The following is a 72,089-nucleotide window of genomic DNA, read 5'->3' on the forward strand; positions in this document are numbered from 1 at the left end:
AAGTTCAACGCACATGTAACCTGTCCATACAATATTGTGCAAAACAATTATTGAGATCGAGTCTTTGAATTTCAGCGGGGTTCTCTACGCAGTAACCTTTGCACAAGATTGATGGATCTCCCAGGGAAATTGCATAAATGGCTGCTTTTAGCTGCAGATGACATTTCCCCAAGGGTTTTTCTGAATTCCCTCTAGAGAACTCTTTCAACCAGGACTCGCATGTCTGAGCAGCACTGGTAGGTTAAACATATCTTTAAATTAGGCACTGCAAGAAGCACATTTTCCTCATGATTCGTTCCTTGTGAAGGGGAAATTTTGCTAACTCACTGTTTCAGTGCTTTCGTTGGACAAAGGAAATTGGGGAGCAACTTTGTACCATCCCGACAGCTTTATAAAACAGAATTACATTCTTATTAATACAGTTAATACAATGAGGAGGAACCTCATTGAAACCTACTGAATAGTGAAAGGCCTGGATAGAGTGGATGTGGAGTAAAAGTTTCCACTAGTGGGAGAGTCCAGGACCAGGGGTCATAGCCTCAGAATAAAAAGACGTACCTTCAGAAAGAAGTTAAGATGGAATTTCTTTAGTCAGAGGGTGGTGAATCTGTGGAATTCATTGCCACTGACGGCTGTGGAAGTCAGATCAATGGATATTTTGAAGGCGGATATTGACAGATTCCTGATTAGTGAAGGCGTAAGGGGCAATGGGGAGAAAGCAGGAGAATGGGGTTGAGAGGGAAAGATAGATCAGCTATGATTGATTGGCTGAGTAGACTTGATGGGCCAAATGGCCTAATTCTGCTCCTATAACTTATAAACATGAATTAAGAGTATTAGTGGAGACACGAGGAGCTGCAGCTGCTGGAATCTTGAACAAACCACAAAATGCTGAAGGAACCTGTGGCACGGTGGCGCAACGGTAGAGTTGCTGCCTTACAGCTCCAGAGACCCGGGTTGTATCCTGACTAAGAGTACTGTCTGTGCAGAGATTTATGTTATCCCCATGACCATGCGGGTTTTCTCCAGGTGCTCCGGTTTCCTCCCACACTCCAAAGACGTGCAGCTTTGTAGGTTAATTGGCTTCTGTAAAATGTCCCGAGAATGTGGGATAAAACTAGTATATGGTGATTGTTGGTCGGTGTGGACTCAGTGGGCCGAAGGGCCAGTTTCTACACAGTATCTCTGAAACTAAAACTAAACTAAACTAATAGATTTTTATGATGCATTAGATTTCTGTAAATTTAATAGATATTTAAATCCTGAGGTGCATATTTAAGGTGGACAGCCACAGTCCTTTTCCCCAATATAGGAGAGTTAAAAACTAGAGGGCACAGGTTTAAGGTGAGAGGGGAAAAATGTAATAGTGAGTTAAGGGCAACGTTTTCACACACATACACGGAAGAAGTTGCCAGAGGAAGTTGTATACGCAGGTGCAATAACAATGTTTAAAGATACTCAGAGAGGCATGCGGAAAGAAAAGGTTTGGAGGGGTATGGGCCAGGTGCAGGCAAATGTTCAGCAATTTGGATGGCATGCACGTGTCGGGCCAAAGGGCCTGTTTCCTTGCTCTATGACTCCTTCACTTAAAAATAAATACTCTGAAACGTAAATAGCTTTGTTGGTGTGTGCTTGTTAGCATCCTAGTAAATTAAATACTATTTGAGATATAAAATATGGCCACTTACAGCTTTGCATTCAATAGAAGGGCTCAGGGTGAAGAGCCCTCCAAGTCAATGCATTCTCGTAATTTGATTAGGGACCCGTTTTATGGGCAGTGCGTGAATCCACAACTGCTTTGGTTGATCCCAACCTAATTGTGCTGTTATTACAGAAAAGAAAAGTAGGACCCTACATTGTTTTACTTGTTAAAGGGAAGGCACCGTTTTAGCTCTTCTCTGTTCCCTCGTCTGAAGGAACTGCATTTTTTAATTGTATGTTTAATCTTAGTTTTTGGTTTTAGAGATACTACTAGAAAAGAGGGCCCGTTGGGCCCGTCCCCACACCCCCCATTCTCTCCTCCCCCAGCCCCACTCTTACTCTCCAAGTGTGCCCGTTGGGCCCGTCCTCCTGATCTGTGTATGTCAAGTGACCACTATAGCCTTCATTTTTTTTTTTTTTTCCTAATCAGATGTCTTTTTTTTTTTTCCTAATCAGATGTGCAGTACTTTGGTGAACGTGGGTTGTTTTTAAATGTGCTATACAAATAAAACTGACTTGACTTGACTTGACTTGACTTGCAATAACAAAAAAGATTTCTTGGAAGCTTTTCGAAACAATGTAGCCGTCACAAGCTGAAAACTAAATCCTTGCTGAAAACTAAATCCTTTTCTGGAAACTTTTGGAAACAAATGTAGCCCCTTCAAGAAAAGGGTTAGAAATGAAAATTTAAACTTTAATATCTCTCTAGCTTTAAAAAGGCAGCTTCAATTTGAACGAAAGTACTTACAATAGTTGCCCAGGTTAATGGTGAATACGGCGGTACAAAAATCGTAGCGCTTTGGTGTACCGTCTTGGAGGAGTAGGGTTTGTAAGTTAAACTTCGGAATCTTCCGTACATACACACATACATACATACATACGAACGCATGCCCTTTGGCCAACCGAGTTCGCAGTGACCAACGATCACCTGTACACTAGTTCTATCCTACCTATACTAGGGGCAATTTTACAGATTTACAGAAGCCGATTAACCTTCAATCTGCTCTTCTTTGTAGTGGGGGAGGAAACTGGAGAATCCGGAAAAAATCCACGTGGTCACAGGGATAACGTCCAAACTCCAAGCAGACAGCACCCGTAGTCAGGATCAGACCCTGGTCTGTAAGGCAGCAATTCTACCGCTGCTCCACAATTATGTGCTATAGACAATAGACAATGGACAATAGGTGCAGAAGGAGGCCATTCGGCCCTTCGAGCCAGCACCGCCATTCAATGTGATCATGGCTGATCATTCTCAATCAGTACCCCGTTCCTGCCTTCTCCCCATACCCCCTGACTCCGCTATCCTTAAGAGCTCTATCTAGCTCTCTCTTGAATGCATTCAGAGAATTGGCCTCCACTGCCTTCTGAGGCAGAGAATTCCACAGATTCACAACTCTCTGTGCTGTCTTAGATAATTGTCATATATACCGACCAACGGAGCAATGAAATTATTAGTTGCAGCAGCATAACAGGCCTGTAAACACAATACATATAGATAATGTCTGAAGAAGGGTCCCGACCCAAAACGTCACCTATCCATGTTCTCTGGGGATGCCGCCTGACCCGTTGAGTTACTCCAGCACTTTGTGTCCTACACCTAGATAATATATAATAAACAATAATTCACTCAATTAATAACCCAAATACTAGTGCAAACAAACATTAGAGCAACAAAACACATTCCATTGTTCATTGTTGAGGTTAATATCATGTTCAAGAGCCTGATGGTCATTGGTTGGAAAAAGCTGTGTCTAGGGGTGGCACAGTGGGACAGCGGTCGAGAGGGGTCTTTACCCGAAATGTCCATCACCCTTTCCTCTCCAGAGATGCTGCCTGTCCCGCTGAATTACTCCAGCATTTTGTGTCTAGCAGTGGTAGAATTACTACCTTACAGCACCAAAGACCGGGGTTCTGTCCATACTACAGACTCTGTCTGCACAGAGTTTATACATTCTCCCTGTGACCGTGTGGGTTTTCTCCCAGATCTCTGGTTTCCTCACATGCTCCAAAGATGTACAGGTTTGTAGGTTAATTTGGTAAAATGGTCCCCAGTGTGTAGGATAGTGCTAGTGTAGTACTAGCAGGATCGCTGGTCATCGCTGACTCAGTGGGCCGAAGTGCCTGTTTCTGCGCTGTATCTCTAAAGTCCAAGGCTCATCTTGAACCTGGTGGTCACGGTTTCCAGACTCCTGCACCTTCTTCCCAATGACAGCAGTGAAATGAGAGCATGGCCAGGGTGGTGTGGGTCTCTGATGATGCTGCCTGCCCTTTTGAGGCAGCGCCTCCTATAGATCCCTGCGATGGTGAGGAGGTCAGTACCTGTACAATGATTCTACAAAGAACATGCTTTTCTTTTAACAACAGGTGCAGGAGGAGGCCATTCGGCCCTTCGAGCCAGCATCGCCATTCAATGTGATCATGGCTGATCATCCACAATCAGTACCCCATTCCTGCCTTCTCCCCATACCCCTTTATTCTGCCAGTCCTAAGAGCTCTATCTAACTCTCTTGGATCACTTGTTGGCGAAAGGATTCACGCGTGGACTTATAGATGTAAACATGCAAAATCGAATATTCAAACAAGAATGCAAAATACACCTCTGTCCTCCAAAAAGATAGAAGTGTTTTGACTAGCGCAGCATGCTAGCATTAATGCAGTATGTAGACAAATGGCACAGAAAGTGGCAGGAGCTCTAAGGCCGACTTTGAGTCATGCGAGTACAAGTAGTGCCAGAAATGGTTACGGCAGGAGAGTCTACATCCACTGCCATGTTTCTCAGTTTAGAGCTGCAAAATGTTTTAATCCTCAGAAGCAATGACACCTAACTTCTATATCAACGCTAGACAGAAAGTAAATCATTGTGCATTCTAATAATACTGATTGGAATAAAATAATTCTTAAAATAGACAATATGATACAAAGACATTTCGACCATTGCACCTTTGCAGATCAATGATGAGTTAAATAACTCAATAATGGTTAAAGAACACAGGCAGTTCCGCCTCTACCACTCTTGCAGGCAGTTTTGGATTCCACCATATTATGGGTAAAGATATTTTTGTCAATTCTCCTTTAATTAATGATCCCTTATTTTTTACCCTTCTGAAGAATGGCTTCAGGTTGTCTGCCCTTTTAATTCACCATCCCTCTCCCACGCTCCCACAGTGGCCCCTCCACTGTTAAATAAGATTCACCGTAAGCTCAAGGAACAACACTTCATTTTTCATCTGGGCAGGCTGCAACATGCCCCGACCTAAAATGGTTCAATATTAATTCTCGCACTTCAGATAATTTTCCTCTTCTTTTTATTGACGAGCTGGAGTACAAGAAGATGATTAAGAATTTAGTTGCATGGAGTCAGGACAATAAACTCTCCCTTAACATCAGCAAGACAAAGGAGCTAGCTATAGACCTCAAGAAGCATGATGGAGTTCATGCCCCCAATCAGCATCATTTGTGAGGAAGTGGAAATAGTTGAGAACTTCAGGTTCCTTGGCATTAATATCGCCATTGATATGTTGTGGACCAACCACAATTGATGTGATAGCCAAGAAGGAACACCCACACCTCTGCTTCCACAGTATGTCTCCATTGACTCTTACAAACTTCCACAGATGCACTATAGAGAGTTTACAGTTGGGTTGCATCACAGCTTGGTTTTGGAACAGCTCTGCCCAAGACTGTAAGAAATTTCAGAGAGTTATGGATGTATCACAGTCCATCACAGTGACCAGACGTACATTGACTCCATCTACACTTCACTATCTCAGAGAAGCAGCCAACATAATCAAAAACCTGTTCCATCCCAGTCATTCCTTCTTCTCTGGTCTTGTCTGGTAGGAGATGCACAAGCTTGAAAGCTGCATCACCAGACTCAGGAACAGCTTCTTCCCCACTGTTATCAGGCTTCTGAATGGTCCTTCCATTATTTATGGTCTTTGGAGCAGGTGCACTACAATGCTGCAAATTATATTCTGCACTCTGTATCTTCCCCTTTGTTCTATCTATTGTACTTGAGTTTGATTTGATTGTATTTATACATGGTATATCTGATTTGTTTGGATAGCTTGCAAAAAAAAGTTTTTCACTTTAGCTTGGTACACATGACAATAAACATTAAAACACGCAAGTAAGTGGGACTAGCTTAGATTGGGCATCTTGGTGAGCATGGATGAGTTGGCCAAAGGGTCTGTTTTCATGCTGCATGGCTCTAAGTGAAATAACATGCATAAATCACGAAAGAAGCATAAAAACGACGATTTCACAATTTCTTGCAGGGAAATATGTGAATATGAGTTACTGTTCATAAAACTGCTAGCCTAACTGGGTCTAAAATCTGCCATTTCTTTTGTGGATGTAAAGATAAACTGTACAACTCATGTAGGAAGGAACTACAGATGCTGTTTTAAACCGAAGTTAGACACAAAATGCTGGAATAACTCAGCGGGACAGGCAGCATCTCTGGAGAGAAGGAATGAGTCTGAAGAAGGGCCTCGACCCGAAAAATCACCCATTCCTTCTCTCCAGAGATGCTGCCTGTCCCGCTGAGCTACTCCAGCACTTTGTGTCTGGACTGTACTAGTCCATCAATACCATTCTGATAGCTTGCGTCGAGCACCATACAAAATGCTATATTAGATGTCTTGTCGAGATGACTGTAGGAAGAAGTAACAATGTACAAAGACCTAATTTTTTTGTGGTAGACAATGAGTGAATTGTCACAACAGTGGAAAGAGCCAGTAGTACACAAGAAGTCTAAATTTTGACAGTTGTATAAGGGCAAACTGATTGGCTAGATTGATTCGGACATAGATCTACATGAAGACAAAAAACCATTGCATCAAAGGCAATATGAATAATTTGCCAACCAAAGTTCTGATAAATGCAGACACAGGATTGCGATCCTGAAAGCATTGCAGAAAATTATCAAAGAACTCTATTGCAACAAATGGTACGGCAAATATGATGGACCTGGCAAATAAGTTGTTTATTGTCTGGCATTGACAAAGACATTGACGATTGAGCAACTAATGTATAGCATGTCAGGACTGACAAACACAATTTAAATCACAACTTTAGGAGTGAAACTAGCCAGCAAGACCATTACAACAAATTCATATTAACTATTGTAAGAAAGCCAGATATGAACTTTGGGGCTAATTGATAGGCATTTTAAATAGATTGATGTCAAATATGTAGGCTCATGCATTGTAGTAGTCTGTACAATTGAAGAATTAAGATCTCTCTTTGATAATTATGATTTGCTTGATAAAAGTTTGACAAAAAATGTTTGACTTGTTTGACAAAAGTTCAAAATTCTGATTCATTTCCCTTGACCTTCCCAGCTCCCAATGGGAAAAGAGAGTTTGCATGGTAAAAGAAAATAACTGCAGATGCTGGTACAAATCGAAGGTACTTATTCACAAAATGCTGGAGTAACTCAGCAGGTCAGGCAGCATCTCAGGAGAGAAGGAATGGGTGACGTTTCGGGTCGAGACCCTTCAGTCTGAAGAAGGGTCTCGACCCGAAACGTCACCCATTCCTTCTCTCCTGAGATGCTGCCTGACCTGCTGAGTTACTCCAGCATTTTGTGAATAAATACCATCGATTTGCATGGTAAAGTTGGAATTGAAGAAACAGAGACGATGGAGAATTTGTTGATCCTGAACATGAAACATCTTGGAGCATTCAAATCAAACCTTAATCAACAACTGGATATATTTCTTCTGAAATGTTAATGAATGGTAGAGTCAAGATGAGATGTATGGCACACAGGTATGTAGATAGTTCGGGAGGGTAGATGTGTCACAGTCAGAGTTACAATGGGTTGAATTGCCACCTGTCAACCATTAACATATATTTCAGAGATGTTAGACACAAAATTCTGGAGGAACTCAGTGTCTCTGGAGAAAAGGAATAGGTGACGTTTCAGGTCGAGACCCTTCTTCAGACAGAGTCGGGGAGGGGGAAAATGGAGGTATGAAAAGGTACAGAACAAATCAGAACCGGCACCCATGTTTCAAGAAAGGTGGAGCCCACAATGGTCCATTGTTGGCTGTGGAGAAGGTGATGACGAAGGGATTTGTTCTGAACCTTTTCCTAAAGAAGGATTCCGACCTATTCCTTTTCTCCAGAGATGCTGCCTAACCAACTGAGTTACTCCAGCATTTTGTGTTCTGAACCTTTTCCTAAAGAAGGGTTCTTCAGTGTAAACGAGCATCTGCAGTTCCTTCCTACATATTTCAGAGACACTCATAATCGGCACTTTGCCTGCCCTGACCTGTGAATTAATCTGTTTTCTTTTGGGCAGCTGCCAACAGGAGGAGAGCGTCTTCTATTTATTCTTCTGTGGCTGGAATCTGCCTGCACGGAAGAACAGATTGTTATTATGCATCCATATGCATCCCTGATCCAAATTCAATGAATTTTCTTAAACTTGGCAAACCGCATCAATTAAAATATATTATATATTCACGTCCCCACTTTCTCATGATTTCTTCATCCAGATCAGTTAAACGGAAGTGCAAGTGTTACTTACAGACCTAGAAAACTTATTACATGATGACTGGGTGATCAAAGTATTTACATTGTATTACATTTATAACCCCAGAGACTAAATTTTTGTCGACACTTTTTGTGCTATGTTTAGTAACTTATTAACTTTATTTATATGCTGTAACTGTAATTCTTTTTGTGCACAACCCGCAGGCATTGCCACTTTCATTTCACTGCACATCGAGTATGTGTATGTGACAAATAAATTTGACTTGACGACTTGACTTGACATGACCACAAGACATTGCAATGAGTCGAGGATGTAGCCCAGTCTATCACACAGACCAGACTCCCCACCATCAATTCCATCTCCATTGCCTTAGGAAAGCAACCAGCATGATCAAAGACTTGTCCCACCCTGGTCATTCCTTCTTCTCCCAGCTTTCATCAGGCAGAAGGTACAGAAACTTGATAGCAAGCATCACCAGACTCAGGAACAGCTTCTTCCCCTCTGTTATCAGACTACTGAATGGTCCTTCCATAAGTTAGGGTACTGTCCGATTCATCTCTACTCCATTGCGGATGTTGGACCTTGTCTCTGGAACTGATGCGCTACAATGTTGTGAAGTATAGTCTGCATCCTGTATCTTCCTCTTTGCTCTACCTATTGTACGGGTCCACCACCGATTTTCCAGCAACTGGTGGCCGACACCTCCTTTAATCCGGACAAAATGCTGAGAGTGCACTTGACATCCACATCATAAGTCCCCTGAAAATGTAGGGCAACGGCCGGGTGAGGCGGCCGATCTCGACCTCATCGGGACTTCCACGCCGATCGGCAGGTTGAATTTGCCCCCTGCGGCCAGGGCTCTGGAAATCCGTCCCGGCCGGAGCCGGCAGATCCATTCCCATAACCAACTTCCGAGGCCATCATTGTGGGCCGGTATCTTGGCCCCTCCGGCAGCCTAGGTGGATCGTTCCGATATTGTTGGACTGCTCTCAGAGGCTGTAACCTCTGTTGGTCCAGCAAAATGGATATTCCAGAAAGGCTCTGGAACCAAGGGTGCTGGAAAATCACAAAGTGCTGGAGTAATTTAGCGGGTCAGGCAGTATCTCTGGAGAACATGGACAGGTAACGGTTCAGGTCAGGACCTTTCAGTCTGAAGAAGCACTTCAGCACTTTGTATCGGTTTAAAAGAGATGTGCAGGGCAAGTTTTTTTTACACAGACAGTGGTGGGTACCAGGAACATACTAACAGATAAGTGGTGTCTAAGAGGTTTTTAGATAGCCACCTGGAGATGCTGGGAATGTAGGGATGTGGATCATGTGCAGGAAGAGGAGATCTGTTTAATTTTGCATCATGTGTCGGAGGGAACTGCAGATGCTGGTTTATACCAAAGATTGACACAAAATGCGGGAGTGAGTCAGCGTGTCAAGCAGCCCCTCTGGAGAAAAGAAATAAGTGACTTTTCCAGTCGGAACTCTTCTTTCGTCTGAAGAAGGGTCCCGACCTGAAACGTCACCTATCCATGTTCTCCAGAGATGCTGCCTGACCTGCTGAGTTACTCCAGCACTTGGCATCTAACTTTGCATCATGTACGGCACGGACATTTTGGGCCGAAGGGCTTTTACTGTGGTTTACTATTCTACAATGAAAGGATGCACAGTGTTGATGCTGCTGAGTTACTCCAACACTTTGACTTTTTTTTTAAACCATCATCTGCAGTTCCTTGTTTTTCCTGTCATGTTCTATATACTATACAATGCACAATCCACAGTGGAACATTTTCTGCTCTATATGGCCCAAAACTGTTCTATTTACTATACCATTAACATTGCAAAGAGAAGATTTGCTGCTTTATATAGCCTGAAACAAATGATGTTAACATATGATGAGCGTTTGACCGCACTGGTCATGTACTCACTGGAGTTTAGAAGGATGAGAGGGGACCTCATTGAAACTGGACGAATAGTGAAAGGCCTGCATAGAGTGGATGTGGAGAGAATGTTTCCATGAGTGGGAGAGAATAGAACCTGAGGCCATTGCCTCAGAATAAAAGGATGTACCTTTGGAAAAGAGATGAGGAGAAATTTCTTTAGCCAGAGGTGAATCTGTGGAATTTATTGCCACAGGCGGCTGTAGCGGCCAAGTCGTTGGGTATTTTTAAAGTGGAGATTGCCAGATTATTGATTAGTAAGGGTGTCAGGGGTTATGGGGAAAAGGCAGGAGAATGGGGTTGAGAGGGAGAGATAGATCAACCATGTTTGAACGACAGAGTAGACTTGATGGGCCGAATGGCCTAATTCTGCTCCTAGAATTTATGAACATGAAACTATTCTATGTACTATATCATGCACTTTGTTCAGGGACGATGTTCTGCTTTATATGGCCTGCAATTGTTCTCTATGCTATATAATGTACATTGCACAAATACCATTTTCTGCTTTATATGACCTGCAACTGTGTATTATATAATACCTTATATTTGCAATATAATACAATAATATGTTTGAATATATAATATATTTGGATTCTCAATCTGAAGAAAGGTCTCGACCGGTAACGTCACCTATTCCTTTTCTCCAGAGAAGCTGCCTGACCCATTGAGTTATTCCAGCACTTTGTGTCTATCTAACATCTGCAGTTCCTTCCCACATATTTTCTCATGCACATTGCGCAGGGAAGATGCCCAGCTTAATATGTCCAGCAATTGTTTGGTGTATTATATGATGCACATTGCAGAAAGAGCATTTTCTGCTTTATATGTCTGCAATTATGGACTATGCCGTGCACATTACACAGGGAAGATTTCCTGCTTTATAATGCCTGCAACTGTTCAATATCCAATACATTACACAGGGCAGGCGCTTTTGGTGCTTTACACAGTTTGCAGGCGCCTCTTTCTATGCATCGGTGGTTCAGTGGTAGAATTCTCGCCTGCCACGCGGGAGGCCCGGGTTCGATTCCCGGCCGATGCAACAACGTTTTTTATTTTCCTTTCTGGAAATATTAAATGCTGTGTTTCGTTTTTGAGAACGGTCCCATTTTTGCAAACCTTTTGTTGCATATTGCTGCAGCCTGAATGGAAACACCAGGAAACAAGAAAAATAAAATTGTCAGCCACTAAGCAGAGAGTGAAGAAGGGGTGCATTGGATTTGTGGCAGGGACACATGCTGCGGGGAATGTTTAATGCAATTGCAAACCTCCATCAAAGGTATAGACACACTGAAAGGTTAACAGGTGATTCCAGTTAATTTAAGCAGTTATTCAGCGGCAGGATTCGTGCTTGGGGATGTAGCTCAGTGGTAGAGCGCGCGCTTCGCATGTGTGAGGTCCCGGGTTCAATCCCCGGCATCTCCAGGGTTACTTTTTATCATCTTTTCCAAGGACTTGATTTCTTTTTGTCCTTTAATGTACTATCTGCAATTATTATGATAAGGTTAAAACGTAATTTTAGGATTGAGGGGTTACATGCGAACTGAAATGAATTTCAACAAGCAATTAAAGAAAGGGATATTTTTTTTTGAGTATTGACTCCTGCAGATAACCTAATCAGGGGACACAAGCAAAAAACACAAAAGTCGCTGAAGGAATTCAGTGGGTCAGGCAGCATCTGTGGAGGGGAATGAGATATTCGATTACTCCAAAACTTTGTGCTTTGCTCAAGACTTTTGCATCTGCAGTTCTTTGGGCAAGAGGTACAGAAGGGTGAAAACCCACACCTCCTGATTCAGAAGAAGGGTCTGAAGAAGGATCTTGACCTGAAACGTCACCTATTCCTTTTTCTCCACAGATGCTGCCTGACCACTCTGAGTTACTCCAGTGCTTTGTGTTTTAAGTGATCGGTGGATACAGGTTGGGGCAGGGCCGTTTTTACAGCATTATGGCCCCCGGGCAAAGCAGTGTACTGGGGCCCCTACCGTTACTCTCCCCCACCCCCCTTTCCCTACCAGCCCCCCACTGTCGTGCCGGCGAAAAGCACTTACCGAAAAGCACTTACCGAAAAGCACTTAACGATGGACTTAGGGTGCTACATTGTTGCGAAAAGCACTTACAGATCGCTGTGAGAAGCACTTAGGGACCGAAAATGTTGCGAAAAAATCGCTTATTGAACCTACATTTTTAAAGTAGTATTTATTTATTGCAAGTCACTTAACATACACAGATCAGCATGGGGCCCCTATGCTCGTGGGGCCCCGGACAAGTGCCCATCAGGCCCATGCATTAACACGGCCCTGGGTTGGGTGGAGAGGCAGGAGGGTTGACTGGCAGGTGGATAGAGTAAGTGAGAAAGTATTGAGGTGTAAGGGGAGCCAAAAGGGTGTCAAATAAGGAGAGAAGATGAATGACAGAGAGATTACTCTGTTAATGAATTATGTTCCACTCTACAGAGTTCCAGGGTATTGTCCTGACTTGCCTCTACAATGAGTCAGCTCACCAGCACCCTTCTCTGTTCTAAATCGTATTGTCATCAAATTCCTGGAATTTTTGCCCCTACATTTTGGCAATACAAAGGAGATTAAAGGTTCTGCATTTCTGTTCACGTAATGTTTTAGACTTTCGGATCAACCCACTCGTTTCCAGTCTTTTATCAAGAATCTGGAATTAATGTCCCCCAGTTCAAAGGGCTCTCTGGTCTCCAAGGATGTCCACGCATGCTTTTTTAAAAATGGAAGAGTGCCAGTCTTGTCTGTCATAGATTTGGCCCACACCATGAGAAATGACAAACATCGGTTCAGTAAAATAGCTGCAGCACTTGCAAAGAACACAACCTATTAATCCCTAAAATAGACACAACATGCTGGAGTAACTCAGTGGATCAGGCAGTCTGATGAAGGGTCCCGACCTGAAAATTCACCCATCCCTTTTCTCCAGAGATGCTGCCTGACCTGTTGAATTACACCAGCACTTTGTGTCTATCTTTGGTATAAACCAGCAACTGCGTTTTTTGTTTATACTATTAATCCCTACATATTTTGGCTCAGTGCCACCAAGGTGGAGCTGCTGCTTCACAGCGCCAGAGACAGGTTCAATCCCGACCTTGAGTCCTGTCTGTATGGAGTTTGCATACTTTCTCCCTGTGACCACGTGGGTTTTCTCCGGGTGTCCCGGTTTCCTCCTACATCCCAAAGACGATTGTAGATTAATGGACCGGTTTTTTTGTTTCTCTTTTCTACTAATGAATTATTGTTATTATTTTTTTAAATAATCTGTATGCATTGTGTTTCTGGAGGACATGAATGGGGGATATTTTGTGTCGAGACACTTTTTCAACCTTTTATAGGTGTCCCGACCTGAAACCTCACCTACCCATGTTCTTCAGGGATGCTGCTTGACCCGCTGAGCCTTTCTTGGTGGATAAGGTGACTGTGAAGATCGGGTGACGTTGGTTCTGGAAAGTAGCTTCCATAGGGTGAGCAATGTCCCATTTGATCCGAAAATTGGCTCAACTCCAATGGGAAGTTTGATTCTCATTACTCATGCATACTATGATCTGATTTAATTGAAAAGCTTTTGATTTTATCTTGGTACACGTGACAATAATAAACCAATACCAATTACGTTTAATTGAAGCAATCTAACATTAATGAATCATCAATGACACATTTAGGTATGTTTTATTAATTGTTCACTCATTGGTAGTTCTTTACTAAACAACTATGCAGAGATGGGAGGGATATGGATCATGTGCAGGCAGATGAGATTTGTTCATCTTGGCATCATGTTCAGCACAGTTTAGTTTATAGTGACGTGTACCGAGGTGCAGTGAAAAGCTATTGTTTTCTTTTTAGTCAATGAAAAGACAATAAATAATTACAATCGAGCCATCCACAGTACACAGATTAAGGATAAAAGGTACAACATTTAGTGCAAAGATATAACACTGAAGTCCTATAAAGTCCATTTAAGATGGTTTGTAGGTCACCAATGTGGTAGATGGGAGGTCCTGTCCACACTCTAGCTGATGAGACTGCCGTTCTGTTGCCTGATAACAGCTGGGAAGAAACTGTCTCTGAATCAGGAGGTGTGCATTTTCAAACTTCTCCACCATTAGACATCAGAGAAACAGTGTAGAAACAGGCTTTTTGGCCCACCAAGTCAGTGCCAACCAGCGATCATCCCGTACATTAGCACTATCCTACACACGGGAGACAATGTACAATTTTACCAAAACCAATTAACATACAAACCTTTGGAGTTTGGGGGGAAACCAGAGCACCCGGAGAAAACCCACACGGCCACAGGGAGAATGTACAAAGTCCGTACAGACAGCACCTGTAGTCAGGATTGAACCCGTGTCTCTGGCACTGTTAGACAGCAACTCTACCACTGTGTCACCCACATTGCCTCTTGCCTGATGGGAGAGGGGAGAAGAGGGAATGACCGGGATGAGACTGGTCCTCGATTATGCTGGCGGCCTTACCGAGGCAGTGAAGTGTGGATGGAGTCAATGGAAAAGAGGTTGGTTTGTGTGATGATCTGGGCTACATCCACAACTGTTTGACATTGTGGGCTGAAGGACCTGTTCCTGTGTTGTAATTTTTCAACCAGCTGTTCTTTCAAAATAAATATCAGGTTGCAAAGAACAAAGCAATTTTTAAATAATTCTTAAATTGTAGAGACGTTGAGAAGTCTTTGACCATAAATAACATTTGAAATTCATCTATATTTAACTAACATGTAAATCGTTTCACAGTTTGTAGCAAACACTTGTAATTGCTTCTGACAGGCGTAGGCAGACATTGCTAGTGTACGCAATTGCGAGCAATAATTTTCAGCATGATATCTAGCGCTGAAGTGTAAATAGTTCGCAAACAGGTGACTGCTTAGATTTTATGTCAGCGACAAGATAAGATGTGGTACTTTGTTACAGATAAGGCAAATGACTGCGTTCAAATCTCAGGAACCTTGGCACTTATGTAAGCCACTGCAAACATTGTATACCAACATGTGGTTCCTAGCTTGGCTTAGCAAATCAGCTATTGAAGATTATGATCTCACAGAAGACTCAATGACCTGACAACATTAAATGGAAAATTAATGCAAGATGTTGCAGGGAGTTGTGGACGCAGCCCAGAACACCCCCCAAAACAACCTTTCCCTTCTGTTGACCCCATCTACACTCCACGCTGCCTCAGCAAGGCCACCAGCATAATCAAGGTTGAATCTCTTTTCCCCACTCCCATCAGGGAAGAAGTACAGAAGTGTGAAAACACATACCTCCAAATTCAGCAACGGTTTCATAAGTTCATAGGAGAAGCATCAGGCCATTTGGCCCATCAAGTCTACTCTGCCATTCAATCATGGCTTATCTATCTTTCCCTCTCTTCCCCATTCTCCTGCCTTCTCCACATAACCCCTGACACCCTTACGAATCGTTTCTTCCCAGTTTCTTCCCAGAATCAAGAACCAGAGGATATGGGTTTAAGGAAGAGGGGAAAGATTTTAATAGGAACCTGAGGGGCAACTTTTTATGGGAGGTAAAGCTTGGGTGGTGGGAAAGGGGGAATCTCACCATCATAATGGTGAAGAATGTTTCTAGAAAACAGCAGTTTGTGGAGGTTAGGGCAAATGTTTCCATGAGAGAGTGAAAGAGTGCCTTTATGCTGATGGAAGAATCTTTGTGAAAGAGTCTCACTGTTGAAGGGATAATGGTATCTCTGTTTAACAGTGCGGGCTTTGTTCATAAATGATTCTCCATGCACTAGCTACTGATGTCAGTTTCCATAATGCTTGTGAGCTGATAGGATCATGAAGAATTGGATCATAAGGGCTGTACGTTACTGTTCTTGGCTAAGTGTAGTCTCATTTATAAATGGGGCATATGACGTGTGAACTATTGAAGGCTCATGCTCCATTTCACAGCGTGGAGGATTCTAAAACCAGAGGGCAAAACATGATGTTATAGAGCCATACAGTCATTGGCCCAGTTTGCCCATGCCAACCAAGGTCCCCTTCTACACTAGTCTCATCATATCCCATATTCCTCTAAACATATCCTATCCATGTACCCGTCTGTAGATCAGTCATTATATTCCTGATCCATGTCGGGTATTCGTTTAGACTGTTTTTTTAATGTTGTTATAGTTTCTGCCTCAACTACCTCCTCTGGCAGCTCGTTCCATGCACCCACCACCCTTTGTGTGAAATAGTTGCCCCTCAGGTTTTCTATTAAATCTATTTCCTCTCACCTTAAACCTCTGTCCTCTGGTTCTAGATTCTGAGTAAAAGACTACCCGATCTATTCCCCCGATGATTTTATACACCTCTATAAGATCACCCCTCATCCTCCTATGTTCCAAGGAAAACAGTCCCGTCCAATCTCTCCCTATAGCTCAGGCCCTCAAATTCTGGCAACATCCTCATAAATCCTCTCTGCACTCTTTCCAGCTTAACCACATCTTTCCTATAGTAGGGTGACTAAAACTGAACACAATACTACAACTGTGGCTTCACCAGCGCCTTGTGCGGCTGCAACATAACATCCGAAATTCTATACTAAATACCTTGACTGATGAAAGCCCACGTGCCAAAACCTTCTTGACCACATTATCTATCTGTGATGCCACTTTCATGAACTATGCACCTACATATCCCTCTGTTCTACAATACTCCCCAGAGCACTGTCATTTGCTGTGAAGGTCCTGCCCTGGTTAGACTTTCCAAAATACAACAGCGCACATTTATGTGCATTAAACTCCATCAACCATCCCTCTGCCCACTTGCCCAACTGACCAAAATCCTGCTGTAACCTTTGAAAACCATCTTCGCCATCTACAAAACCACCCACTTCAGTATTATCTGCAAACTTACTGATCTTACCTTGTACGTTCTCATGCAAATCGTTGATATAAACCACAAATAGCAATGGGCCCAGCACCGATCTTTGAGGCAAACCACTAGTCAGTCACATCACTGTCTGCTTCTTTCCATGAAGTCGGTTATCTATCCAGTCGGCTATCTCTCCTTGGATCCCATGCCATCTAATCTATCGGAGCAGCCTACCATGCAGAACACTGTCAAATGCCTTTCTGATATCCATGTAGGCAATATCTGCGGCTTTGCTCTCATCAACCTTTTTGGTCACATCTTTAAAAAAAATCAATCAGATGCGTGAGACTCGATCTCCCATGTATAAAATCGTGCAGACTAACCCTAATCGACCCGTGTCTATCAAAATGCTTGTACATCTCATCTATCAGAATGTTCTCTAGTAACTTTCCAACCACAGATGTTAGGCTCCCTGGTCCGTAGTTCCCAGCCTTTTCCTTGCAGCCCTTCTTAAATAGAGGCACAACATTTGCCACTCTCCAGTCTTCCTTTACCTCACCTGTAACTAATGATGACATAAATCTCAGCCAGGGCACCTGCAATTTCTTCTCTAGAGGGGAAAGATGTATGGGACAACTCAGGGGCTAATTTTTCTCTCAAAAGGTCGTCTGTACATGGAATGCGCTGCCAGAGGAAGCTATAGAAGTGGATGCAATTATAACTTTTAAAAGACATTTGGACAGTTATGTGGTTGTGAAGAGTTTAGAGGGTGATGGATCAAATGCAGGAAAACAGGACCAGCCCAGTATGCACGTTGGCATGGGCAAGGTGGGCAGAAGGACCTGCTTCTGTACTGTACAGCTCGAATTAATTGTCGAGGGTGTTTAATTGTCATATTACCAAAAATGAAGTTCTTACTTGCAGCAGCTTAACAAGTCTGTAAGCACAGCACTCAATAGTTCAATTGTGCTCATAGATAGCACAATAAACAAAAGAAAGTTCAAAGTATTAAAAATATATATTAGTGCAATACAAAACCCAAATGCCCCTAGTGCAACCAAAACAGTTTATAGTTCAGAGTTTAGTAGGTATTGTAGTGTTCAAGAACCTGATGGCTGTAGGGAAGAAGCTGCTCCTGGACCTGGATGTTACAGTTTTCAGACTTCTCTAATTATCATTTACTAATTCTAAGTAACTTCTGCTAACACTCCCATTCCCTCCCCCCTTGTCCCCTTCCTCCACCCTAGTCATTTAACCAGTTCCACAGTTCACCATATTGTATCCCCCTTGAGATCACACCTTCCCCAGCCAACAACAGGCCTACCAGGGCACACCTTGCCTGTGGTCATTTGCAGCCGGCCCTGAATGGCCGTGGTCTGTTCTCACCTCCATCTCTTCACCCCAACCCCTACTTTCAGTCTGAAGTAGGGTCACGACCCAAAACGTCACCCATCCTTTTTCTCCAGAGATGTTGCCTGACCTGCTGAGTTACTTCAGCACATTGTGTCTATCTTTCCTGTACCTTTTTCCCAATGGCAGGAGTGAAATGTGGGTGTGGCCAGGATGGTGTGGATCCTTGATGATACTGGCTCCCATTTTGAGGCGTGGCCTCTTGTAGATCCCTTCGATGACTCGAAGAAATGGTACATATGCAAAGAAGTGGAAGGTACAGATTGGTGGATTTAATTCTGTGTGATTCACTGAAGATGCAATGACTATTTTGAGCTTTTGAATTCAGTACGAGATTTTTAATTCAATGAGTAGGGCAGTACAATGGCACAGCGGTAGAGTTGCTGCCTCACAGCACCAGTGACCCGGGTGCCATCCTGGCTACAGGTCCTGTCTGTAAAAAAGTTTGGACATTCTCCCTGTGACTGCGTGGGTTTTTTGCCGGGTGCTCCAATTTCCTCCCGCACTCCAAAGGCATACAGATTTGTAAGTTAATTGGCTTTGGTTAAAAAAATTGTAAATTGTCCCTAGAGTATAGGATAGTGCTACTGATCGGCGAGGACTAGGTGGGCTGAAGGGCCTGAATCCTCGCTGTATTTTAGAACCAAACTAAATAATAAATTTATGACAAAAAAAACACACAAAGTGCTGGAGTAACTCAGCGAGTCAGGCAACGTCTCTTGAGAACTCATCCATTTTCTGCAAATATGCTGCTTAACCCGCCGAGTTACTCCAGCACTTTATGTCTTCTTCGGTAAACCAGCAACTGCAGTTCCTTATACCTCATAAATTGATGACGCGCATTTCTCTTGTGGGACTATAATGCACACTTTTTATATTTTTATATTTTTAAATAAAGAAAAATAACAATACCAATTTAAAAATATGCATGTAAGTATATTACAATCGGGTCTAAGTTTGCAAGCTAGGAACAAGTTGAGAATTATTTTTTTTCAATGTTGTGTTTCAACTTTGCAATTACATGATATAACGTTTCTAATTTTAGATAGCATTGAGCATGATGACAAATGCATCAGCACTGACGCACTGCAAACAAAAATAACAAGACACATTAATTTAAAATACGCATGCATCAATCAGTCTGAAGAAGAGTCCCGACCCGAAACGTCACCAATCCATATTCTCCAGTAATGCTACCTGACCCACTGAGTTACTCCATCACTTTCTGTCCTTTTTTTGTAAACCAACATGTGCCTTCCCTTGTTTATACATCAAGGACATGTATGCAAGGTAGGAACAAGAATGGGAAATTATTTTTTTCATAAATCTTCTGTTTAATCTTTGCAACTGCATTATATCATATAATGTAATGTTTAGGTTCAGAAACAGCCTATCCCCTCCAACCATCAGGCTATTAAACACAATAACCTCAAAATAAGCTCGGAACTACATAGACTTAAGGGCATTGGTTTTGTCTTTTGCACTCTTATTGTTCGTTTGTTTTTATATTTATGTATGTGGGTATATATAGTATGAAATGAAAGCTTTATATATATAGTATGAAATGAAAGCTTTATAGATATAAAGCTTTCATTTCATACTATATATACCCACATACATAAATATAAAAACAAACGAACAATAAGAGTGCAAAAGACAAAACCAATGCCCTTAAGTCTATGTAGGTCCGAGCTTATTTTGAGGTTATTGTGTTTAATAGCGTGATGGTTGGAGGGGATAGGCTGTGTCTTATATATATATATAATATATATATATGAACATTTTTTGGTTTATTAAATGGTTTACAGAGTACTAAGTTTACATATTCTGTTGTGCTGCTGCAAGTAAAAAATTTCATTGTTCTATCTGGGACATATGACAATAAAACAATCTTGACTTGACTCGACTCTGGACTCTTGATCTAATTTCGGACAGCATTGTGCATTATGACAAACGGAACCGGTCTGACATCCTGCAAACAACAATAACAAGACACATCAATTTTAAATATGTGTACAATATGGACAGGTTTGCAAGGTAGGTTGTTTAGTTGTCTTTTGTACGTGTACCGAGGAACAGTGAAAGGCTTTGCTTGCTAACCAGTTAGTGGAAAGACTATACATGATTACAAATCAGGTGTACAGATGCAGGATAAAGGGTATAACATTTAGTACAACATAAAGTCCAATAAAGTCCGATTAAAGATCTTCTGAGAGTCTCCAATGAGGTAGATGGTAGCTCAGGACCCCTCTCTGGTTGTAGAAAACAGATGGGAAGAAACTGATCCTGAATCTGAATCTGAAATGAAAGCTTTTCCCTGTACTTTAATACACGTGACAGTAAACTAAACTAAGGTGGGAAACAAGATGAGAAATCAATATGAAATATGCTTGCATTAAAATATAATAAGGATAGGTTTGCAAGGTAGGAGACAGAATGAGAAATCAACATAAAATATGTATGCACCTGTAATTAAGGACAGTTTTGTAGGTAGGAAACAAGATGGGAAATCATGTTTTTAATCTTGTGTTTAATCTCTGAAACTACATGATCTGGTATTAATTTCGGACAGCATTTTGTATTTTGACGAATGCAACAGTCTGAAGCATTACAAATAAAAAAACAAGACACAGCAATATAAAAATGCACGCATCTATATACAATAAGGATAGGTAGGAAATAAGATGAGAAATCATGTTTTTTCTAAATGTTTAAACTTTGCAACTGCCTGATATAATGTTTCTAATTGTGCATGATGACAAATGCAACAGGTCTGACACAGTGCAAACATTGTTTCCATTGTGCAGCGGCTGGTGAGGCCTCTCCTCGCTTTCTTTCCCACTGCATTGCCGTCAATGGAAACAAACAGCCATCAGTCAGGCGCCGCCAACGCCGCTTCATTCATACAGACTGGGAAAGGCTATTTTTAGAATGACGCAGGCGGCCCCCGCGCGCGTCATCGGGCGCGGGTTCCATTGACGTCAGGAGTGACGCGCGCGCGCGCGGGGTTGGTTGGCGGAGCCGGGGCGCGAGCGGCGTAGTGCGGACCGGATCGTCACAATGGAGCCTTTTATCCGCAGCATTCCGCTGGAGCCCGGACCCGGACCGCGCGCTGCCCCTGGCCCGGCATCCGTGCTCCTGCTCCGACGCCGGCTCCCGCATCCATGCATTTGTCCCGGTAAGTACGAGCAAAAACGCCGCGCTTCACGTTAAATTGAGAAACCCGAGCCAAAAGCAGAAGGTTATATATTTTAGATGCAGCCTCTGCTTTAAAATGCGTGAATGTATTTTATTTTTAACGAATCTCTTTAAAGTAGCAATTATATTTTTAAAATTCACCCTCTGCTTTAAATAATCCGTAAATATCGTTTCAATGAATTTCTTAAAAACATGAGTATATTATATTTTAAAATGCAGTCTCTGCATTGAATTCCGTAAACCCATTTTATTTCAATGAATCCCTTTAAATTGATGTCCTGAAAAATGTGACCTCCGATTTAAATTCCTCAAATGCATTTCACTTCTCTTAACTTAATGAATATATATATTTAAAATTCACTAAAATCCTTAGATGCTTTTTATTTCGGTGAATAACTTAACATAACTGTATTTAAAAAATGCAGCCCCCTACATTAAGTTCTGTGAATACATATTATTTCAGCGAATCTCTTTAAATAATGTTTTTATTTATAAAATGCAGCATCTGTATTAAATTGTGTAAAAACATTTTAATTCAACAAATATCTTAAAAATAATGATTACATTTAAAAAATGTAACCTGCATTAAATTGTGTAAAAGCATTTTGTTTCTATGAATCTCTTAAAGTAAGTTTGTTAATTGACTGTAAAATGTAATCGACGTTTTAGTTTCCAGCCATTTTGGGTTTTGAAAACTTGGGTATAAATGGAATTATCACTTTTATGTTGGCAGTTTTGAATAAACTCCCTGTAACTGGGATAATGTATCAGTGGAAGATGCAGCAAAAACTGGTTGTTTATTATGGGGATAATTAGTTATGTGTCAATGATGTAATTTAGTTAAGTGAGTAAATAATAGAAACACATTTTGATTAGGCGTAGTGGGTGCAGATGTTATTTAATAAATGGCTAAGCATGGATGGGTTTGCAAACATATGGAAAGCAACATGTTGCCATATGGCCCACTTAGCCTCTAACCTTCAGTGGAATCAATCAAACACAGTCTGTGAAATGACAGAGGTGTCTCCATGACAAGATGGATTTTGTGTCAGGGAATGATATGTGACGGTGAAGGTGTAATTTATAACTGTATTAGCACCTGTCTTGTCTTTAGGGCCTTTGCACTGTGTGGCAATGTCCTTGCTAATACATTTAAGTATGTGATCTTATGAATAAACAAAATGAAGCAAAGTATGGGTATCCTTTCGTATTTGTTGTGGGACACAACATTTGGGGGGGTACTTGTGTAGTCATCCAAGTGTTAAATAAAACTGAACTACGTAGATAAATATTGATGCACGTTAAATATATTAGATTTTCTATTATGTTAAAAACTGCATCTGATGCACTGTAGAGGGAGGGACTTATTTGCATAGGCTTAAGATGAGAGGAGTAATGTTTTTAAAGATGATGTATGGCCAATTATTTTTTACAAAGAGGATGGTAGGTAACCGGGGAGGGGGGTGGTGGAGGCAGATGTGATAATGGTGTTTTAAGAGGCTTTTGGATTGGCACATGGATGTAGAGGGAAATGGATTATGTGCATGCAGATAAGAGTTGGTTGGTCTTGGCAGTGTGTGCTGCACAAACATTGTGGGCTGAAAAGCCTGTTTCTGTACTGTACTCTGTTCTATATTTCTGTCACCATCCATTTATAACTGACAATGAATGAGTTAAATTTAATGCTATATATACTTCAAACCTCCTACAGATTCAAATCACTGATGAATCATACCCTGCCAACAGAAGATTAGTTTAAATTAGGTAAGTGTGACAAATATAGACTTGATATTTTTTAAGTGGGGGATGATTCATTTGCTGATTTAAATGTACATTGCTAATGAGTACTGTGTGTTAATTTAAGCCACATGCCATCTTTCCCCACTTCCACTACGCCACTGATATTTTCTGTAACCTGCATTTTGCCAGAAAGATTGGCTAAGCAAATGAAATAGATTTTCTTCTCGATATAGTGACATGATTCTTCACAGAAATGGACACTGTTAGAAATACTGTCAGAAAAAAGATTTCATTTAATCATTTTAATATAGGGTAGAAAGGAACTGCAGATGCTGGAATCCTATGTAAAAGACAAAATGCAGGAGGAACTGTGGGTCGGGTATCATCTCTGGAGAATGTGGATAGGTGACGTTTCGGGTTGGGGCCATTCGTCAAACTGTTTGCAGTATGGGTGGGGGGGGAAGAGAAAGCTAGAAGAGAGGAGGAGTTGGGACAAAGTCTGGCGAGTGATAGGTGGATACAGGTGAGGGGTTTGATTGGCAGGGTTGGATAAAGGCCAGAGATGAAAAGGCAAAGTAGTGAGCTTTGTCCAACCATCTGCCAATCAAACCTCCCTCGCCTGTATCCACCCATCACCAGCCTGGCATTGTCCTGGGAAATCCATGTATACATTTACACTGATGTAATGCATGATTGTGAAGTTTGAGTTGAGATGTGGTTTTGCAACAGCACAAATATATTATTAATCATGTGAATTGGCGCTGACTGGGTGAAGTTTGCAAGTTCTCCCTGTGACCGCTTGGGTTTCCTCCGGGTCCCTCTGATTCCTCCCACATCCCAAAGACATGCGGGTTTGTAGGTTAATCGGCCTCTGTAAATTGCCCCCCCAGTGTGTAGTGACTGGTCGAGAAAGTGGGATAACATAGAACTACTGTGAACAGGTGATCAATGGTCGGTGTGGGCTGAAGGGCTTGTTTCCATGCTTCATTTCCAAACTGAACTAATGTGAAAGTGGTTAGCATTTGTAGATGTTGGACGATCAAAGTTAAAGTGTCCCATTCCCTTTAAACTTCTGAACATCCATCAATCATGTTAAGATCAAAATTTTAGAACTGAGCTACCAGTTGCATCCAGTGAATGTACAAGGTCTGCTCTGGATTCTGATACTTTAATGTCGGAGAACAGACTACCTAAAATATGTTGTCAGACTTGTCACCATTTTCTAGAGTAAAACCAATACAGTTCTTAAAAGTAAATGTTAATACTTATCAGTATTGTGAATGTAGAACAACTTGCAATTAATTTCAAACTTTAATATGGTATGCAGCTATTCACAGTGGGGGGTTACAAAACAGAATTTGGTACGGAGCTAAATTTGATTACTGGGATGATACCAGGATAAGCAGTCAATAGCTGGTAGAGTGGGTTACTTTTTATAATGCTGAACATTAACATTGATGTAATGATTGACATTTTAATGCTGCCTTTAAAATGACTTCACCTAGCCCCAGTGAAGATGATATGCAAATTAGGTGAGTATTTTATCACATGTTAATCTAGATATTGTGTTAGTGGATTAAATACTTGTAGATCCTTCATGATTAAGTTCACTTGATATGCAACCACAGTAATGCTGCTGATAGAGCTGCTGCCTCACAGCGCCAGAGGCCCAGGTTCAACCCTGACCTTGGATGCTGTCAATGTGTGGAGTTTTCACTTTCTCCCTGTGGCTGTGTTGGATTCATACGGGTGCTCTGGCTTCCTCCCACATCCCAAATACGTGTGGGTTTGTCAGTAAATTGGCCCTCTATAAATTGACTCTAATGTGTAGCGAGTGGATGTGAAACTGGGATAACATAGAACTAGCGTGAATGAGTGATTGATGGCTGGTGTGGACTCGGTGGGCCAAAGGGCCTGTTTCCATGCTGTATCTCTGAACTGAACTAAAGGGCCAAAGATGTTTTGCAAATGGGATATATCGTGGAGCCGTTTTCAAATTTGGGGATTGGTAAGAATGTCATGAATTATGGGGAGATGGCAGGAGAATGGGGTTGAAAGATAGATCAGCCATAATTGAATGGCGAATGGACTGGATGGGCCTAATTCTGCTCCTATGACTTATGAACATGAAAAGGAAACGGAACTCCAGTTATTTAAATCTGTTCAATTGGGGTCTGGCTTAATGGTGCATATTGCCACCTGCCATGTTGCCCGTATCAGTATCTTAGATTTTGGTAGGTTAAGATATTGTTTGTTTATACAGTATTCCTCGTTACTGATTTACATTTTTCTTGCATTACAGCTGTGGGATTTCTACCTTTTCTGAAGCAATGAGGAAAATATTACTCCATTGCAGTTGTTCAAACAGGTGGATGACTTTATTTTATTTTGTTTCGGGGGGTTATCTGGACATCTTGAATTAGCTTGTGGAGGTGTTGGTAAGTTGACCCCATGAACCTCTGCCATGCCTTTAGAAGGGGGTTTAGCCTTTAGCAAGAGTTGCAGAATTTACATGTATTGTTCGTGAACAAGTAGCAAAATATTTCCAGGTCAGGTTGGTCTTCAAGTGGTGGGGAAATTGCAAGTTGTAAATTTTTCTTTTGCCTCTGAAGTCTTGTCGTCATTGTTGCTGGAGTCCATATAGGTGTTATCAGGAGCAGCACCACGTTTTGTAGACATGGTATCTCGTGGCCAACAGTGGCACTGGGACATGGCAATCAATGCCTAACATGGTGGTGAGGTATCTCTGAGCAGCCTTCTCTGCAGAATCAAGGAACTGTGGATGCTGGTTTAATACACAGCATAGAGCATAGAGTTTTGGGTCATAGAGCAGAATTAGGCGAGTTGGCCCATCAAGACGATTCCGGGGGGGTTCAAAGCCTGGCAAGGGACAGGTGGATACTGGTGAAGGGGGTGGGTGGGGGGGGGGGGGGGAAATGTTGATTGGCAGATGTGTTGAATAAGTGACAAGGGCTAGAGATGAAGAGAGACAAGTGGGTGTTCGATAAGGAGAGATGTGCTGTTTGATGCTCTGACTTCAGTTTTACTGGGTGAAAATCAAAAAAGAAAGCTGCAGATGCTGGATATCTGAGATAAACTAAAAAGGTGGGAAACCCACTGTGGGTTAGGCAACATCTGTGGAGAAAGGAACATTACATTTCAAATTGAAAGGTCTGAATGGGTTTTTCTCTTTCCAGCTGCCTGGCCTAGAATCAGTCATACTGCATAGAAACATGCCCTTTGACCTAACTTGCCCACGCAGATCAACATGTCCCATCACCTGCCTGTGTTTTGGCCCATATCCTTCTAAATCTATCCTATCCTAGCCATGTGCCCCTTTAAATGTTGAATGTTGCAATAGTATCGGAGAAAACCACGCGGTCGCAGGGAGAATGTGCAAACTCCACACAGACAGAACAAGGTCAGGATTGAACTCTGATCTCTGGTGTGATGATGTTCTCTCACAAAGTCTGAATTCAGGCATTGTAATTCATCCCTTCCGCAGATGCTGAGTTACTCCAGCATTTTGTGTTTTGCTCAAGATACCATCTGTTACCATTTCTATTCTTCCAAATCTAGGTAACAAAGGACTTTATCGGACTTCAATGTTATATCTTTGCATCAAATGCTGCACCCTTTATCCTTTAACTTTGCACAGTGGACAACTTGATTGTATTCATGTATAGCCTTTTTCTTGACTGGATAGCACACAACCAAAATCTTACATGATCCTACACACTAGGGACAAGTTACAATTTACAGAAGCAATTAACCTACAAACCTGTACATCCTTGGAGTGTGGGAAGAAACCAGAGCCCCCAGAGGAAATCACGCGATCACAGAGAGAATGTACAAACACTGTACTGACAGTGCCCATAGTCAGGATTTATCCTTGGTCTCTGGCACTTTAAAGGCAGCAGCTCCAACGCTGCCCCACTGTGCTGTCCACCGTTTAGGTGGGAGCACGCTAAATAGAAAGATGGCTTAATCTTTTAACTGAGAATCAACAGTGAATTAAAGTTATTGAAACCATTTTTCAATTTAGAAACGAGACAGTAATATTTCAAGCCTCTGATTTTTATACTGGGTGTTCCCTAGGTTAGAAAAATGCAAAAAGCCAAACAAATCGCATCATGAATGACAAATGTAATACATTTGGCTTTTAAAACCTGACAGTCCTAAGAGGAATAGAAATTTAAAGGCAGACTCAAAAATTGAAGTATCTCTTGCTTCTAACCAATCAAATGTTTGTCTGGCAACCTTTTCAAATGTAGTGGGAGTTTCCCCCTACACTGACCTATTGGCCATTAAATTCTAGCTCCTGACAATGCCATAAATGCACTTAAAAACACAATAATGGAAACATTCAGCAAATCAGGCAGCATCTGTCGAGAGACATTTAATACATCAGAATTAAAACCACCTGCCTATCAGTGCAACTTATTAGACTTCCCTCTGATACTTTTCCAAATGAACTTAAATCTGTTTCCTCCTGTTAACAACATCCAAGAGAAATGTTCATAAATCATCGGAGCTGAAATAGGCCATTTGGCCCATCGAATACACTCTGCCATTCAGTCATGGCTCATCTATCTTTCCTTCTCAACCCCATATTCCTGCCTTCATCCCATAACTTCTGACATCCTTGCTAATCCAGAATCTGTCTATCTCTGCTTTAAAAATACCAAATGACGGCCTCCACGGCATTCTGTGGCAATGAGTTAGACAGATTCACCACCCTCTGCCCAAACAAATTGCACCTCATCTTTCTAAAGATGCGTCTTTTTATTCTGAGGCTATGGCCTCGGATCCGAGATTCTCCCACTAGTGAAAACATCATCTCCACATCCACCCTATCCATGCCTTGCACGATTTGGTTGGTTTCAATGCGGTCCCCCCCTCATGCCTCTAAACTCCAGTGACTACCGGCCCACTGTCGTCAAACGCTCGTCATCTGTTAATTGGTCCTTCATCTTCACTCTTTCCAGATCTCTCTCAATTTGGTACCTTTTTTATTAAATCTCCCTTTCTTCCCCTGCAAACAAATCGAGCCAAATCAATGGCTCCTCACCACAGTAATTCTCCATCTGGGATTATCATTAAATCTCCTCTGCACTGCTTCTAATAAACACTTGCATCCTTTTAGTGTGATAACTGGAAGGTTATACTGGAATTGTTGTGTGTTAACTGATGTTGGAAAGTTCTAACCTATTTTTTTACAGTTCTGCTCTGTGCTTCAATAGACAAAGGCAAGTATCTTGGGGCCTGATCATATTTCCAATCTTGTCCCAGTAAGATCACACGACGGACGAGGACTTCTTTGGTTCCACCACACTTGCATGTATTCAACCTGCTGGTAGGCCGTTGCCTTCCTCCCAGACACCCAGGTTCCATCCTGACCTCTAGTGCAGTCTGCGGTGGAGTTTGCACACTCTCCCTGCGACCGTGGGTTTCCTTCCAACATCCCAAAGACGTGTGGCTTTGAAGGTTAATTGGCCCTTTGCAAAGAAACTGCCGAAGGGCAGTATCTCTAATCTAAACTCATTATGGAGAAAAATTAGAGGTCTGTTTCAGCAGTTATATTGATTAATAATAGAAGTTAAGTTGGAAGTTTGGATGGTGGAACAAAAGTGATGCTATTTCAACTTTTGTTCATCCCGTCTTGGGTTTGTGGCAGAATAAATAAAAAGATATACAGGTGCTCCTCGACTTACGATGCTTTGACTTAGGATATTTCGACTTTACGATGGTGCACAGCGGTAGAGTTGCTTCCTTACAGCGAATGCAGCACCGGAGACCCGGGTTCGATCCTGACTGGGTGCTGTCTGTATGGAGTTTGTATGTTCTCGCCGTGACCATGTGGGTTTTCTGCGAGATCTTCAGTTTCCTCTCACACTCCAAAGACTTACAGGTATGTAGGTTAATTGGCTTGGTGTATATGTAAATTGTCCCTAGTGGGTACAGGATGATGTTGATGTACGGGAATCGCTGGTCGGCGCAGACTAGATGGGGCGAAAGGGCCTGTTTCCACGCTGTATCTCTAAACTAAACTGCAATAGCCACGCGATCAGGTGAATTAGATGCATTTTGACCTACGATATTTTAGATTTACGATGGGTTTATCGGAATGAAACCCCAACGTAGGTTGAGGAGCATCTGTATATATTTTTTGCTCAGGGTATTTCTAAAAATTTGAATAAACTGTTTGTTTACCTTAAGAAAACAGTGAATCAGGATTTTTGTTTTCTCATTGACTGCTGTGGATGTATGCATGTGCAGGCCCACTGCCAATTTCCTGGCAACTGGTGATCTGGCACCTCCTTTAATCCAGACAAAATTACGAGTGCACTTAGAATCCCCTCCGATCTTTCTCTCTCCACCCCATACTGCTGTCTTCTTCCCATAACCCCTGACACACGTATTAATCTAGAATCTATCAATCTCTTGCCTTAAAAAATATCCATTGACTTGGCCTCCACAGCCTCCTGTAGTAATGAATTCCACAGATTCATCACCCTCTGACGAAAGAAATTCCTTCTGATCTCCTTCGTAAAGGTATGTTAGTTTATTCTGAGACTGTGGCCTCTGGTTCTAGACTCAACTAGTGGAAACATCTTCACATTTTGCTTATTTTTAATTTTCTCTGCATCTTGATCCAAGTTTCTTTTAACAGATGTAATTCTGTTTTAGCCTGCATTGTGTGCTTGGCAAAGAGGGTGTGTAATCTATACATGTCCTTGGGAATGTTCTCTGAATATAGACCATCTTGCAAACATTGCTTCTGCACAATTGTTGTCAATAGCCACTTTTCTCCACACAAACCATATTTTAAAAAAAACACTAAGCACAATTTGGCTATCCCATTCCAATTGATAACTTCAGCCAACAAGAACCTTTGGTTTGTGAAATGAACCATATTATTGATTAAATGTGGGATTTTTTTGTTTTTGAAAAAAAAAGTTTGTATCCGTAAGAAATAAGGGTTTGTTTCTCTAGAATATTGGAAATTTCCAACTAGGAAAATGAAACATTTGAAGGGACGTTCAAACTAGAAAGTTACAAAAGCAATATGCTCTGTTATTTTTTTTGGCTTAAACATTGGGTTAATGTTGTGTAAATGACTTTCATTTATTTGACTTTACAATATGCATTTTGTAATGCTAACATTTCATGCCCTGAAGTATAAAATACTACGTACAATTTGTTTATCTGCTTATCTGCGTGGGATTACTCCAGTATCACAGTGTTGAACTTCAGCTTGTGCCAACGCCTTGTGTAAGTGTGTGGGTGTTACCTGGTTTCTAACTATGTATTTTTACATTTTAAATTGTGCCAGGTCATAACTTGATGCAAGCTCACAAGCTTACTTTAACAACACTACTGCTTTAGATTTTTGGAATAACTTGGATTGTACTGTTTATTAAATAAAAATCGTTGCACCTTTTCACTGTTGGTGTCTTTATTATTTACAACCGCCCCATAACCTTTAGATATTTTAACCCACAAGCTGAGAAGCCTATCCATTTGCTACTCTCTTTTTGTTGTTACGTGTTGAATGGAATCAATTGGATATTATTGTGAGGAATGTTTCAGGCTAAAAAACGAAATTAGCCAGGGAAAGAATCCTCCCCTGCTGCTATCCAACTAGCCGTGCGTGTGTTCTCAATTCACACAGGAGGCATTGTACATTATTTCGCGTTAATGTGTGCAATTAATCTAGATATGGTTTTTGCGAATTGTTTTTTTAAAAACAAGACAATTTTGAGAAAATCACAGGGGGCTTTTGCGGTGGATCTTTGAGAGCGACTGCCTCCTCTTGTTGGAAGTGTGAAACTGCAGGAGTGTCGGTTTGGTGAATGGAAGCGAAAACTGCAGCCACGGGAACTACCGCTCGCCAAGACTGTTTCCTTTCGGGGAAGTAATGGACATTTTTACCCGCGTTGTTAACTTTAATTACACGTTTTGTCCACTGGCAAGTTCGTAGTTTTTCGAAAACTATTATTGATTCTCTCTCTCCTCCTCCCCCCCCACCCCCCCCCATTAAATGACTTTGCCATTTTAATTGTATGATAAACTATTTCCCAATTGATGGTTGAGCCTATTGAGACCTGCAAAGTGGTTAGTTGATTGGGTTGACACTGAACTACAGATGTTGATTAATAAAATATATATGATTAGGTTTTTAGTTCAAAACTAATCTTAACTTACTGAGTTTGCAAGTTTAGCTGTATTATTGTCGCGTGTATCGCGGTAGAGTGAAAGGCTTGCACGGAAAGAGCTGTAAGAATGTACTATTGTAACAGCTCCAGCCAAACTGGCGGAGAGTTAGCGTTTTATCATATGGCCCGAAAAGGAACAATGAAATTCTTACCTGCAGTAGCATAATAGATGTGTAAACATACACCATAATAAACAATAACAAAAAAAGTCGCTGTTAAAAAACAGACAATATCGTGTAAACACAAAAATCAACAAAGCCCCCAAATCCCTACTGTGGAGTGCTAGTGTGAAAAAGTAACATCAGAAAATCTTAAAATATTACACCAGAAGTCACTTTTAGTAGGAAAAGGTCACTAAGGGACACGGTGTCGGAGTACCCATTGCACGGTGCGTGTTTATATGCGATTGTTTTCATTATTATGTAATAAGGAAGATAGACACAAAAGGCTGGAGTAACACCGGGTCAGGCAGCATCTCTGGGGATCATGATTAGGTGACATTTCGGGTCGAGATCCTTCTATAAAAACTTTATTAACCAGCATCTGCAATTCTTTGTTTCTACAAGAAAAAGTCACTGGCGCAAATAAAAATGTAATTACTATATTATTAATATTTTATACTTTTGATGGCCTCTCCCTGTAACGTCCCTGCACTTTAAAAAAAGGTGGCCTCTCTAAAAATATCCGCAATGTCTTAATTTGGTGTTCTCGAGTTTCCGCTGGAGTTTAAAATAGTCACGTTAAGCCCTACCCCTGAATGCATCAATTGCAAACTGCCAGAGCTGCTATTTCTGGCGAGCCCAGCCCGGGTTCTTTGCGTCAATGGCAGCGTTCCTGCGTCAGCCGGCGCTCTGCCGGTCGCGGCCAGCGTCCCCATCACATTTTCCTTTCGTTCATTAAATCGCTTCGCCCACGAACGCTGACGCTCCACTGCAACAAGCCGTATTAATGAGCTCCCTGCCTCGACTGTCAACAGTAAAGGTGGCCGCTAGGCTTTCTCCCCTCCCGCCACATTGTTGCAATTTTCACATGTAGCAAATATATACACGTATTGCATTTGTCACTTTTGCAATTAATATAGACGAGCCCTTCCCAGAACAAAAATTTAAATCGCTGGTTACCGGCCTAATTTTTACAAAACGTGCAATTGATTGTATCAACGAAACTTCCTGTCCCACAATCCTGCATTTGTTAACTTTTGCTACCCATTCATGCTGCCGCGTGGACCCCATTATACGCATTTTAACTCCTAGTTACCGGTCTAATTCTTATAAAAACGCGCATTTAATTGTAAAAAACCCCAACCCAAACCCCCTGCTTTACGAAGCGCCATTTCTCCCCAAACACTCCATTAGTTATTTTTGTAATTGGTTCTGTTGCCCAAATTCCCTCCTCATAATAAGCATCTAAATTCCTAGTTACCAGTCTCATTCTTACAAAACGTGCGGTTTTACTATAAAACCGAAACTTACTGTCCCACAATCCTAAGTTATTTATACCTGTTGTGTTTTTTTTTTAATGCCTGATGTCCCATAAGAAGCATCTTCTCCAGAATGCAATCTTAATGAGTGGACTCGCACTGTTTACATTTAAATGCAATGCATTTCATAATTTGGGGGTTGCATCAAGTAAAAAGCAGCAGTTAAGGATTCCCCAAATAATTAAATAAAGCAACAACAACAAAAATCGCTTAAGATGCCACCTTCCTTACCGGTTGATTAGGACATTGGACACTCAGTAACTAGATAAGTCACAGGCATAGTAGAAACAAGTAACTGCAGGTGCTGGTTTACACAAACGGACAAAAAGTGCTGGAGTAACTCGGCGGGTCAGGCAGCATCTCTGGAGAAAATAGGTAGGTGACGTTTGGTGTCCGGACCCTTCACACGGGTCAGAAGGGTCTGTCTGAACCGAATACCCCGAAGTTATACAATGTTAACCCGTGGATTTACTTTTTGGGGGAGTACTAGACCAAGTGGACCCAAACCTCTCCTGCATTTATGCAGCACCCTCTACTCCCCCCTCCCCTTCCCCCTCCTCTCCTCCCCTCCCTCTCTCCTCCCTCTCCCCCCCTCCCTCCTCCCCTCCCTCCCTCCTCCCCTCCACCCTCCTCCTCCCCTTCCCCTCCCCGCCTTAATCCTCCTACTCAACCCCCTCAACCCCCCCCTTATCCTCCTCCTCCATCTCCTTCCCTAGGAGATAGATTTAAACTTTAAAATGTGAATAACTAAAAATATAACACCGATTTCAATGAAGCCTCTTCCAAAGGGACGACAGTGAGTAAGGTGGGCCTAAAATTGTCGCGCTATCCTGTACCGTTTTGACTGTAGTTCAGTAACAAACACAAACAAACGAGAGTTTTAGTATATAGATATATATAGATGGCAGAGATACAAACAGCGCGTTTAACCAGATACATTAATAAGGTGTCGCGATCCCAAACGTCACCCATCCACATTATTCACAGATGCTGCCTGACCTGCTGAGTTACTCCAGCACTTTATTTCCTTTTAAATCACAGACGTAACTTAACACGACCTTAAGACATAGGGGCAGAATCAGACCATTCATCCCATCAAGTCGACACAATACTGGCTGATCTGTTTTCCCCTCTCAACCCCAATTCTCCTGTCAACCTTTGACACACTTACTAATCAAGGACTTGTCAATCAATCTCTGCTTTAAAAATACCCATGTCTGTGGCAATGAATTCCGCATAGGAACAAAATTAGACCATTCAGCTTATCGAGTCTACCCCGCCATTCAATCAGGATTGATGTATCTTTCATCTCAACCCCATTCTCCTGCCTTCTCCCATTAACGCCCTTATTAATGAACCATAAAAATACCCTATATCTTGGCTTCAACAGCCGCCCGTGGCTTACTTTCACTAGTAAGTCGTAGAAATAACTCCATAAAGTAAGCAATTCATGAGACCCAGATCCCATAATCGATATAAAATGTTCCAATTACATGCTGCCTGTGGAAATGCCGTGGGGGAAAGGGAGGTGATGAGGTTCTCCCGAGTCACGGTCTTGCTACCTTAAAAATCCACAGCGCTAACGTCACCTCGGAAATTTACCAAAGGGAGGACTTGGCCAACTGTGTGTTACGGGCCCGGCCCCCGGGCGTTCATTGGGCTTGTCTACGCTGACGCTTGCTGACGCTCGGAGACTTAGTTACACGCTGCCAGTGGAAGAGAGGAGCTCACATAAACAAAGGCACATTGGAGAGTAGGGCCAGTGCGAATCTGATCGCCCGCTTTGCGTGTCGGCGACAGCAACCTGTATCGACCACTACTTCCGACGCTGTTGCCGCCGCCGCTCTACAACTTCAAACGTCAACATACAATACACCGCTGCACCTCCAAATTTCACCGTTTACACATCCCGATGAGAGGTGGATAAGGAGCAAGTAGGTATTAAAACGTTTGAACCCCCATTGCACGGCTCGTGTTTATGTGCGACTACTTTCATTATAATGTAATGACAAGGAACTGCAGATGCTAGTTTATAGACACGGAATGCTGGAGTAACTCAGCGGATCGGGCAGCATCTCTGGAGAACATAGATAAGGTGACGTTTCGGGTCGGGACCCCTTTCTTCAGACTTTCATTATATTGTTCATTGCTGCTCTTTCTGCATGTCAGGGCTGAGTTTTTTTTCCTGAGGATTTGACTTAAGCGAGTCAAATGAACCAGTTTGACAAACGTATGTGTGTGTGTCAGTGTGTCTGTGTGTATGTTTGACAACAGTTATTGTATTTTTGCTCCGGTGATCGTAACTCTGCTATTATGCAATTAATAGACAGGCTCTAATAATAGTTCAAAACTATCGCTTGGATGTGTATATTCCCACCGTGGAAACCTTGGGTTATGTCCAGTTTATTCCGCATGGCTTTGTTTTTTTTTTATAAAGACGGTCACCTGCACGCACCCACCTGCTACCCCGTACAGCTGTTTCGGATGGGGGCGGTTATTGTAGGATCTCCCTCTACACGTGTCTTTCTTGCTAGCAGCAAATCGAAACATTTAAATTAAAAGCCCTGTAACAAAATTTGCCAAAATAACCCCCCCCCCCCCATTACAACACATAAACATCGGCATCCAAAAGATTTGCTGTGCGATTTGAGCCGGTTGACAGAAAGTTAGAATACGCGGATTGTTATGGATTTATTTCAGATATGTTCAGTTATTACAGCTGACCGCAAATAATTGAGCGACGCGAATTGGGTAAATTGTAAATTAAAACACCGCCTTATGGCTGGTCCTTTAAAAAACATGTACATTGCGGGATTGTTTAACCTTTAAGATTATAAGGGGTATTTGTGCATTAAATGTATACATGTTGCAAAAAACTTTATTTTAAGATGCACGTTATTGCATTCACTGTTGGTCTTCCCCGGATCCATATAATAAAGTATTCTGTAAAAATAAGGGGTTGTGCAAAGAACTTTGCAAACTGCTTGTGTTTTACTAAACGCTTAGCCCTCGCGTCTTTATGTGAGCAGTACTGTCATTTGAATGAATATTGGACAGTTACCTTTCTACATCTCTGTGCCGTTCCAACTGCCCGCCTGTCTCTATCTGTCTATATCATTATCCACCACCTACCTACCTGCCGAATTGTTTTAACTCTTGTCTGCATGTGTTTTCTCCGTATAAAAGAAGTGTAGAAAATCGCGGGTACATATTTCCATGGGTGTAATTTAACACTTGGGATAATTAAGTCTAGCAACAATGCGTTACAAAAGAGCAACCCCGCCAACTTCCTACAACAATCTTTCCTCTAAATTTAAATGACTATGTCCCCTACCCCTTTTATCATAACCTCTCCGGGGTCTCCTGTGGTGGGTGTGCTGTCTAATAAACTGCGATCTGGAGTGCAGAATCGTTGATACCGCTGTTTAGAGTTGATCGGATACAAAATATGTAAGGAATTTAGAAAGGTACACGATATTTCACTCCAAAAGGGGGGAATAAATCCATGCTTGACATTGTCCTTGGAGGGGGTGTGTAGATCCAGTCCATTTGGTTTTGCCGATGAACTTTGGAAACACGATATCGAGAAAAAAAAACGACAAAAGGATAACGTGTCAGGTTGCTCGTGAAATTCAGTGGAATATAATTCTTAATCTTCTATTAAAATGAACAGCTAGCGTGGCGTGGATCAATGATTATTTTCCATTTGCTTTCAGGAAAGGTTTCATTGCAATATCGCCTAAACTACGATTTTATAAAATTCCGAATTCTGCACGGTTGGAATATAAACCACAACAGTGTCTACTTTCCATTTCTTTCGCAGTCATTTGGCAGAAGGTATGTCCCTTTGATTGCGCAGTTAGTCGTAAGTGTTAATTAAATTATATTGCCATTCTTAAACTCGCCATCGAAGATAATATTCTCTGTACGTTTCATGTTTTCATTAAATTGGGACGCTGCCTTTTGATGGGAGGGAAAACGCATAACAAATTATGGAAAATGAAGGACACAAAGTGCTGGAGGAACTCAGCGGGTCAGACAGCATCTCTGGAGAATGTTGCACCCAAAGATACTGCCTGACCCGCTGAATTCCTCCAGCACTTTGTATCTTTTTTTTTGTAAATCAGCATCAGTAATTCCTTGTGTCGAGCAAACATTTCAGTTCAACGCGAATATTTTTTTAAAACTAAATACATTTGCATGTTGAAATTTATTTTAAAGATAATAAGGATATAGGGAAACAGTGACGAGTGGCATAGGTTTGGACAGAAGGAACTGCAGATGCTGGTTAATGAAAAGGACACAAAGTGCTGGAATGACAGCGGGTCACACAGCATCTCTGGAGAATGTGGAAACAAGGAATTGCAGATGCTGGTTTTCAAAATAAAAAGATACAAAGTGCTGGAGTAAGGAATATGGGGATATGGAATAACAAGCAACTGCAGATGCTGGTTTCTACCAGAAAAAGTCACAAAATGCTGGAGTAACAGCGGACCAGACAGCATCTCTAGAGAACATGGATAGGCGACGGTTGGGGCCGGGACCCTTCAGTGTATACGTTTAAACGGTTTCAATTCACACACCCTAAACAGTAAATCCACAGGCTAAAGTGGAATAATTTAGGGTTAATAAAAAAATGCAGATGCTGGTTTATACCAAAGAGAGACACAAGATGCTGGAGTAACTCGGCGGGTCAGGCAACATCTATGGTGAAAATGGGGATGTTCGATTTAGATTCCGGCAAAGGGGCTTGGACGGTGATTTAGAAGTAGAAGTCTTGCGTATTTAAATGGTATGAGTACATGTTGAGAACTTTTATTTACAGCCATGCCCTGTGTTCAAGCTCAATATGGGTCATCGCCTCAAGGAGCTAGCCCTGCCTCTCAGAGCTACGCCTATCACAGTGGGGAGTTCAGCAATGACTTCCTAACGCCTGAATTCGTCAAATTCAGCATGGACCTCACCAACACCGAAATCACAGCCACCACCTCGCTGCCCAGCTTCAGTACCTTCATGGAGAACTACACTTCCAATTACGACGTGAAACCCCCTTGCCTGTACCAGATGCCTCTGTCCAATCAGCAGACCGCCATCAAGATCGAAGACATCCAGATGAACGGCTACCACCATCAGAATCACCTCCAACACCCATCAGAGGAGATGATGCATTCTGGTACCATGTACTACAAGCCATCTCCACCACCAACCCCAACACCTCCGGGCTTCCAGGTCCAACACAACCCATTGTGGGACGATCCCAATTCTCTTCATAGCTTTTCTCAAAACTATGTAGCTACTACCCATATGATAGACCAGCGGAAGTCGCCCGTCTCCAGACTATCTCTCTTCTCCTTCAAACAGTCTCCACCCGGTACCCCGGTGTCCAGCTGCCAAATGAGGTTTGATAACCCCTTGCACATGTCTATGAACCCGGAGACGGGACATCATGTGGTAGACAGCCAGAATTTTGCTGTCCCCAACCCCATCCGGAAGCAAGCACCCGTGGGCTTTCCCGGCCTCCAGATCGGCCATGGGTCTCAGCTCATGGACAACCAGGTGCCATCACCACCATCTCGTAACTCTCCGTCGAACGAGGGCCTCTGCGCCGTTTGTGGGGACAACGCCGCCTGCCAACACTACGGGGTGCGAACATGCGAGGGTTGTAAAGGCTTCTTCAAGGTAACTCTTTCATTTTAACATTTTATTTTCCAGACTCAGAATAAAACGGAAAGGCCATGTTTGGTGTTGGGCAATTATCTTTAAAGGGGCTTTAAATGAAATCAAATGCAGAGAGAGAGAGAGAGAGAGATAGAGAGAGATAGAGAATGGAGAGAGAATGGAGAGAGAGGGGGAGAGAGGGGGGGAGAGGGGCGGAGAGAGGGGGAGAGAGGGGGAGAGAGGGGGAGAGAGGGGGAGAGAGGGGAGAGAGGGGGAGAGAGGAGGAGAGAGGGGGAGAGAGGGGGAGAGAGGGGGAGAGAGGGGGAGAGAGGGGGAGAGAGGGGGAGAGAGGGGGAGAGAGGGGGAGAGAGAGGGAGGGAGGAGGAGAGCAACGTGTTTATAGCAGAGTTATGAAGGCGCACTGTTAAACTACAGAGCGACACGCATATCTATTCTGCACCGATTTAGTCTTTTGGCAAGTGTCCTTTTTGGTGTGATTGTCTCAAATACAGATGGCAGCCAGTGTCTGCGGCACAAACTCAGCTGACTCCTTGAGATTTAAATTGGTAACAACATTAAGCCGTGTCTAAGTTAACCAAGTGGAACATAATTCCCCATGGTAAAATTAAAGTGATCTCTTTATTTCGGCACCGTGACTGAATAATCTTATCATTTTAAATCGAAGGGTCTCGGAGGGATGTGAATAGTATGAATGCCCACGGATTTGTATTTACACTGTGTCTGCGCCTCTCCTTCCTTGCATATAAAACACAGAGTGAATCGGGGATTGGGGCAGCCGGTAACAGCTACTATGGATTCTGTCAATATTCGCCCATTGAACGTGGTGCAAATTAACTTGCATTTAAATCTCCTTTACTTTAAAAAAAATTAAAACATCATATGTGTGTGTCGGATATTGAGCACATTAATTTGTAATTTTATCCATTAATATCCCCCCACCCCCTCTTTTTGTTTTCGCAGCGCACAGTGCAGAAAAACGCTAAATATGTTTGCTTGGCTAATAAGAACTGCCCAGTTGACAAACGCCGCCGTAACAGGTGCCAATATTGCCGCTTTCAGAAGTGCCTCGTCGTTGGCATGGTGAAAGAAGGTAAGGGTTTTTGAATGTGATCCTCCCGTATGTGATCCTCCCGTAACAACTTCTGTAATAAAGCCGACGGTGTTTTATTTTAAAGAGATGGGCAGCACAGTGGCGCAACTGTAAAGTTGCTGCCTCACAGCACCAGAGACCGGGGTTTAATCCTGACGGCCGGTGCTGTCTGTACGGAGTTTGTACTTTCTCCCTGTGACCGCGTGGGTTTTCTTCGGGTGCCCCGGTTTCCTCCCACACTCCAAAGACGTGCGGGTTTACAGGTTAATTGGCTTCGGTTGAAATAAAAGTTAAACTGTCCCAAGTGTGGGATAGTACTATCGTATTGCAAATTGCAAATTGCCCCTTGTATGTTGGATAGTGCTAGTGTACGGGGTGGCGCTGGTTGGCACGGACTCTGTGGGCCAAAGGGTCTGTTTCCGCGCTGCATCTCTGAAGTGTAAATACATTTTGTAAAGAAATTTGATAATCAGAAATGGCTCAGACCGCAAAGTGTTTCTAAGTTTGTGCTCCATTTGTGTTCCCAGTTGTTCGCACCGACAGCTTGAAAGGCCGCAGGGGACGACTGCCGTCCAAGCCCAAGAGTCCTCAAGAACCATCTCCCCCGTCACCCCCTCTGAGTCTCATCACAGCCTTGGTCAGAGCCCACGTCGACTCCAACCCTGCCATGCCCAGCCTCGACTACTCCAGAGTGAGTCCCTGCAAAGCACCCAACTAATTCTACATGCCTAAACAATTTGACAAGCTGCGCTCTCCGGGTCACCGATTGAGCGCTACTAGACTCATCAATACATTAGGAACATGTTGACTTTAAGGGACCACTGTTAAAATCGAAAGTGACATCTTCCTAGATTAGGGATCCACAACGTTAACTTATAACGGATTGTACTGATATTATAAAAAGAATGAATGAATATTAAAAAAAACAAAATCAATAATATTTGGAATGGGTTGACAACAGTTGATTTAATTTGTTAACACTGCACTGGAGTGTTTGAATTTTTTGTTATAAATGTGAATATATGAATATGAAATATGAATATACTCGAATAAATCACTAGCCCAGAATGTATTCGAGTATTATATTTTCTTAATCGGCCAACATGACTTATGAGTAAAAGAATACTACAAATAAAAGAAAATGAAAAAACATTGTTAACAGAATTATCATGTGCACAAAGCAGGTGTGAGTTTGAATTCATTCCAACCGGTCTTTATTGCTCTTTGATACTCTAGTTCCAATCCAACCCCGAATATCAGATGAGCGGCGGGGACACAGAACAAATCCAACAGTTCTACGATCTTCTGACCCGATCTATGGAAATAATTCGCAGCTGGGCAGAAAAAATCCCAGGCTATACCGATTTGCCAAAGGAAGACCAAGACCTACTCTTTGAATCGGCTTTCCTGGAACTCTTCGTTTTGAGGCTGGCTTACCGGTACATATACAATCCTAATATACCACAGACTATTTCCCCCATTCCCTGCCCCATCGACCTTCAATGATCTGAGTTTTATTGGCTTTGCGCTGGGTTTTTTTTTTGAATCCGCTTTATTAATCTGCAATTAGTCGCGTTATTATTATTATTTCCAGATCCAACCCCGTGGACGGCAAGCTGATATTTTGCAACGGCGTGGTTCTGCACAGATTGCAATGCGTTCGTGGCTTTGGGGAGTGGATAGATTCAATTATTGACTTCTCATCTAACCTGCACAGTATGAGCATAGACATCTCAGCCTTCGCCTGCATTTCTGCCCTCGCTATGGTTACAGGTCAGCTCATTTTATTTTAAGCCTTTAGCCCTAAACCCTACAAATAAGAGGACCACAAATGCCCTTTAACCCTTTCAACGCCGCTCTAGCGGTGGCTGCGACCAAGCTTTGGCTAACGTTCCCATTTCTTCTTTCAGAGCGACACGGACTGAAGGAACCCAAGAAGGTGGAAGAACTTCAAAATAAAATTGTAAACTGTCTGAAGGACCACGTGACTTTCAACGGAGGAAGCTTAAATCGCCCGCACTACTTGTCCAAACTTTTGGGGAAATTGCCCGAACTCCGAACCCTTTGCACACAAGGTCTTCAACGCATCTTTTACCTAAAGCTGGAAGATCTCGTCCCACCGCCTACAATAATCGACAAGCTCTTCCTGGACACACTACCCTTTTGAATGCAAATCCTGAGCATTTGGACTGAGAGGGGAAATTAAACAGACAAACAAAAAAAGATATAGAGAAACTATAACAAAGGATGTGATTCTACTGCCCCAGAAAAGCGGCAGAGACATTTCTCCAGCGGAAAGAGACCTTGGTGCCAAATGCATTTGCAAAAAGACTTGCAACTTTTTGCGCTTGTTTAAAAAAAACTTTGTATTGCAATCGTTTACTGAACTGGATTCACAGCAAATAAACCTTCAAAACGTGGTATATACAGTTTTTTGATTATCCATTTTATTGTTTTTTGTTTGATTATTGACGAGGCGGCTTCTCCTAAGACTGGCGTCACAAACACATTTTGATAGCACTCATAATTGCAGTATATAAAATGGATATCTATTGGTATGGTATATAAATGGATATAAAAATGGTGTATAAAAACCTCCACCCTCTTTAAAGCTCGTGCTCTCTTAGCAGTTATGTGCGGTAGTATTTACAAAATAATGAATTGGTTGATATAAATACAGCAATTATGCGATGCGCCCCAAAACTGCAACAGTTGTAAATTATCAAATCAAGTTGTTTTGCTCTGATTATTTTTCTGATTCGATTGAAATGTAAGAGTGAAGAAATGTAAGATGAAGATCTATTAGCGGTTAGAAACCAGAATGACCAAGCATGTGAATACCATCGCAAGACTAATCTTCATACTTGTATGTTGGAAACATTATAGGCACTTGGTATTTCTTGATGGATTATGTCTACATTATGGGAACCTAAGAAATTGTATTCCAGACACTATGTAGTCTGTTAGCTTTTTTTTAAAAAGACAAACGTTGTGTTTGATACCTTGTTAGCCGTTGCACAATTTTAGCATCTGGCTACAAGTATACACTAACTGGCATCTTAAAAGAGATACATTGTGTTTGTATAAATCGTTCAACATTCATCGTTTGTAAGTGTTGTATGTACCGTTGATGTTGATAAAAAGTTTATATATTATTTTTTGGCGTCTGACATGAATTTGCATGCTCCTGCTATTGACGGTTTTCAGAGTGCTTCTGGAGGCGGTGTCCTGCAATCTACTGAGCACTTTGTCCCTCTCCCCTTTACGTCTGCAGAAAGGTGACCGTTGTCATTTCATGTTTCAGTGGGATTTTTAAAAGAAAGTATTTACATACATGTAGGTTTTACTTTGTATATTAAAATATATATATGTATGCAGTACGTATACATTTTGACCTACAAGTCACTGCCTTTTCTATTGTGTACCTTACATTTAGAAATGCTTAAAGTATGTTTTCTGAGAATTCTTTCTTTGAGAATGAGAAAGAAACATTTAATGTTTACAAAAATAAAAAGATGGCTTCAAATAGCTGCTTCGTGGATTCCTGTGTTCTTGATCCAAATCAGACCGTTAACTCACTTTGTAGCTTTGCACTCAATTTAGAATATACCACCTCTATTGTTATTCACGCAAAACACCAATTTCACCCACCACACTCATCAAAGCGGCTCTATCCACTGGAGAACCTTCAGAACAAAACAAAGTGTGCAAATAGGTGTGAATTGGTAATTGTATTAGCCGATCGCAAAGCTAAATTTTAACGTGACCCCGAACTGTATTTTTAAATGAACCTTTGGGGCAAATATTTATTGCGGAATACGTGAACAAGTACTTTGGCAAATTTTATACGAAAACGCTCGTGTAAAGTCTAAGGCTTGCGGTGTGTTTGCGATATCCATCTATGCATCTATCCGTCTCTCTCTCTCTCTATTCTCTCTCTATTCTCTCTCTATTCTCTCTCTCTCTCTCTCTCTCTCTCTCTCTCTCTCTCTCTCTCTCTCTCTCTCTCTCCTCTCTCTCTCCTCTCTCTCCTCTCTCTCTCTCTCTCTCTCTCTCTCTCTCTCTCTCTCTCGCTCTCTCTCTCTCTCTCTCTCTCTCTCTCTCTCTCTCTCTCTCTTTCTCTCTCTTTCTCTCTCTTTCTCTCTCTCTTTCTCTCTCTCACTCTTTCTCTCTCTCTTTCTCTCTCTCTTTCTCTGTCTCACTCTCTTTCTCTCTTTCTCTCTCTCTTTCTCTCTTTCTCTCTCTCTTTCTCTCTCTCTCTTTCTCTCTCTCTATGTATATAGATGCACACACACACACACACACACACACACACACACATATATATATATATATATATATATATATATATATATATATATATATATATATGCAAAATGCTGGAGTAACTCAGCAGGTCTTACTCCAGCATTTTGTGAATAAATACCTTCGATTTGTACCAGCATCTGCAGTTATTTTTTACACTATATATATATATATATGCGTGTGTCTATATATGTATGTGCATATATGTCTTCAAATGTGTGTTTGTAAGATTTCATATACCAATTATAGCTGATTACATTATAAAGATATAAATAATATGTGTGTATATATATCTATATAGATAGATAGATAAAATCTTGCAAACTCATACATATTACACACATATATCTGAGTTTGCGATATTTTATATATTTTTTATGTAAGTCAGAAATGTCCCATCAGCTTAAGTACCTTTCCTAATGAGAAATGTAATTAAGTTTTCCGACATCCTATCTGAATAGCATTTGGTTATCGGTTATTCATGTATTCTGTCTTGGGATTCAAATAAATTAAAGAAAATAGCTACCCAGAGAATTTCTCGATTTCATGAATGTCACATGATGAGTTCCTCTTGTTCCCAGATAAGGAATTCAGATTAGTTACACGGTGCAAAGATGCGACTAGGTTTTTAAAAAAAATCCGCGCAGCGTCTCGATAGCCGCAAATGAAGAAAACCTTTTCTTGTTATCCTTCCTTGACACACTAGACATTGCCGAACAAGATGCGCGCTGTCACAAACCCGATGCTTCCCCGATCTCGCTCTTTCTTCATCAATTCTCTCAGTCTTCCAATCGAAATAAGCCCGACAGACAATAGTTCCGATGCTGATGGCGGCTTAAAACTAACATGAATTTGTCAACGGATCAAAAAAAAGTTTGTAGCAACAGGATAGAAGTGTCAGTAAAATGTTAATGTTGTTATTAGGGACAAACCAAAAAAAACAGTGTGAGATAAGTTATAAATGTATCACTATTGGAACAGCGTTTCCCTCTCATCATGAAATACCTCCTAACGGGGTTTGGAATCTCCATCAAAATATAGTCATTGTCTCACTGTCTCCGGCTAACTTTAAAACAGTGCCCGCAAATTTGGGACGGTAAGATCCTGGTGTTTTATGTACTCAATACAGACCAACCAAAACTTCCCGAATTGAATCGAAGCGTGTTCCCTAAACCAAAGCACGTATAAAATGTTAAATAGGGTGTATTGTATTTCAAATGTTGTAAAAGTGGGATCAAAGTTAAATTTGATCTCGTATTTGCATTACAATATCGCTACTGAGATTTACTTCAACACGCATTTTCTCAACTGACCGCCAATTTATTATGGTATCATTTATGGAATATTGTTTGGAGGTTTCGACTGTAAATTGTTGGCGGACCAGTGGCCTTTCACAACATAAAACTGGTCAGTATTTTTGTATCAATTCTGTCTTTAGCTGAAATCGAAATAATCCCCACTATGTACGTTTATTTCATGAAGTGAGATTCCAGAACACAGTCTTTAATGTAAAATACTATTATACATTTATTTTGAAAAGTGCGCAACAACAATATTTTTACAATTTTAAATCAATTTCTAAATTAGTTTGATTAGACTAGTGTGATTGTTACTCGTGCCGTTTGTTCGTGACGGGGATATTTCAATTATGTTTATTAATACTGATTGAATTGTGAACAATATCAGATGAGAGCCTGGAACGAGGCCGATAAATTCCATCGAAATTCTATACATTCGCCTTTCTTAATGTACAAGTGCAAGCTGATTTTTAACCCAACGCTGTGCGGAACCAACACTCGGAACCATGGGTATTAAGGATTGTGCTAAGTATGAAACAATTCGATCGCGGGTAACAAATATCACTGATAGACGAAAATATGAATCTTATAACCACAGCCGAGGACCGCGTAGCTGGACATTCCTCAAGAAATCAACTATCGCCCAAACAGGGAGAGTTGTCTTTTTAAGTGGTTTTGCTCGGGTCGATCTGTTTACCGACGGCTTAAGACCTTAGTGTGTTATCAGACATAATTGGTGGTATTTGCGTGTCTGTGTGCGGACTGCGCTTCCGAAGAGAGAGAGAAAGAGAGTGAGAGTGAACGGCGACCGGAGCCGCTACAGAGCGGGGACCGCACAGAACCAAGCCCGCAATCCGCAACTCGAGGGTGTCTGCAACTGCTGACAGAGAGAGAGAGAAGGGGGGGGGGGGGGGGTGCTGGCAAAGGTCCGGCGAAGAGCGGGGAGCCGGTCGCACCACGGGGCAGCTGGCCAGAGGGCTGTTTGGACAGTTAAGCTCGGAGCACGGGGGACGTTCAAATATACAACTCAAAACAAAGAGCGCCCCAGCAATCTGCCTCACACCCCTGAGAATAAAACATAGCCCAGCCACAATGCAGTTGGGGCAGTGAGCCTCTCTCAATATGCAAACGAATTTCGGACTTGGACGTTTTGCAAGGACCAATTGACTTCACATGCACATATACACGTTCGAAGCCTTTTGTTAAACTGTAAAAATGTCTCCATCTGCGGAGGCAATGGCACAATCGATACTACCTCAACACCCTTCTTCATCCCCCCCCCCCTCCCCTCTCCCCCACCCCCCAAGCTCCAAATACCCCTGCCGCCCGTCCCCCACAATCTTGGGTAAAGCACAGACTGAGATGCCCACACCAGCGGCGCTGCGGTAACGCTGCAAGCTTACGGGGACTACCGTCGCCAAACGGAATCGCGCTCTTTCTAATAGTCGCAGGTGTCGCGAAAGCTGTCCCGTCACCCTGTTCAAATATTCTGCAAAGTCATTCCTGATGTCTCTTAAATTAGCTCTCAATCGTTTAATTTTGTTTTTTTCCCTTTGCTAATGACATCAATCTGTGAAACCTTCGGTTACAACCTGCATCTCAGGCACTGGACCCCGCGGCAGCAGGGAAACGTATTACCCCCCACCACCCTCACCCCACCACACACCTCCCACCACCCATCACCCATCACCCACCACCCCCCACCACCCCCACCCCACCACACACCTCCCACCACCCACCACCCCCCACCCATCACCCACCACACACCACACCAAACACCACCCACCACCCATCACCCACCACCCCCCACCCCCCCACCCCACCACACACCACACCACACACCACCCACCACCCATCACCCACCACACACCACACCAAACACCACCCACCACCCATCACCATCACCCACCACCCACCACCCCCCACCCCCCACACACCACCCCCCCACACACCACACACCACCCACCACCCGAACCCAAGTGCAATGAACAGAATTAAAGCAGAGAACATAGAACAGTACAAGAACAGGCCCTTCGGCCCACAATGTCCGTGCCGAACATGTTGCCAAGACCAACTCTTATCTGCCTGCAAGATCCATATCCCTCCATTCCCTGCAAATCCATACGCCTATCCAAGAGTCTCTGAAACGCCACTATCGTATCTGCCTCCACCACCCCCCCCTGGCAGCGGGTTCCAGGTCCCCACCACCCTTTGTGTAACAAAAAAAAATGTCCTTTAAACTTTGCTTCACTCACCTTAAAACCATGCCCTCTCGTATTTGATTTTTCCATCCTGGAGGATAAAGGTTCTGACTGTCTATCCTATCTATGCCTCTCATGGTTTTAGATACTTATATCAGGTCTCCCCGCAACCTCCGGCGTCCCAGAGAAACGAACCGAAGTCTGTCCAATCTCTCCCTGCATGTTGGATCTCCCCCCAATCCAGGCACCATTTTGGTCAATATGTAGGAAGGAACTGCCGATGCTGGTTTCGACAGAAGGTAAGCATGCAACGATGCTGGAGTAACTCAGCTGGCCGGGCAGCATCTCTGGAGAAAATTGAATCGTTCCATGAGAGAACCCTTTTTCTCTCCGGAGATGCTGCCTGACCCGCTGAGTTACTCCAACATTTTGCGTCTGCCATTCTGGTAAATCTCATCTGCAACCTTTCCAAAGCCTCCACATACTTGCTGCAATTGAGCATCTGCACAGCAATACATCTGTACGTTTCCTGTCCACTGCTGCCTCGCGTTTGCAATTTAAGATGTTACCTGTGTACATTAATCAGATCATTTGCCTTGTGTGTAGGAAGGAATGCAGATGCTGGTTTAAATCAAAGATAGACACGAAGTGCTGGAGTAACTCAGCGGGACAGGCAGCATCTCTGGAGAGAAGGAATGGGTGACGTTTCGGGTCGAGACCCTTCTTCAGACTTCTTCTCGACCCGAAACGCAACCCATTCCTTCTCTCCGGAGATGCTGCCTGTCCCGCCGAGTTACTCCAACATTTCTTAGATTATTTGCTTTGCATTCCCCACCCCTCCCCTCTCCCCATTCCCACGGTCATTCGTTATTTATTTTGATAATTTTATACTCTTTGTAAGCCACAGGGTGGGTTCACCCCCCCCCGCGTTTTTGAGCTGCAGTTTGTTGACAAGAAGCTGGGTGGTGGAGCACGGCCCTTGTTCTCACTAAGGCTGAGGGGCATTTCCACGAAATCAGCTCGAAGCGGCTAGGAAGCATTTGATTTCTGCAGGTTTTACAGTGCGATTTTATTTTGTGTACTGGGACATTGCCAAGATTGTCGCTGCCGTTCTGCCAAAAGTCTAGTACAATACTGACAAGTGCCTCTGATGTGGAGAGCTCCGATGTAAGCCAGACAACATTAAAGCGATGATTTCAATATTAGCTTCCCTTTCTTGTTATTGGTGCGCATCCTATCTATTTATTTACTGGAGATAGACACAAAATACCGGAGTGACTCAGCGGGTCAGGCAGCATCTCTGGAGAAAAGGTATAGGTGACGTTTCCGGGCCTTCAGAGCCGTAAGGTCACCTATTCCTTTCCCCCAGAGATGCTGCCTGACCCGCTGAATTGCTCCAGCATTTCGTGTTTATCTTCGGTGCAAACTCGCATCTGCAGGTCCTTCCTAAATATTTATTTACTGGTTTTCACGTTGCAGGCGGCTTTCTTCTCTCGTTCCCACCAGAATAGACAATCAAAAGACATAACACGCTGCAGTAACTCGGCGGGTCAGGCAGCATCTCTGGAGAACGTGGATAAGGGATGTTTCAGACAGTCTGAAGAAGGGTCCGGGTCCGAAATGTCACCTATCCATGTTCTCCAGCGATGCTGCCTGATCCGCTGTTACTCCAGCACTCAGTGTACCTTTTTTGCAAACCAGCATTTGCAGTTCCCTGTACCGACAGGAGAGACGATCAATTTGATTGATTGGTTGACACAGTCCCTCCTGCCCACTGTGTCCACACCGACGATCGATCTCTTGTTCGCACGAGTTCTTCGTTATTCCACTTTCTCATCCACTCCCTACACATTCGGGGCAATCTATAGACGCCCAATTAACCTCCAAACACGCACATCTTTCGATGTGCGGGGAATCCGGAGCACACGGAGGAAACCCAAGCGGTCACAATGAGAACGTAGAAACTCCACACATGGACAGCAACCGAGGTCAGGATCGAACCCGGGTCTGCGGCGCTGCGAGGCGGCGGCGGAATGTCTTCCTGCTGGCAAATCATACATCATGCCAAATACTTAAGTATCAGTTCACATGTTCTGCACCTATTCCAGTGCAGACTCGGTGTTTATTCTATGTTGATACCGACAGTCACATCACAGCGGACAGGATACATCCTCTGCAGAAATAATTATTCTGTCTGAGGTTATACAGTGCCCTCCATAATGTTTGGAACAAAGACCCATCATTTATTTATTTGCCTCTGTACTCAACAATTTGAGATTTGTAATAGAAAAAAAATCACATGTGGTTAAAGTGCACATTGTCAGATTTTAATAAAGGCCATTTTTATACATTTTGGTTTCACCATGTAGAAATTACAGCAGTTTATACCTAGTCACCCCATTTCAGGGGACCATCATGTTTAGGACACAGCAATGTCATGTAAATGAAAGTAGTCATGTTTAGTATTTTGTTGCATATCCTTTGCATCCAATGACTGCTTGAAGTCTGTGATTCATGGACATCACCAGTTGCTGGGTGTCTTCTCTGGTTATGCTGTGCCAGGCCTGTATTGCAGCCATCTTTAGCTTATGCTTGTTTTGGGGGCTAGTCCCCTTCAGTTTTCTCCAGCATATAAAAGGCATGCTCAATTGGGTTCAGAGCGGGTGATTGACTTGGCCACTCAAGAATTTACAATTTTTTAGCTTTGAAAAACTTCTTTGTTGCTTTAGCAATATGTTTGGGATCATTGACTTGCTATATAATAAACTATCGGCCAATGAGTTTTGAGGCTTTTGTTTGAACTTAAGGAGATAGGATGTGTCAAAACAAATCAGAATTCATAATGCTACTACCATCAGCAGTTGCATCGTCAATGAAGATAAGTGAGCCAGTACCTTCAGCAGCCATAAATGCCAGGCCATAACACCCCCATCACCGTGTTTCACAAATGAGGTGGTATGCTTTGGATCTTGGGCAGTTCCTTCTCTCCTCCATACTTTGCTCTTGCCATTACTCTGATATAAGTTAATCTTCGTCTCATCTGCCCACATGACCTTTTTTTCCAGAACTGTGGTTGCTCTTTTAAGTACTTCTTGACAAACTGTAACCCGGCCATCCTATTTTTGCAGCTAACCAGTGGTTTGCATCTTGCAGTGTAGCCTCTGTATTTCTGTTCATGAACTTTTCTGCAGACAGTGGTCATTGACAAATCCACACCTGACTCCTGAAGAGTGTTTCTGATCTGTCAGACAGGTGTTTGGGGATTTTTCTTTATTATAGAGAGAATTCTTCTGTCATCAGCTGTGGAGGTCTTCCTTGGCCTGCCAGTCCCTTTGTGACTAGTAAGCTCACCAGTGCTCTCTTTCCTCTTAATGATGTTCCAAACAGTTGATTTTTGTAAGCCTAAAGTTTGGTTGATGTCTCTAACAGTTTTATTCTTGTTTCTCAGTCTCATTATGGCTTCTTTGACTTTCATTGGCACAACTTTGGTCCTCATGTTGATAAACAGCAATAAAACTTTCCAAAGGTGATGGAAAGACTGGAGGAAAGACGAGGTGCTGAAAGCTCTCGTATACCTGCATTAAGGAGGCAATTAAACACACCTGAGCAATTACAAACACCTGTGAACCCATGTGTCCCAAACATTATGGTGCCCTGAAATGGGGGGACTATGTATAAACACAGCTGTGATTTCTACATGGTGAAACCAAAATGTATAAAAAAATACCCTTTCATAAAATCTGACAATGTGCGCTTTAACCACATGTGATTTTTTTTTCTATTACAAATCTCAAATTGTGGAGTGCAGAGGCAAATAAATAAATGAGGGGTCTTTGTCCCAATGTGTGTGTGTGTGTGTGTGTGTGTGTGAGAGAGAGAGAGAGAGAGAGACCTGTTGTCCACCTATTGACTAAGAATATAGACTCCGAGAGCGGCCACGGTGGTGCAGATGGCGAGCCGCTGCCTCACAGCGTTGGAGACCCGGGTTCGATCCTGACCTTGGGTGCAGTCTGTGTGGAGTTTGCACGTTCTCCCTGTGATCGCGCGGGTTTACCCCGGGTGCTCCGGTTTCCTTCCGGATCTCAAAGTCCCGCGATAATCGGCCTCTGTAATATTGGCCTTTTTGTGTGTTGGGAATGGACGATAAAGTGGGATAACATGGAACTAGTGTGAACAAAGACAAAAAGCGCTGTAGAAGTCATAGAAAAGGAACTTCAGATGCAGGTTTATAACAAAGGTAGACGCAAAGACTGGAGCAACTCAGCGGGTCAGGCAGCATCCCTGGAGGAGATGGACAGGTGACGTTTCGGGTCGGGACCCTTCTTCAGAATCTCCATGTTCTCCAGAGATGCGGCCTGACCCGCTGAGTTCCTCCAGCACTTTGTGTCTTTATTTTTCTAAACCAACATCTGCATTTCCTTTCTTTCTACGTAGAATCAGTGTGACAGGTGATCGCTGGTCGGTGTGGACCCGGTGGGCTGTCTTCACGCTACATTACTAAACTAGACTAAACTCCTATAATTACAACAGGCAGGGTTCCCTCTCATTGCAGTTCTATTCTCCTCGTGGCCTGGTGCATTATTGTGCATAGTTATTTTGCCAGAAGCTGAACTCCTTTGGGTCCGTTACAGATTCAGCCCTAATACAACGATGTTCTCGGTCAAGGGAAGCAGCAGAATTCCCCTGAACCTTTCAACCTGACGGGAGGAGCGGGCAGTGGGACCAGGGACGTGGATGGTGAGGACATTGTGTTTTTTCCAAAGGTTGGTGATATCATCATCTTGACCTCGGTGGTCTGAGACGCGGGAACAAGTGCCTCGGTTCAGTTGGGCACGGAAGAAGGAAGTTAGCAAATGTCATCCGTGTTCGCTGTCACAAAAATGTGACGTGCAGTCTTCACATTGATTATGTCCAAGGCAAGGAGCAGTTCATCTGTTTAACTCTGGCCCAGGGGGACAATCGGACAGGTAAGGAGCGGTGCACATGTCCTGGAGTGCTGTGCTTTGTGTGAGTGAGCCCAAAACCTCCCTTTGTTTCACCTACCGCTCAAAGTGGGATGGAGTTAGATTGACTGGCCAAAAGATACAGCATGGAAACTGGCCCTTCGGCCCACCAAGTGCACGCTGACCATCGATCACCCGATCAATGATGTATCTACTTACTCTTCAAAACAGTTGAAAACTTAGGTGGACTTATTTAACCATCTGAATTGAGACTAGAGACACCTTCACCTCCGGACTCAGGAACAGCTTCTTCCCCTCTGTTATCAGGCTTCTGAACGGCCCTTCCATAAGCTAGGGTGCTATCCTATTCACCTCCACCCCAATGAGGACATTGGACGTTGTCAATAGAACTGATGCGCTACAATGGTATGAACGATATTCTGCACTCAGTATCTTCCCCATTGCTCTATCTATTGTACTTGTATTTGACGATTGTATTTATGTATAGTATTATCTGACCTGTTTGGATAGCATGCAAAACAAAGCTTTCACTGTACCTCAGTACAGGCGGCACGGTGGCGCAGCGGTAGAGTTGCTGCCTTACAGCGAATGCAGCGCCGGAGACTCAGGTTCAATCCAGACTGCGGGTGCTGTACTGTACGGAGTTTGTACGTTCTCCCTGTGACCTGCGTGGGTTTTCTCCGAGATCTTCGGTTTCCTCCCACACTCCAAAGACCTGCAGGTATGTAGGTTAATTGACTGGGTAAATGTAAAAATTGTCACTAGTGTGTGTAGGATAGTGTTAATGTGCGGGGATCGCTGGACGGCGCGGACTCGGTGGGCCGAAGGGCCTGTTTCCGCGTTGTATCTCTAAATCTAAATCTAAACACACCAATTCTGTTATACCACTTTTGCATCTACTCCCTACACACTCGAGCCATAGAGTCATGGTGTCACACAACATGGAAACAGGCCCTTCTGCCCAACCTGCCCACACTGGCCAAACATTGTGATAGTACCTGCGTTAGCTACCTCCTCTGGCAGCTCATTCCATACACCCACCAGCCTTTGTGTATCATATCATATCATATCATATCATATATATACAGCCGGAAACAGGCCTTTTCAGCCCTCCAAGTCCGTGCCGCCCAGCGATCCCCGTACATTAACACTATCCTACACCCACTAGGGACAATTTTTACATTTACCCAGCCAATTAACCTACATACCTGTACGTCTTTGGAGTGTGGGAGGAAACCGAAGATCTCGGAGAAAACCCACGCAGGTCACGGGGAGAACGTACAAACTCCTTACAGTGCAGCACCTGTAGTCAGGATCGAACCTGAGTCTCCGGCGCTGCATTCGCAGTAAAGCAGCAACTCTACCGCTGCGCTACCGTGCCGCCCGTACCGTGTAAGAAGGTTACTCCTCAGGTTCCTATTAAATATTTTTTCCCTCACCATAAACCTATTTCCCCTGGTTCTCGACTTCCCATACTCTTGGCAAGAGACTGTGCATTTACCTGATCTATTCCTCTCATAATTTTGTACACCTCTATAAAATCTCCCCATATCTGGCATTGCTGCCTCACAATGCCAGAGACCTGGGTTCGATCCCGACTACAGGTGCTGTCTGTGTGGAGTTTGCATGTTCTCCCTGTGACTGCGTGGGTTTCCACTGGGTGCTCCGGTTTCCTCCCACATCTCAAAGACATGTGGGCTAGTAGGATAATTAACATAGAACTGGCGTAAATGGGTGATCGATGGTCAGTGTGGAGGTGGTGGCCGAAGGGCCTGTTTCCTGCTGTATCTCTAAACTAAACTAACTAATCTGATCTCACCTAGTGAACAAGGCAGCATTATTTGTACTGTGGTCATGTTAAACATACCAGTTTGCATTTACTGCTGAAGGATAAAAGTAAAGCACCAGAGAGCAATTGAACTGATACAAATATGCTATAAAATGCTCCTGTTCTTTCAGATGAGAGAAGAGCTAAAACAGTGCCTTCCCTTTAACAAGTAAAACAATGTAGGGTCCTACTTTTATTTTCTGTAATAACAGCACAATTAGGTTGGGATCAACCAAAGCAGTTGTGGATTCACGCACTGCCCATAAAACGGGTCCCTAATCAAATTATGAGAATGCATTGACTTGGAGGGCTCTTCACCCTGAGCCCTTCTATTGAATGCAAAGCTGTAAGTGGCCATATTTTATATCTCAAATAGTATTTAATTTACTCGGGTGCTAACTAGCACACACCAACAAAGCTATTAATGTTCCAGAGCAGTTCTTTTTTGTGCAATGGAGTTAGAGTCATACAGCACGGAAACAGGCCCTTCGGCCCAACAAGTGCATGCCCGGTCACCTCATATTCCGCTTGGCTAGCTTACAACCCAACGGTATGATCATGGTGTGTAGGAAGGAATTGCAGATGCTGGTTTAAACCGCCGATAGACATAAAAAGCTGGAGTAACTCAGTGGGTCAGGCAGCATCTCTGGAGAAAGGAGTAGGTGACGTTTCGGGTCGAGACCTTTCTTTAGACCGATATGTGGCGACTCTTTGCACACTTTGTGTGTGGTACACAAAACAAATAATTTTCCCGTGACATGTCACATGTGATAATAAAGTATCAATCAATCAGTCAATTAGTCTGAAGAAGGGTCTCGACCCGAAACGTCACCCATTCCTTCTCTCCCGAGATGCTGCCTGACCTGCTGAGTTACTCCAGCATTTTGTGAATAAAAACCTTCGATTAGTACCAGCATCTGCAGTTATCTTCTTATATGTCAATTATTAGCAATATGTTCAATTGCTACATCAGATATGCTTCAAATTATTAAAATTATTAGAAATATGTTCAATTGCTACATCGGATACTGCTTCAAATCTTGTTGGATGCAAACCAGATTTCTTCTGGTGAGTGGTTAAGTCACACCAATCAGGAAGAGCTGATTTGAAATTGTTGATCTCAATAAAGGGTGATGTTGAAAGTGCAATTGTTGGACTCATTTCTTTTCTATGTGGCAACTGAAAAGCCTCAATACAAAATTGACAAGCACTTCAGTTGACAAAACAAGCAGCCAGCGTTAAATATGAACTGCAATGGCTTTGACGGATGTCTCGGTAACACACATAACTGTGAAAGTGAGTTCTGACATAAAAAAAGAAAATTAAGTATACTTCAGAGGGAGCAGTACATGGATCACAATCACCAGAGCTCATTAGGACTGAAAATACAAGGCATCGAAACAAAGAACTGCAGATGCTGGTTTATTTACTTAAGACTTTTGGACTAGAGATCCAGTGTGGTATTCGGCCCTTCGGCCCACCGGGTCTGCGCTGATCAGCGATCACCCCGTACACTAGTACTATCGTACACACTAGGGGTAATTTACAATTTTTACCAAAGCCAATCAACCTACAGACCTGTATGTCTTTGGAGGGTGGAAGGAAACCAGAGCACCCGGAGAAAACCCATGCGGTCTCAGGGAGAACGTACAAACTCTGTATAGACAGCACCCGTAGTCAGGATCGAACCCGGGCCTCTGGTGCCACAAGGCTGCAACTCTACCACTGCACCACTGTGCTGCCCTGTTTATACCAAAGATATAAAATATGGGCGCCATACCGGGCGGCACGGTAGCGCAGCGGTAGAGTTGCTGCTTTACAGCGAATGCAGCGCCTGAGACTCAGGTTCAATCCTGACTACGGGTGCTGCACTGTAAGGAGTTTGTACGTTCTCCCCGTGACCTGCGTGGGTTTTCTCCGAGATCTTCGGTTTCCTCCCACACTCCAAAGACGTACAGGTATGTAGGTTAATTGGCTGGGTAAATGTAAAAATTGTCCCTAGTGGGTGTAGGATAGTGTTAATGTACGGGGATCACTGGGCGGCACGGACATGGAGGGCCGAAAAGGCCTGTTTCCGGCTGTATATATATGATATGATATGATATGTGTGACATTTCAAGGCAATCAAATTTATAACTAAATATTAATATATAGGAATTACATTTTTGTTTGCAACAGTGACTTTTTCTTGTAGAAACAAAGAACTACAGATGTTGGTTAATAAAGTCTGATGAAGGGTCTCGATCCAAAATGTCACTCATCGTTTTTTCTCCAGAGATGCTGCCTGACCCGCTGAGTTACTCCAGTACTTTGTGTCTATCTCTGAAAACACAACATAGATTGCAGGTAATCCACATAAAACAATTAACATTACACTCAGCATAGCCAGGCACGGTAGAACTGGAGCATAGAACACGAAAAATAAAATGCATGGAATATATAAAATACAGTTCAGAACAGAGACAGTAAAGCCAAGTATTAACACAGTTAGCAGCCAGCAGCCTAGTGAACATGTCAAAATAAAAAGAGAGGAAATGATTTGTAATACAAAAAATAAAATTTGGATGCAAGCAAAAAATAGCCTGGAAGGTAGTTCCCCAGTTTGTATGGCAATGGAAAACAGCAGCAGGCTAGCATATAGATGTACACTTCCAAACACAGGAATACGTCGGGAATGGGAAAAATATATAGCTTCAACTATAAAGATGGCATCCTTGGAAATTAGCAGAATAAGGGATTTGAATCCCGAACTGATAGATTGAGGATTGAGGCATCCAAATGAAAAACAAAATACGGGGAAGATATTCTTTGCAAGCAGTCAAAACTCCATTATCATTCCTTGGCAGCAGAGCTGCCCGAGCCCGGTTCCTGATGACTAGGTGGTAGACACTGCCTTCTGTGTTCAAAATGCAGCCGCAACTAATAGAAAGTAAAAGCTTCACTCTTTGGTGGGTGAAACGAGTGCATAATAGGAGTGAGTTCACGACGTAAAGCTACCCATTATGTTCAAGACCTCGGCAGAAATTGCTCATTGAATGAGCTCTCGAAGGATTACCATTGTGCAAAAAGGAAATGTCACCATTTCTGCAGCACCTCCCTCCTCTGGTCAGCCACCTGTCTAGCAAGTGTGAAAAGCTATCATCACAGTGTTTAAGGAGAAGGGGAAAATCTGCATTTGCTGAATTTGTGTTTGCCTTATTTGGAGCAGGTGTCCTTTGAGTTTAGGCAAATGGCTCACTCTTCCTGAGAGGAAAGCACTTAGAGTTGCCTAAATGTATGCAGTGTGCAGCTCGACTCTATCCAGCCAAGCCCACATATTTCTCGCCAGAATGTAGCGCTGGTCAGCTGCTTGCGAATGAGGTACATGTCCACCGCCACTTGGTTCCGAAGCCTTGCCGTATTATCTGTCCATTTTGCCGGACCAACAGAGGTCACGTCCTCAGAGGGGGAGAGGACTGAGATTCCAGCCCGCAAAATCGGCCCTGGACGTCGGCTATGGGAACGGATCTGCTGGGCCGCAGTTCTAGAGCTCCAGCCGCAGGGGGCAAATCCGACCCACCAATCGGCGCTAAAGTCCCGATGAGGTCAAGATCGGCCGGCCTAGGCGCCACATATTTTGGGGCACATCCGGGGGGATTTCATGTGCATTCTTGTAATTTTGTCCGGATTAAAGGAGGTGTTGAACCAGCTTTTGGAAAATTGGTGGTGGACCTGGACTTAGTTTGAGTATATCTAATGGACTGATAAAAAATTATGACAGGCATGGATAGGGTAGACAGTCAGGACCTTTTTTCCCCAGGATGGAATAATCAAATACTGGAGGGCACAGCTTTAAGGCGAGGAACAAAGTTTAAAGGAGATGTGTGGGGCAATTATTTTACACAGTTCCTGTGTGAGTTCCTGGAACGTGCTGCCAGAGATGGTGGTTGAGGTAGAAAATATAATGGCATTGAAGAGACTTTTGAATATGTAAAGGATGGAAGGATGCATGGAAACAGGCCCTTTGGCCCACTGAGTCCACGCCGACCAGTGATCACCCCCTACGCTAGTTCTGTTCTACACACTGGGGACAATTTACAGAAGCTAATTAACCTGCAAACCTGCACGTCTTTGGAGTGTGGGAGGAAACTGGAGCACCCGGAGGAAACCCACGCGGTCCCAGGGAGAACGTACAAACTCCGTACAGGCAGCACGCATAGTCAGGATCGAACCTGGGTCTCCAGCGCTGTGACATTGCGGCTCTACCGCTGCACCACCGTGCTGCCCATAGTTCCAGGCTAATGGTACGTATATTTAACTTCAGTTCAACTACAAGAAATGAAACGGCTCTGAATTTATTATTGTTAAAACTAATCCAGGATCTAGACAGGATCGAACCCGGGTCTCTGGCATTGTAAGACAGCAACTCCACCGCTGTGCCACTGAGCTGCCCTTATTATTATTATATTATTTATTCTCTACCAAGGCTGCATCCTGTTCTGTTTTCTAACAGGGACATTACATTTACAAATAGCTAAAACGTAGGAGCACAGAAGACAGAATTGATTGCATAACGTGGTTGCTAATGACTAATAATTAGATTATACAGCACAGCAGTATGGTCACAAAGTTCCTCGAGACCTGGGGAGATGTTGATGTGAGGGAGATGTAAAATGACAGGAGTTACCCAGACAGTGGTCAGTTTCAACTAATTCTAGTCCTTTACATCAAAGATCATATCCTGGCAATGCTTGCAGTGGGTGGAAGCAATCCAGCTGCCCCTTTGAATGCCTAATCTGTTCTGACATTAATCGGGAGCACAATATACAAGTATATTATAGTTTTCATTCTGTGGCACCAGAGTAGTTTAATTATATTTATATCTATGCATGGTGTATCTGATCAGATTGGATAGCATGCAAACTGTACCTCGATACATTTGACAATAATAAACCTAAACCTATTTAACTGAGCAAGGCGGTACAATGGTGCAGTGATAAAGTTTTTGGCTTACTGCCCCTGAGACCTGGGTTCGTGGAGGTCCGTAGAATAATTGGCATTGGTAAAATTGTAAATTTTCAGGTGATCGCTGATCGGCAAGGTGGGCTGAAGGGCCTGTTTCCAGGCTGTATCTCTAAAGGCTAAAGTAAAGTCTCTTTATGCATTTTCTAATAATAAAGAATAAATTGTAATGATTTCTAATAACTTTTGGAGTATTGCAATTAGTTCATAAGTTATAGGAGCAGATTCCTCCCATCAAGTCTACTCCACCATCGAATCATGACTGATTTATCTTTCCCTCTCAACTCCATTCTCCTACCTTCTCCCCATAACCCCTGATACCTTCACTAATCAAGAAACTGTCAATCTCCACCTTAAAAAGACAATGAATTGACCTCCACAGCCTTCTGCAGCAATGAATTCCACAGACAAAAGAAATTCCTCCTCATTTTTCTAAAGGTATGTCCTTTCATTCTGAGGCTGTGGCCTCTAGTCCTCGTCTCTCCCACTAGTGGAAACATCCTCTCCACATCCACTCTATCCAGGCCTTTCATTATTTGGTACGTTTCAGTGAGGTCCTCTCTCATCCTTCTAAACTCCAACAAAGGATTCCCGGGGTCAATCTCATAAACCTCCTCTGGACCTCATCAACACCAGCACATCTCTCCTCAGACACTTTCCCTTGTCCTCACAGGTGCCACAACACTCACCGCTTCTTGTGGCCACAATGAAGCACTGATTTGCTTGCTCCTCTTCCAGTCTAGTGTCCTGCATTTGGTGCGCACCCATGTGGTCACTTCTACATTGGAAAGACCAAACGCACATTGGGTGATCGATTTATGGAGCCTCTGTATTCAGTCCAGAGGTAGCCTAAGTAACTCCGTGAGCCAGGCAGCATCTCTGGAGAAAAGGAATAGGTGACGTTTCGGATCGAGACCCTTTTCAGACTGAGAGTCAGGCGAGAGGGAAACTTGAGGTATGAAAAGGTACAGATCACAAATGAATAAAAGGTGTGCAAAAGGACAAATCAATGCCAGCCAGATGATCAAGGAAAGTGGAGCCCACAGTGGTCTTTTGTTGGCTGTGGAGAATGTGCTAACGAGTGATACAAACAGTGAAACTAAGCAGGACAACAGTGAAACTAGTAGGATGACTAGAGTGTTGCAGGGGTGGAGAGAGGGGGGATGCAAGGGTTACTTGAAGGTAGAGAAATCAATATTCATACCACTGGGTTGTAAACTGCCCAAGTGAAATATGAGGTGCTGTTCCAATTTGCATGACAGTGAAGGAGGCCAGGACAGAAAAGTCAGTATGGGAATGGGAAGGGGAGTTAAAATGTTTGGCAACTGGGAGGTGGCGTAGGCCAAGGCGGACTGAGCAAAGGTGTTCAGCGAAGCTGATTCTGAGTTGCACCTCACCTGCCTCTTTTATTCGTCACCCCACTCCCAATCTGACCTACAGGTCTAAGGCCTCCTGTTCTGTTACAATCAGACCCATTACAAGTTGAGGGACAAAACCTTACCTTCTATCTCAGCACACACTGCCGCCTACTGGATTCAATGTGAAATCCTACAACTTCAGTTGAGTTGATTACTGCCTCTTCTTTCTTTAATTCATTTGTTCTCTTTCTCTCTGTATCACTGTCTATGTCTGTCGTATCAACCTTCCCCTGACTCTCAGTCTGAAGAAGGGTCTCGACCCGAAATACCTCTTCCTTTTCTCCAGAGATACTGACTGGCCTGCTGAGTTACTTCAGCTTATGTGTCTATCTTCTATCAACCAGGAAGTCATGATGCAGTCTTTATTGGACTTTGGTTAGGCTGCATTTGGAGCATTGTGAGCAGTTATTTAGAGATAGAAGTACAGCACGGACACAGGCCCTTCGGCCCACCGAATCTGCTGAATCACCAAATCACCCACTAGTGATCACTCTGTACACTAGCACTATCCTACACACCAGGGATAATTCTTTCACAGCTTATCAGTTAATTAACCTACAAACCTGTACGCTTGGGAAACACCCACACGTGGTCACAGGGTGAACGTACAACTGTACAGACAGCACACAGAGTCAGGATTGAACCTGGATCTCTGGCGCTGTAAGGCAGCAACTCTACCGCTGCACCACCCTGCCACCCCAAATGTGGTCGCCCCATTACACGAATGGTGTGGAGGTTTTGGGAAGGGCGTAGGTTTATCAGAATGTTGCCTGGATTAGGGGGTGTTGGTTACAGGGAGAGGCTGGACAGACTTTCTAGTTTTCTCTAGAAAGTCGGAGGTTGCAGGAAGACCTGATAGAAGTATAGAATATTTTGAGAGGCATTGATATGGTAGACAGGCAGAACCTTTTTCCCAGGATGTAAAACTCAAAATACTAGAGGGCATAGCTTGAAGGTGGGAGGGGTAAAGTTAAACGAGGTGTGCGAGGCAAGTTTTTTACACATGGTTTTGGGTGCCCGGAACGCGCTGCCAGGGGTGGTGGTCGAGGCACTTTTGACTTTTAAAAGACCTTTTAAGGATAAGGATATGCAGGGAATGGAGGATTGTTGATTCTGTGCAGGTAGATAAAAGTCAGTGTTGGAATTGTGTTGGGCACAGTCATCAAGGACCAAAGGGCCTATTCTTGTGTTGTACTGTTCCATGTTCTATACAGCACAGAAATAGGCCCAACCTTTGGATAGACACATGGCTGTGCAGGAAATGGGTCATATGCAGGCAGACAAGAGTGAGTCATGGCATTGTATGTGGGTCGAAGGGCTTGTTCATGAGTTGTACCATTCTAGGTTCTAGTCAGCACAGAAACAGGCTCTTCAACCCAGTTCATCTATGCCGACAATGATGTCCCATCTAAGTCATCGGCACGTGACAGTAATAAACTTCAACCTAAACCAAAGGATCTTTGACCTGATACGTTAATCTGTTTCAGTCCCCACAGATGCTGAATGACTTGCTGAGTATTTCCAGCATTTTCTGTTTCAATTTTAGATTTTCAGTAACTGTAGTTTGTTTGTTTTCATTTATAATTCATTAATATTTGATTCAGAACAGGTAAAACAATGAATAAAGTGCCATCGGTATGGGAATTCCCTGGCAGTGATTGTTATGACCGATGGGGAATGAGTTAGTAGTCATTCCTTAGATGCTCTTCCAAATATTTGAATTCTTCACCTGAATTGTGCTCAAATAACGTTAGTTTTGCACAGACACAACAGGTTACAATTAATTCACGACATTCTAAGAGCACAAAAGGTATGATATAAAGACACATGTGTCCATGTGTGAGATATGTAAAAAGAATTTCACTCAGTGAAGTTCAATGCACATGTGACAATAAAGCATCATTGAACTATTGAGATACTTTGGTGGGATTTAAGGCTTTTAGATAGGCACGTAGATATGCAGGGAATGGAGGGATATGGATCACGTGCAGGCCGAGTGGATTAGTTTAATTTGGTATCATATTTGACACGGACATTGTGGGCCTGTTCCTTTGTATATTGTTCTGCCATATGGGTTTTCTATCTATGTTCTGACCAAATGGGTTTTCTTTGCCATCCTCCTCATCCCAAAGATTTCCATTAGTAGGTGATTGGCTACTTTGAATTGCCTCTAATGGTTCGGCAACTCGAATGTCCAGAAACGGAGGAGGTTACAAAAAGTGGTGGACACTGCCTGGTCCATCATGGGCACTGACCTCCCCACTATTGAAGAGATCTGCAGGAGTTGCTGCCTTAAAGAAAGCAGTCAGCATCATCAGATCCACAACGCCCTGGCCACACTCTTATTTCACTCTTGCTATCACGAAGAAGGTACAGGAGTCTGAAATCCATGACCTCCAGGTTCAGGAACAGCTTTATCCCAACAACCATCAGACTTGAAAATGACACAACACTACATGATGAACGATGAACCTTCTCTGGTTGGACTAGGTATTTAGGTTTTAAAGGGGCTGTTTCCATGCTGTGGAATTTTTTGAGGATGTAACTAGGAAAATTGACAGGGAGAGCCAGTGGATATGGTGTACCTCGACTTTCAGAAAGTCTTCGACGAGGTCCCACATAGGAGATTAGTGGGCAAAATTAGAGCACATGGTATTGGGGGTAGGGTACTGACATGGATAGAAAATTGGTTGACAGAGAGAAAGCAAAGAGTGGCACGGTGGTGCAGCGGTAGAGTTGCTGCCTTACAGCGAATGCAGTGCCGGAGACTCAGGTTCGATCCTGACTATGGGCGCCGTCTGTACGGAGTTTGTACGTTCTCCCCGTGACCTGCGTGGGTTTTCTCCGAGATCTTCGGTTTCCTCCCACACTCCAAAGACGTACAGGTATGTAGGTTAATTGACTGGGTAAATGTAAAAATTGTCCCTAGTGTGTGTAGGATAGTGTTAATGTGCGGGGATCACTGGGCGGCGCGGACTCGGTGGGCCGAAGGGCCTGTTTCCGGGCTGTATCTTTAAATCTAAATCTAAAATCTTTCAGAATGGCAGGCAGTAACTAGTGGGGTACCGCAAGGCTCAGTGCTGGAACCGCAGCTATTTACAATATACATTAATGACTTGGATGAAGGGATTAAAAGTACCATTAGCAAATTTGCAGATGACACAAAGCTGGGTGGTAATGTGAGCTGTGAGGAAGATGCTATGAGGTTGCAGGGTGACTTGGACAGGTTGTGTGAGTGGGCAGAAGCATGGCAGTTTAATGTGGATAAGTGTGAGGATATCCACTTTGGTGGTAAGAATAAGAAGGCAGATTATTATCTGAATGGTGTCGTTAGGAAAAGGGGACGTACAACAAATTCTGGGTGTCCTAGTGCATCAGTCACTGAAAGGAAGCATGCAGGTACAGCAGGCAGTGAAGAAAGCCAATGGAATGTTGGCCTTCATAACAAGAGAAGTTGAGTATAGGATCAAAGAGGTCCTTCTGCAGTTGTACAGGGCCCTAGTGAGACCGCACCTGGAGTACCGTGTGCAGTTTTGGTCTCCAAATTTGAGGAAGGATATTCTTGCTATTGTGGGCGTGCAGCGTAGGTTTACTAGGTTAATTCCCAGAATGGCAGGACTGCCATATGTTGAAAGACTGGAGCGGCTAGGCTTGTATACACTTGAATTTAGAAGGATGAGAGGGGATCTTATTAAAACATATAAGATTAAGGGGTTGGACACGTTCGAGGAGGAAACATGTTCCCAATGTTGGGGGAGTCCAGAACCAGGGGCCACAGTTTAAGAATAAGGGGTAGGCCATTTAGAACGGAGATGAGGAAAAACCTTTTCAGTCAGAGAGTTGTAAATCTGTGGAATTCACTGCCTCAGAAGGCAGTGGAGGCCAATTCTCTGAATGCATTCAAGAGAGAGCTAGAGAGAGCTCTTAAGGATAGCGGAGTCAGGGGGTGTGGGGAGAAGGCAGGAACGGGGTACTGATTGAGAATGATCAGCCATGATCACATTGAATGGCGGTGCTGGCTCAAAGGGCCGAATGGCCTACTCCTGCACCTATTGTCTATTGTCTGTGTCTCTAAAGTAAAGTCTAAAGTATGTCCATAAAACTAAAAGACACGGTAGAAGATTTAGGCCATTTGGCCTATTGAGTCAACCTTGCCATTCGATCAAGGTTGGTCCATCTTTCCCGCTCAACCCCATTCTCATGCTATCACCCCGTAACCTTTGATATCCTTACTAATTAAGATATACCAATATATATTCCCTTGCACATTCTCTTCCAGGTGGCTTGTTCTAATCTAGGAACTCCTTCCCTTATGGAGGTGCCCACAATGCAGGAGATCAAAAGTCAATGATCGCCATCTTCTCAAGCTCAATTAGGGCTGGACAATAAATTTTGGTTTTGCCAATATGCTCACAATCGGTGGGAGGCGCCGAGCCGGTCCCTTGCTTGTTGGACCTGGCAGACCATTGGTCTGGGAGGGGGGGAACCCATTGTGTCAGACCCCCGAAGATCAGACACTGGGCGGATGGAGCCGACAACGATGGAAGCGATGGGCGAGGAGTCAGGCCGGTAGGTGATGGAACTGGGGTCGGGCCTACCACACCCTCATGATCAGCTGCAGGAGGCACACCGATGAGCAGAGGTGAACGGGTGAGGAGAGGGATGTGAGTCCAAGGAAGGAAATGGCTGGTGGCCCACAACAGCCTGGGACTTGCCTGGAACAGGCACTGCTCATAAGAACCAGAGCGTGGACTTTGAAAATGGCGGCAAAACATGGTGCCTCTTGCACGCGGCCTCAGTGGACTATTTCTGTACACTTGCTAATTGAGGATCGGACGTATGGCAATACTCTACTGGACTGTTCGCAAGGAAAAAGAATTTCACTGTGTTAGCACTTCGCACATGTGACAATAAATGCACCATTGAACCACTGAGAATTAAAACAAAACTCCCATGTGTGATGTCAATGGGCAGTGGAATGAGAAAAGTTGGTTCCTGCCTCCACAAAGAACACGAGGTGAAAATGTTTGTTGTTTTTAAAATAAATTGATCTCAGGAGTATAATAAAGCAAATATTGATGGCAGTTTTGGGGGTGTAATTGGTAAACTATAGCCCCTCTAGTTGCTGAAGTGACCTTAAGTGTGAATAATGCCTTCAAAATCTTTAGCCTCAGGCATCAAAACACAATGTCATCACTTCTGTAATCTTTGGGTCAATAGTTTTCAGCTTTGGCCCTAAACTGCAGTCAATATTTAATCATACTGTCCCAGAGTACAGGATCAAAGTTATACGGCACATTATTAAAGAGGCACTGTACTTGTCACCAGAGAGAGACGAGGGACAGAGTGACTGCTTGTTGTTTTCATTGTTTCTCTAATGCAGAGAGACATTTTGATGGATGGCACATCATCATGTCAAGTACCTGCCAAAACTGCTTCAGAAGTTCATAAGTCATAGGAGCAGAATGAGGCCATTCAGCCCATCGGGTCTACTCCATCATTCTACTCCGAGTCTACTCCCCCTGGTCAATTTTCTCTGAATCCTTCCAAGCTTGACACCATCTTTCCTATAACATGGTGACCAAAGCTGAACACAATGCTCTAAACGTGGCCTCGCCAACATCTTGTATAACTGTAACATGACCTCCCGACTTCTATCCTCACCTTTTGGGCATTTTGTTGTAGTTTCAGTTTTACCAGGGGTCTTTGATGTAACACTTGGTCAAATTATTCATAAGTTCATAAGTGATAGAGAGCAAAATTAGGCCATTCGGCCCATCAAGTCTACTCTGCCATTCAATCATGGGTGATCTGTCTTTCCCTCTCAACACCATTGCTCCTGGTGGAAATACCCTCTCCACATCCTTCACTTCACTTTACATCAACTTCTTTCACTTGGCAAACGTTTTTGACAAAGATGAGTTTGCTATTCCCCCTAAGTTACTCCTGAGTCTTTAGTTCTGAAACCATCCTTTATGTAGGCAAGGAGGAACATCAGACTTTTGCTGACTGGGGAATATGATGTGAGACACAAATCCAACCTTTAATTTTTGGCTCATTTATAATGGGAAAAATTGTATTAACTGATTGTCCCTGGTGTGTAGGGAGTGGATATGAAAATGTAGGATAACAGAATAGGTTTCCTTTGGCCGAAGGGCCTGTTCCTGCTCTGTATCTCTAAAGTCTAGTCTGAAAGACATAAGGGCAGAATCAGGCCATTCGGCCTATCAAGACTACTTCGCCATTCGATCGTGTCTGATCTATTTCTTCCCATCAACCCCATTCTCCTGCCTTCTCCCCGAAACCTTTGAACCCCTGTGTTCATCGAGCACTTTGTTTTTTGTAAGATAGCTCTTACCTTTCTTGCTTTATCCCAAAAAGATTAAAAAATCTACTTCTTTGGCACATGCCTGTATTAAAAAATCCCTATTTTATAATTTCTACTTTTTGCTGATTTCATGTTTGTAAAGCCGTATTTAAAATAATCCAGTGCTATTTTTTTAAGACACAATAAAGGTGTTGCTGTGTACGATTAATAAACATGTGTCATTTGTCCAGAAAACAAAATAACGTGAACTTCTTCCAGGTGCCGGTACGCTGTATCATCACACAAAAAGAAATCACTGTATGAATCTACGTTGTTGTATAAAATTAAGAAATGCAATTGTATTACTGTCTTAACAAGTCTTAACAAGACTTTTTTCATTTGACCAATTTTTCTCTACCCTTCGACTACTTAAAATCTTGCAGTGCGGTGCCCATCAGTTCTAGAAGGGTGACAGGTCTGGTGCTAATAGGTCTGTTTGTTATGCACATATGTAGGATTGCAGAAGTTGTACTTTATCAAACACACTGACATCCCAATATGTAACAGCCATTAATAATATACACCTTTGTGCTCATTTTTGCTTTAGTTGAACAACTCTTGTAATTACCTCGGTGATTTGCTTGTGTAACTACTAATTCACTATTAATTTTCAATGAAAATGAGACCTTTCTTTCTGGAGACGTCTTTGTCTTGCGTGGGGTGGTGTTGAAACGCTCAACGATGCAATTACTTGCAGACAACCAAAGCTATTAAAATATTTAATTATGGATAATTCTTCCAGAAATGGAAGAAAATAATACTTGCAAGGCTAATTGAAACAAAATACAGCACAGATAAAATTGTGGAAAGGCAGCATTTCACTCGAAACTGGCGAGAGACAATGCATTGGAAGGCGGCAATTTCAGAGGCCAACACCATTCTGTTCATAAGAAGTAGGAATGTTCATAGACCTTAGAACAGCACGAGAACAGGCCCTTCAGTCCACATTATCTGTGCCGAATATGATGCCAAGACCACCTCTCATCCGGCTGCACTTAATCCATATTCCTCATTCCCTGCATATCCACGTGTCTTGCTTAAAGTCTCATAAGCACCATTATTGTATCTACCTCCACCAGCAGCAGGGTCAATAGACAATAGACAATAGGAGCAGGAGGAGGCCATTCGGCCCTTCGAGCCAGCACCGCCATTCAATGTGATCATGGCTGATCATTCTCAATCAGTACCCCGTTCCTGCTTTCTCCCCATACCCCCTGACTCCACTATCCTTAAGAGCTCTATCCAGCTCTCTCTTGAATGCATTCAGAGAATTAGCCTCCACTGCCTTCCAGGCACCCTCTGCATAAAATAAAAACATGCCCTGCACATCTCTAAACTTTACCCCTCTCACCTTCAAGGTATGCCCTCCTTGACATTTCCCCCCTGGAAAGGGTCTGTCTGTCTCCCCGATCTACGCCTCTCATAATTTTATATACTTCTCATTTAAAATGAACCTAGGCAAGTGCGGCACGGTGGCACTGTGGTAGAGCTCGTAGAGTCATAAAATCGTAGTCAGGGAGCCATAGAGCCACAGAGCCCAGTCATAGAGTCATAGAGTCAGAGAGTCAGAGAGTCAGAGAGTCAGAGTCATAGAGTCATAGTCATAGAGTTGTGGAGTCATAGAATCAGAGTCATACTCTCCAGTGTTAATGGGACGGATTCCTAACTGAATCTAGATGCCTTGTGGTTGGCAGCTTGCTCTGGGTCCACTGTACCTGTGGAGGGCGACTGCATTGAGAGGTTGGGCATATGCAGACGTATTCACTAGAATGCAATGCCTGTTGCCACTCTTGCAACAAGTGGTCATCTGTACACAACCTGTAGATGGTGCTCTGTTCCTCCTGTTCTCCCAGAGTTCTCTCCACTGCAACCCAAATCCTCTTGTTTCTGTTGCTTGTTTTGCAGTGGAGGAGTTAGTGGGACAAACCTGTTTGTGGCCATTTGGTTATGCGAGGCTTGTTTCCTTCCATGCCTCACCCTCCCCGTTGGTTTAGTGTGCCCTTTTCTGCTTGGCAGAATTTTTAACTCATGCCGCCATGAATGTGACTAATCTCACGTTTTTCGACAATATATCCCCCCCTTCTTCAGTTTAGTTCAGTTTAGAAATACAGTAGGGAAACAGGCTGTATGGCCCATTGAGTTCATGCCAAGCAGTGATTCCACTAGTACACTAACAAAATCCTACACACTAGGAACAATTCATAATTTTACAGAAGCCAATTAAGCTACAAACCTGTAGGTCTTTGGAATGTAGGAGGAAACCGGAGCACCTGGGGAAAACCCGCATGGTCACAGGGAGAAGGTACAAACTGTGTACCCGCAGTCAGGTTGGAACCTGGGTATCTGGTGCTGGAAGGCAGCAACACTGTGCCACTGTGCCGCCCTTCCCCACATTTGATCGAAAGAAAGATACTGTCCAAGACAAATTTTAGGACCACTCTCTAGTTGGTTATAGGATGGTTCAGTTGCCTGATAACAGCTGGGAAGAAACTGTCCCTGAATTTGGAGGTGTCCATTTTCACACTTCTGTACCTCTTGCCCGATGGGAGAGGGGAGACGAGGGAGTGACTGGGGTGAGGCTGGGCCTTGATTATGCTGCTGGCCATGCTGAGGCAGCGCACACTCTTTACGTTTTACTTTCCCATTTTTGTATTATCAGCGATCTTACATACCACATTCTTTCTTCATATCTGTTCATTAATATAATTTTGAATCATTTAGGACCAATTATGGATCCCTGTGGAATCCCAAAATGAACTGTTCCACAGCCTAAAATGCTTTTAAAATGTAATCCTCCTCACTGCTTTCTTTCCTTTAACTAATCCTCGACCCATGCTAATATGTTAACAATATACTCCTAGTTAATATTCCATTGAGCAGTTTCAGTGGAGGTTTGCCCAAGGGATATGGATTTTCAATGGCTTGCCACTTACAATTTGTCTTAGATAATATCTGTCTTTCAATCAAAACCATCAAAAATAAATTAACCGCTCATTGATAAAATCTCTGACATTTTATTGTGTTCAAATTGATGTCAAAGTCTGTTTATGAAACATACTTTTCAGAACTAATTAGTTGGCCGGCCAATTAAGTGAAATGGGCTGAAAATGGGAAAGGTGATATACAAATTTAGTTTAGTTTATTTTATTTTATTGTCACATGTGCCAAGGTACACTGAAAAGCTTTTGTTATAATAATAATAATAATAATATTCATTTATTGTCATTGCAACGAGTACAACGAAATTAAAAAACAGCCAATCCTGACGGTGCGTACAAACATATATGCAATAAATGCAAAAACAAATAAATACATAAATACAATTAAATTAACCAGCAAGCATAAAGTCAACATATCATTACAATTGAGTCACCCGTAGTGTACACATATATGATAAAGGGAATATGCCAAAGGTTATGTACAAATTTATTTTAGTTTAGTTTGGTTTTAGTTTGAAGATACAGCATGGGAAAAGGCCCTTCGGTCCATTAGGTCTGCATGAACCAACGATCCCCGCACACTAACACTATCCTACACACTAGGGACAATTTTACAATTTTACCAAACCAATTAGTCTACAAACCTGTACGTCTTTGAAGTGTGGGACAAAGCCAGAGCACCTGGAGAAAACCCCCACGGTCCCTGGGAGAACGTAAAACTCCGCAGACACAGCACCCGGAGTCAGGATCGAACCTGGATTTCTAGTGCTGTAAAGCAGCAACTCTACCGCTGCGCCATCATCTGTGGATGGAAATTTGGGGCGAGAATCTACTTTTAATGGAAAACAGCTTCCGACTTTAAACAACTTTTTTTCATTTCAAATCGATTCCCTTTTGAGTCATAGAGTCACGCAGCATGGAAATGCAGGCCCCTCAACCCAACTCATCCATGCCGATCAAGGTGCCCCACCTAAGCTAGTTTCATTTGCCTGTGTTTGGCCCATATCCGTTAACCTTCCCTAATCACGCACCGCTCTTTTAAATGCTGTTATTATATGTGCCTCAACTACCTCCTCTGGCACCTCATTCCGGAAAATGTGGGAAAATGTGCCTCTCAGGTTCCTGTTAAATCTTTCCTCTCTCTCATTTAAAACCAAGCCCTTTAGTTCTTGATTCACCTTCCCGTGAGTACAAGACTCTGCATTCTCTCCTAATATCACTCCTCTATAATATCACTCCTCGGCCCCGTATATTCCAAGCCCAACCTCTCCCCATGACTCAGGCCCTCGCGTGCTGGCAGCAGGAGTGTTCGGTTGAGACTGTTATCTGGCTAATCCAATAGGACTGAACAGCCCACTTGATGTGATTCTAGTTTATCAGACAGACTAGTTTGGCAGCACGGTGGTGCAGCGGTAGAGTTGCTGCCTCACAGCACCAGAGACCGGGTTCGATCTTGACTACACGTGCTGTCTGTACGGAGTTTGTACGTTCTCCTTGTGTCTACGTGGGCTTTCTCTGGATACTCCAGTTTCCTCCCACACTTCAAAGACGTACAGGTTTGTAGGTTAATTGGCTTCAGTAAAATTATAAATTGTCCCTAGTGTGTGGGATAGTGCTAATGTATGGGGGATCGTTAGTCGGCGCAGACTTGGTGGGCTGAAGGACCTGTTTCTGTGCTGTATTTCTAAATTAAACTAAGCTAAAAAAGTGCAGGTGGAGGAATATTTGGTGAATAACGAGCACAAAGAAATTCTTTTTAGTGCAAGATTAAAGCAAAAAAGTCTTAATGTTGTGTCCAATTGACTGGTTAATAGTGAGACAAATAGGGACCTTGCTCAGATTAAATGGAATGAAAAATTCCCAGACTGAATCTTAAAGCATCGATGGAAATAATGAAAATATATCCCACTTTTATGAGGAAAATTATCATGTTTAACACTGATGATGCTTAGATGAATGGGACCATTAAGGTAGAGGCAAA

The 72,089-nt window shown here is 43.0% G+C and overlaps 1 protein-coding gene, 1 long non-coding RNA gene and 2 other non-coding genes across 5 annotated transcripts; all 4 read left to right on the forward strand.

The window, feature by feature from the left end:
- Positions 1–11,105: 11,105 nt before the first annotated feature.
- On the forward strand, positions 11,106–11,176 carry trnag-gcc (transfer RNA glycine (anticodon GCC)). The gene has a single exon. It is a non-coding gene; the product is annotated as a tRNA-Gly (tRNA).
- Positions 11,177–11,487: 311 nt separating this feature from the next.
- trnaa-cgc (transfer RNA alanine (anticodon CGC)) lies at positions 11,488–11,559 on the forward strand. Its single transcript has one exon. It is a non-coding gene; the product is annotated as a tRNA-Ala (tRNA).
- Positions 11,560–21,407: 9,848 nt separating this feature from the next.
- Positions 21,408–30,750, forward strand: LOC144595932 (uncharacterized). Of its 2 annotated transcripts, XR_013547550.1 has the most exons (4): positions 21,408–21,559; positions 23,291–23,343; positions 24,825–24,851; positions 28,542–30,750. It is a non-coding gene; the product is annotated as an uncharacterized LOC144595932 (long non-coding RNA). The 2 variants fall into 2 exon arrangements; XR_013547551.1 differs by lacking the exon at positions 24,825–24,851.
- A 5,993-nt stretch (positions 30,751–36,743) lies between these two features.
- On the forward strand, positions 36,744–43,099 carry LOC144596283 (nuclear receptor subfamily 4 group A member 2). Its single transcript, XM_078404515.1, has 7 exons — positions 36,744–36,855; positions 37,844–38,697; positions 39,658–39,787; positions 40,315–40,478; positions 41,024–41,226; positions 41,382–41,560; positions 41,698–43,099. The coding sequence occupies exons 2-7, from the start codon at positions 37,846–37,848 to the stop codon at positions 41,952–41,954; spliced, it is 1,785 nt and encodes a 594-aa protein (XP_078260641.1). The 5' UTR covers positions 36,744–36,855; positions 37,844–37,845; the 3' UTR covers positions 41,955–43,099.
- The last annotated feature ends 28,990 nt before the right edge of the window (positions 43,100–72,089 follow it).

This window comes from Rhinoraja longicauda, chromosome 8 (assembly GCF_053455715.1).
Source record: "Rhinoraja longicauda isolate Sanriku21f chromosome 8, sRhiLon1.1, whole genome shotgun sequence".
Taxonomy (NCBI): domain Eukaryota; kingdom Metazoa; phylum Chordata; class Chondrichthyes; order Rajiformes; family Arhynchobatidae; genus Rhinoraja; species Rhinoraja longicauda.

Bases quoted from the DNA above. Each gene is read 5' to 3' on its own strand.
- LOC144596283 (XM_078404515.1), top strand. From the start codon at position 37,846: ATGCCCTGTGTTCAAGCTCAATATGGGTCATCGCCTCAAGGAGCTAGC. The intron at 39,788-40,314 runs GTAAGGGTTTTT...TTGTGTTCCCAG, and splicing joins CGTTGGCATGGTGAAAGAAG to TTGTTCGCACCGACAGCTTG. The intron at 41,227-41,381 runs GTACATATACAA...TATTATTTCCAG, and splicing joins GTTTTGAGGCTGGCTTACCG to ATCCAACCCCGTGGACGGCA.